We start from the raw sequence: 70,496 nt of genomic DNA, 5'->3' as shown, positions 1-70,496 counted from the left end.
CGGATGCAAAATTTTTGTTCCCACCATCTCTTGATATAAAAATCTGAAATAGCAAAAGAACAGAGTAAATCAGAAGTAAATTCATGGTTCCAAATCCACATGCCAACTTTGCACAGTAGGACTGGGATCTTTTGCTTCTTCCACAGCAACTAAGAGGACATACAAATATCGGTCTTTATAAATCAAGGTTCTCTTTATCTAACTGAGTGAGGAAATCATTACACTCTCCTAATGTTTAATATCCTAACATGGCCCTTTGTTGGAAATAGAACAAATGAGAAGGCCCTTAACACATTCAATTTGCCTAAAGTGTCTGGTGATAATTGACGTCAAAAAGATAAGACGATTTCTGGTTTCTCCACCCTTTTGCTTTCCATATTAGGCTTGGGCTGCATAACTAATAGACTTATTTAACTGATTGTTGCGCCAGTAGTGTTACATCTATGACAATGAAAATAAGAGGGGTAAGAGACCCATGATTGATTTTTTTTGTAATTTTATCACAAGGCAGAATAGTTTCCAAATGATCTCAGCCTGCCCTGCACTCCTTTGAAGCAGTGATATCCCATTTTGAAGCCAACAATAATTGCTTGGTTCCTTGTGCAAGACTGACTACGCAGTTGTTGCTCATGCTTATTGCTAACGGTATTCAGTATCCAGCAACTATCTCACTTATCTTGTTTCATTTTTCTTCTTTTGCTTCAGAATATAACTAAATGGCATGCTAAACTCTTAAAATGTAAACTTTCACCAATAAGAGAAGTATGAGGCCTCTGATCACACATATGCACAAAGAGAGAGGCACAAAAAGAAAGAGAGGGGGGTTATGAAGAAACAAGATCTTTTGGTGCATGCTTAGCATCTTTCTGTCATAAATACCATAACTTTTTTGCTTCATCATATATCTACATATAATAGCTCTCAGTATTTAAATTTTTAACAGAAAATATCTCGTTTCACATTTGATTCAGTTCACAGTTAGCGACAATGTTTTTACGGAAGCACTTCAACTCATAATATGCTTGATATCACAGTAGACTAAGATCTATGAACTACCAAACTATTTTCAGTTATACGCTCACATAAAGAGTTTACTGCATGCAATTCTTATCTGAGATGGCATGCAAAAAATACCTAAAAAACCATGGCTTATAACACCAGATAAGTTGAGAATGTAAAAAACACAGAAATGTCAAAACGCACGGATCATATATATCTTGAAAATAGAAACCTCATAGCAAGTAGATGAGGCTAAGTCAGAGCATTACTGAGAATTGATTTTCCATGACAGGTGAAGGTTCGCATATACCAGGAACAATTTGCCATTGCCTAAAGTCCCCTCTAAAACCTCTAGATATGCTGCCACTCCTGTGACATAAACAGAGGTAGATCCTCTATGATTAATAAACGTTATTACAAACAAGAAATGAAGCATTATACTTTGTGTTGGGAATAAGTGTAGCTAAGACTAACACGAAGTATAGTAGTGGAACTAAACAAAAAAAATTGATGACAATCACACAGAAAGAACACCAAGAATTAAGTGGTTCGACTCAAAATGAGCCTACGTCCACTGGTGGGGTCGGTATCGAAGATTTTACTATCAACAGAGATGGAGTACAGATCAATACAACAAAACTTCACAAGGAAGTTATCTCTCAAACTCTCTCTAGACTTCTCTCTCAAGAAAACACTAAAACAAAAGCCAAATGAATTCTGAAGTCACTTTGGAAGAGAAAGACGCCGTTTGATATTTATAGGAAAAGTGAGAATTCACTTTTGTGAACATTGGCTCGAGCGAACGTCGAGCGAATGTCGAGCGAACGTAGATATTCTGCACTTCGTTCAAGCCAACAGTTGTGCGAGAGTCGAGCGAAGCTCTCTGCCTGAACTCGCTCAAGCTGGGTGTCGAGCGAAGCTCTCTGACTTGGATATTGCTCGAGCTGAATGTCGAGCGATACTTGAGCGAAGCTCTCTGTCTGAATTCGCTCGAGCTGAGTGTCGAGCGAATGTTGAGCGAAGCTCTCTGTCTGACTTCGCTCGAGCTGAGTGTACCTCCGCTCGAGCGAACCTACGACACTTGCACTGTTCAATCAGAATTCAAGCCACCTCATAACAAATCTCCACCTTGGCTTGAACTCTGCCAAAACACAAAAAACCTCCGACCACAAAACCAATCCCCACCACCAAATCCCTTACGGGAATAACAAAATGCGAACACCAATCAAGTCCAAACAAAGTTTGTACTTGTATACTGCAACTGGCTTAGTCATCATATCTGTTGGATTCTCTGTAGTAGCAATCTTCAGAATCTGTATAGCACCCTCTATAACAATCTCTCTGAGAAAATGGTACCTGACATCAATGTGCTTCGTTATTTCATGATACATTTGATTTTTGGTCAAATGTATTGCACTCTGACTGTCACAGAATACTGAGATCCCATCTTGTTGTAAACCCAAATCATTGACCAAGCCTTTCAACCAAATGGCCTCCTTAACAGCCTCTGCTGCTGCCATGTACTCTGCCTCGGTAGTTGATAAAGCAACAGTGGATTGCAGTGTTGCTTTCCAACTGATAGCTGACCCACACAGAGTGAAAACATAACCTGTCAATGATCTTCTTTTATCTAAGTCTCCAGCATAATCTGAATCAACAAAACCAGTAACTTTGGAACTGAGATCGACATCTCTATCAAATATTAACCCAAAGTTCAGGGTTCCTCTCAGATACCTGAGTATCCATTTCACAGCCTGCCAATGAGTCTTACCTGGGTTAGCCATATACCTGCTAACTACGCTCACTGCCTGTGAAATGTCTGGGCGGGTGCAAACCATTGCATACATGATGCTGCCAACTGCACTTGAATAAGGAACACTAGCTATGAACTGTTCCTCTTTAGTTGTCTGAGGAGATAGGCAAGCTGAAAGCTTAAAGTGCGTAGCAAGTGGTGTACTTACTGGTTTGGAATCAAACATCCCAAATCTCTTAAGCACTTTCTCAATGTACTTTCCCTGGGACAAGTACAACTTTCTAGCTTTCCTATCTCTGAAGATTTCCATTCCCAAAATCTTCTTCGCAGCACCTAAGTCTTTCATTTCAAACTCATTTCTGAGTTGGGTCTTTAACAAACTTATGTCAGATATGCTTCTAGCAGCAATAAGCATATCATCAACATATAATAGCAAATAAATGAAAGACTTATCAGATAATTCCTTATGATAAACACAACTATCATAGTTACTTCTCAAATAACCATGATCAATCATAAAGGAATCAAACCGCTTATACCATTGCCTTGGCGACTGCTTCAAACCATATAAAGACTTCTTCAATCTGCACACATGATCTTCCTTGTTTTCAACAATGAATCCCTCTGGCTGATGCATGTAAATGGTCTCTTCAAGTTCACCATGTAGGAACGCTGTTTTAACATCAAGTTGTTGTAGCTCTAAGTCATACAATGCTACTAAAGCTAGTAGTAATCTGATCGAACTGTGTTTCACCACTGGAGAGAAGACTTCAGTGAAGTCGATGCCTTCTCTCTGACTGAAGCCCTTAGCAACTAAGCGTGCCTTGTATCTTGCATCTGTATCACCCTGGATTCCCTCTTTTCTTTTGAAAACCCATTTGCAGCCAACAGTCTTTACCTTCTTTGGCAACAGAACCAAATCCCATGTTTGGTTTTTGTGAAGAGACTCAATCTCTTCAGTCATAGCTGCGCACCACTGTGCAGATTCTACGCTCTTGACAGCTTCTGAATAACTGGAAGGTTCCTAACCAACAATATTCTCTGCCGTAGTAAGAGCATACATAACCATATCTGCATGAGCATACCTCTGAGGTGGTCTAATCTGCCTCCTCTGTCTACCAGTCGCTATACTATAGTCTTGCTCACCTTGTGCGCCGCTACTTGAATCAGAATCATGCTCATCTTCAATAGCATGATCTTGGGCGCCGTTGGGCAGCCCTTGTGATGCTTCCACCTGAAACTCCACCTGCTTTCTAACATCCTGTTCTTGTCCTGTAGACTCAGAATTCTCCTTCATTGGACTAAGCATGGACTTTTCATCAAAAGTGACATCCCTACTGATTACAAACTTGGGTGATTTAGGATCAGTACACCACAACCTGAATCCCTTCACCCCACTGGCATACCCAATGAATATGCCCTTCTTTGCCCTTGGCTCAAGTTTTCCATCATTAACATGGAAATATGCAGGACAACCAAAAATTTTCAAATTTGAATAATCCGCAGGAGTATCAGACCATACCTCATTCGGAGTCTTCAAACCAATCGCTGTGGCTGGAGAGCGATTGACCAAGTAACAGGCCGTGTTGATTGCTTCGGCCCAGAAATCCTTAGCCAAGCCTGCATTAGAAAGCATGCTGCGAGCTCTCTCCAAGAGGGTCCTATTCATCCGTTCAGCTACCCCATTTTGCTGTGGAGTATGTCTAACTGTACGATGTCTGGCAATACCCTCATTTCTGCAGAATTCATCAAACTCACCTCTGCAGAACTCCATACCATTGTCAGTACGAAGTCGCTTAATTTTCTTGCCCGTCTGATTTTCAATCAAAGCTTTCCACTGTTTGAAGTTGACAAATACATCACTCTTTTGCTTCAAAAAGTAGACCCAAACCTTCCGAGAGAAATCATCAATGAACGTAAGCAAATATTGAGCTCCACCTTTTGACGGGACGGAAGATGGGCCCCAAAGATCAGAATGAATGTAGTCCACAGAACTTTTGGTTCTGTGAACCCCTGTAGAGAACTGAACCCTGCACTGTTTGCCAAACACACAGTGCTCACAGAAATCCAGTTTCTCTATCTTCTGATTACATAACAAACCCTTCTTACTCAGAATTGACATTCCTTTTTCACTCATATGACCCAAACGCATATGCCACAAACAAGTGACATCTGTATCTGGATCATCTGAGACTGACACTGCAGCTGCACCTGTCACTGTAGAGCCCTGAAGGAAATAAAGACCATTTGTCTTATCTCCTTTCATCACAACCATAGAGCCCTTACTGACTCTGATAGCTCCACCTTCACCAGTGTACTTGTAGTCCAGAGAATCAAGAGTACCCAAAGAAATAAGATTCTTTTTCAAATCTGGAATGTGTCGAACATTTGACAATGTCCGGACAATTCCATCAAATATCTTGATTCTGAATGAACCAATTCCAGCAATTTTGCAACCCATATCATTCCCTAACAAAACAGAACCTCATTTGACCGATTCATAGTTAGTGAACCAGTCCCTCTTGGGACACATATGGAAAGTGCAAGCTGAGTCCAAGACCCACTTGTCACTAAAGCGACTATTGGAGTCGCTTATTGCTAGAACAAGATCTAGGTCGTTAGACCTATCATCAGCAACACTAACGGCATTAGATGAACTAGTGCCGTCCTCCCTGTTTTTCAATTTTGGACACTCGTTCTTGTAGTGACCAAACTTATGGCAGTAATGACATTTGACGTTTTTCTTACTAAACGTTGTTTGTGAACTGCCCCTGGATTTCCCCTTATTCTTCTCTGAACCCCTGTCATTCGATCTACCCCTGCTTGAGGACCCTTTAACAAACAAGCCACTAGCTTGTTCATTAGTGTTCTTCACACTCAATTTATTCCTCAACTCCTTAGAATTCAAAGCAAACTTTACATCTACCAAGAAAATTGTATTTCTACCATACAACATGGAATTTACAAAGTTCTCAAAAGATGTGGGTAATGAACATAAAATAATTAACGCTTGATCTTCTTCTTCAAGCTTAATATCTATGTTCCTCAGATCCATAATGATTTTATTAAATTCATCTAGGTGTTCAGAAATAAGAGTACCTTCCTTCATTTTGAGAGTGTATAATCGTTGTTTCAAATACAACCGGTTAGTGAGAGATCTTTTCATGTACAGATTCTCAAGTGCCGACCAGAGACCAGTTGCAGTCTCCTCATCAGCAAGCTCTCTTAAAAACTCCATCAGATAGTGACAAAAGAATAGTACTGTGTACCTTTTCTTTTTCTTCTTTCGAAGGAGCCGGAGAATCTTCAGATACCGAGACTTCTAATACTTTTGACAAGCCCTGTTGTCGCAGTAAAGCCTTCATCTTGATGCGCCATAGACTGAAACTGTTCTGACCGTCAAATTTCTCCACTTCGAACTTAGCCATAGCCATCCCTCCAGATCCTGAGCCAAGCTCTGATACCAATTTGTTGGGAATAAGTGTAGCTAAGACTAACACGAAGTATAGTAGCAGAACTAAACAAAAGAAATTGATGACAATCACACAGAAAGAACACCAAGAATTAAGTGGTTCGACTCAAAATGAGCCTACGTCCACTGGTGGGGTCGGTATCGAAGATTTTACTACCAACAGAGATGGAATACAGATCAATACAACAAAACTTCACAAGGAAGTTATCTCTCAAACTCTCTCTAGACTTCTCTCTCAAGAAAACACTAAAACAAAAGCCAAATGAATTTTGAAGTCACTTTGGAAGAGAAAGGCGCCGTTTGATATTTATAGGAAAAGTGAGAGTTCACTTTTGTGAACATTGGCTCGAGCGAACGTCGAGCGAGTGTCAAGCGAACGTAGATATTCTGCACTTCGCTCAAGCCAACAGTTGTGGGAGAGTCGAGCAAAGCTCTCTGCCTGAACTCGCTCGAGCTGGGTGTCGAGCGAGTGTCGAGCGAAGCTCTCTGACTTGGATATTGCTCAAGCTGAATGTCGAGCGATACTTGAGCGAAGCTCTCTGTCTGAATTCGCTCGAGCTGAATGTCGAGCGAATGTCGAGCGAAGCTCTCTGTCTGAATTCGCTCGAGCTGAGTGTCGAGCAAATGTTGAGCGAAGCTCTCTGTCTGACTTCGCTCGAGCTGAGTGTACCTCCGCTCGAGCGAACCTACAACACTTGCACTGTTCAATCAAAATTCAAGCCACCTCATAACACTTTGATACATCAAATATGAAAAAAAAATATTTTTATTAAATAAATAATATTATATTATTATTTTGATGAATGTAATGGCTAATTCAATGTGGAGTTATGACTAGAGAAGTTTTAAATTTATAGAAATTATGTACTTTTTATCAAATTTTAGAGATAACTTTAATGAAGCCAATTCCAATACTCTTACCAACTGCAAAGTGTTCCTGCTGATATACTCCTCAGGCGGCATGAATTCTTTCTACAATGGAACAAATTCCCACTAACCATATCGACTAATCCTCTATAATATATATATATATACACACCAGGCAAATCTTTTTCAAAAAACTTGTGCAATCCCAAACCCCCTCTGAGTGGTTGCCAAGAAAACAGAGCAAAACAAAAGAACCCAAAATATCCAATTCTCAAAAGGAAAACCAACTCCCAACTCCATGAAGATTCATTCTTTAACTTTTAAAGCCCTCCACTTTCCGGGAAAACCAAAAATAGGATAACAAGAATCAGAGAAACCAAAGAGAGAAAAGAGGGAAAAGAGAGACAGACCTGAAATGGGAGTTCAGGACGCGCAAACCCTAAACACAGATTCAATCACTTGATGAAATGGGAGAAAATAGAAAGAGAAGAGGGAGAAGAAATCTAAGCATAGAAGAGGGAGGGAGGAGCAAAGAAGAGAAATTACCTTTTGGGCTGGAAGATGACGGCTGGACGACGGAGAGAAGGTGCTCGCGGTTGAAGAAGATGCAGGCCTGTTTGGTGCTCGCGGGTGAAGAAGACGAAGGGTTACGGTCACGGTCACGGAGATGTGTGTTTCGGGATGAAGAAATGAAAACGAGGGAAATAGACGAAGAAAAAGAAAATAACGTGAGCAGGTAGATGAAATGATAAAATATTGGTTTGAATTATGAACAATAACTCGTTATGTTTAAGAAGTGTTTAATTTTACTGTAGTTGAAATCTTTAACTTTAAACTTTTAACTAGTTTAATGTAGAATTTTTTTGTTTTATATAGTTAAATTATGGATTTGCATCGACATTTGGTTAGTCGATTATCATTGCTCTAAGACTGCCAAGACACTGTTCATTCTGTTATTTCCGAGGATGTTTTAAGGGTATTTTATTGAACAGTACGCCGCTCGTAAAGCTGAAAAACACCTCCACCGTCAAAGATCTAGAGCATTCAAAAATCTAGCTTCTGCGGTGCCATTTTAATTAAGCTTTCAAATTCTTCAAAACCCTCCTTGGGAGTTTCTTTTCCCGGCTAGCTGCCACAAAATGGTATCTCTGTTTCTTTTGAATTGTTATTGATCCTGTAATTATAATTTCCTCTGTTTGGCTGCCAAGAAAGCTTAAGAAAAGAACTTAGCTGAGGCGAAATCTTTTGTTTTTAAAACCAGGGCAGTATATGACGAGATATATCCAAACTTTTTTTACTTTTATGTTCTCATTTTCACGTACTCTCTCTATGCAATCATACAGGGAATTAATGAGGTGCTGTTTCTGCGTTTCTGTTGATCAAAACAGGGTAAAGGAACAGGAAGTTTCGGGAAGAGGCGGAACAAGACTCATACGCTCTGTGTGCGGTGCGGCCGTCGCAGCTTTCACCTCCAGAAGAGTCAGTGCGCTTCCTGCGGCTATCCTTCCAGCCGCACCAGGAAATGTGAGCTTTTCTTTTATCATTATATATATATATATATATATTAGCTTCGTATCGAATCTGCCATACATGCATGCATGCATGCAGCTCCTCTTTCTTCTTCAACTTGTGACAACTCATGTGATGGCCTTTTGTTGTGGATTTATTAGACAATTGGAGTGTGAAGGCGATTCGGAGGAAGACCACAGGAACCGGTAGAATGAGGTGTTTGCGCTATGTTGCCGTCCGATTCAAGAGCAACTTCAGAGAAGGTATTTGGTCTCTCTGAATAATACAGTTAAATATCATGTTCATGAGCTAATAACGTGAAGATGAGCTTGGATTTAATGCTTGTATGTCTTTGGTTCAGGAACTCAGGCAACCACGAGAAAGAAGAGAGCGTTGGCCTCGAAGTAGTTAAGTTAGCAAAGGATGTGAATTTTGGTTACTTGCCTTGTATGGTAGTTTATGCAAGTATTAATCGTGCTGAAAAAGTTGTACCGAAGTTTTGGATATGGTTATCATGTTTACTTAAGCTTTTGTTTGGAATGACTAATATTATTTATTTGAGAAGTTTTATGATCACCAAAAGATTTCATAAAAATAAATTTATAAATAGAAATGATTTCATATGATATGCTCGATCTATTTTATAATAAAAATAATTTTACAATCTGGCCATTTGTAAATTTACTTTGATGAAACTCCTTATGTGGAAAAAGTTGGATGTGTCTTCAAAGATGCCTCTCTCTCTATTTATTTATTATTTATTTTTATTTTTTTTTTGAAAGGGCCTGTGTCTATTTATATGCATGTGGAAGAATTGAATTTCTGTTGGATGGTAATATTGCAAAGTTTTTCCAACTTGAGCTTAATATCTGAAGACGAAGAATAATTGATTATATATTTAGTTCCTTGAGACATCATTTTATTCTATTAGTTTCTCTTTGGGAAGTAGCGGTTCTGGTTCAATTCTGGAAATGGCGATTTGAATCTCTACTTCTCAGCTGTTTCACTCAAAACGTCTGAAGAGAGAGGTAAACTGGGCTTTTTTTCTTTTTTTCTTTTTTTCTTTTTTTTTTTTTTCTTTTTCTTTTTTTTTTTCCTTTTAAACTGATGTAAAGATATAATTTGGTAGTGGCAGTTTATGCTACATGTTGAGGATACTTAGCCTTACTCTAAGGCTTAGTATATGCTTACCATATGTGACATATTTGACCCTTAATCTAGGCTTAATTCTAGGAATAATTCATTGTATCAATTTACTCCTACTTACCATATATGTTGTAATCAGTCTTTATGCTTTGTATACTGTAAATAGTTATAAATAGAATATACTCACCACTTCACAAGTGTGGTGGTTTTCATCAAACCCTCTCATGGCATCACGAGCCTCTCTGGTTTAACAGCCATCGTTCCTTTTTTTTTTTTTTTTTTCCATGGCTTCCGATTCCTCTTCCAATCTTCTTCCTTTCAATACCTTAATTCACATGATCACCATCAAGCTTTCTTCCTCAAACTACCTTTTATGGAAAAGCCAACTCCTTCCTCTTCTTGAGAGTCAAGAATTGTTGGGCCATGTCGATGGAATCCTTGTGCCGCCACCCCGTTTTGAACCTGCCAACTCTAACACGCCTAACAACAAACACTTGGCGTGGAAAGTTGCAGACCAACGTTTACTCAGCCTCTTACTTTCCTCCCTCACCGAGGAAGCCATGGCTGAGGTTGTTGGCCTCTCTACTGCACGTGACGTCTGGCTCACTTTGGAGAACACTTTCAGCCATGGCTCGAAGGCCCGCGAATTACGTCTCAAGGACGATTTACAGTTGATGAAACGCGGCTCCAAACCAGTTGCAAAATATGCTCGTGCCTTCAAGGCCCTGTGTGACCAGCTTCATGCAATCGGACGGCCCGTCAACAACACCGACAAAGTCCACTGGTTCCTCCGTGGCCTTGGCTCCGATTTCTCCAACTTCTCTACCGCGCAGATGGCTCTCACCTCGCTCTCTTTTTTTGCAGATCTGGTCTCTATAGCCGAAAGCTTTGAGATATTCCAGCGGTCCCTTGAGCCCTCTGCCACAACTGCTGCGGCGTTCACCGCCACCAACCGTGGCCGCGCAAATCACCATGGTCTCCCCTCTTCCAACCGAAGCAACCAGCGGGGTTGTTCCAGAAACCCCGGCAGCAACTCTTCCAACCGTGGGCTCTTCACCTCTGGGCAGGGACGTCGCCCACCTCGCTGTCAAATTTGCCGCACAGAGGGTCATTATGCTGATCGATGCAATCAACGGTATGCCCGAAATGATTCCTCTGCTCACCATGCCGAAGCCTTCAGCACCTCTCGTTCTCTCTCTGGACCCGAAGCATCTGACTGGTATTTGGACACTGGGGCTTCGGCCCATATGACCACCGATCCATCTACTTTGGATCAGTACACTAATTACACGGGTAAGGACTCTGTGACTGTTGGAAACGGTGCATCTCTACCCATTATCCACACTGGTACTCTTTCTCCTGTTCCAAATATTCATTTATTAGATGTATTAGATGTCCCTCATCTTACTAAAAATCTTCTTTCAATTAGTAAATTAACGTCTGATTTTCCTCTCTCCGTTACATTTACTAATAATTTTTTTACTGTCCAGAATTGCCAAACAGGAAGGGTGGTGGCGACCGGTAAAAGAGATGCAGGTCTATATGTGCTGGAGCGCGAAAATTCTACCTTTATTTCTGTCCTTAAAAATAAATCCCTCCATGCTTCTTATGATTTATGGCATGCTCGCCTTGGACATGTGAACCATTCTACCATTTCTTTTTTAAATAAAAAAGGGCATCTCTATCTTACGTCTTTATTGCCATCTCCCACTTTGTGTAGTACATGTCAACTTGCGAAAAATCATCGTTTGCCTTATTCTCGAAATGAACATCGATTGTCTCATGTGTTAGATCTTATTCATTGCAACATCTGGGGTCCCTCTCCTGTCAAATCCACTTTGGATTTTGCCTACTATGTTCTTTTTATTGATGATTATTCCCAATTTACTTGGCTCTATCCTTTAAAATTTAAATCTGATTTTTTGGATATTTTCACTCAATTTCAAAAATTTGTGGAAAATCAACATTCCGCTCGTATCAAGGTCTTCCAAAGTGATGGTGGTGCCGAATTTACTAGCAATTGTTTCAAAGCTCACCTATGTAACTCGGGCATCCACCATCAACTCTCTTGTCCATATACACCTGCCCAAAATGGTCGCGCTGAAAGAAAACATCGCCATGTGACAGAGACGGGTTTGGCTCTTCTATTCCACTCTCACCTTTCCCTTCACTTTTGGGTTGATGCCTTCAGCACTGCAGCTTACATCATAAATCGGTTGCCCACACCGCTTCTTGGAGGTAAGTCACCTTTTGAACTTCTTTATGGCTCTTCTCCAAATTATGAGAATTTTCATCCCTTTGGTTGTCATGTTTATCCTTGTTTGCGTGATTATATGCCTAATAAACTTTCCCCTCGCAGTATTCCTTGCATTTTCTTAGGTTACAATCCTTCTTATAAAGGGTTTCATTGCCTGATCCCACCACCACTAGGCTATATATCACACGACATGCTCAATTTGATGAAACTCACTTCCCTTCCCTTGATAGCTCCCAGGCCCAACCCCTATCCTCTCTCCATATTTCCAATTTCTTGGAACCATGTCTCCTTCATACCGACTTACCCTCATCTTCTATCGCGCCCCCTTCCCAGCACGTTCCTCAATCCGGCTCTTCCCCGTGTGATCTTTGTACTGACCTTGTGGATGAGTCTGTGCAGGCTGTTGATTCTCTTGCAGGTTCCTCTTTGTCGCACCCGGCTTCCAGTCCGCCTTCCACTGAGACCACTACTGAGACCATTGCAAATCCTTCTACTCCGGCATTTCCATTGGCTTCTCATCCTATGCTTACACGAGCTAAAGCTGGGATTTTCAAGACTCGGCATCCGGCGAATCTTGGCATTTTGAGATCCTCTGGACTTCTTCCTGCTCTTCTTGCCTCTACTAAGCCCAAAGGATTTAAATCTGCTACCAAAAATCCTGTCTTGCTTGCAGCCATGGATGAAGAAGTACAAGCTTTGCAACAAAATCGCACTTGGGTTTTGGTTCCTCGCCCTGCCAACACCAACATTGTTGGTTCCAAATGGGTGTTTCGGACCAAATATTTACCTGATGGATCCATCGAGCGTCTCAAAGCTCGCCTTGTTGCCAAAGGCTATACACAAGTACCTGGTCTCGACTACACTGACACTTTTAGTCCTGTTATCAAGGCTACCACTGTCCGTGTTGTGCTTTCTCTTGCTGTGACTAACAAATGGCCTCTTCGGCAACTTGACGTCAAGAACGCTTTCCTCAATGGTACTCTTACTGAACATGTTTATATGGAGCAGCCGCCTGGGTGTATTGATCCTCGTTTTCCTCATCATGTCTGTCACTTGCAGAAAGCTCTCTATAGTCTAAAGCAAGCGCCTCGTGCCTGGCTTCAGCGCTTCAGCTCTTTCCTCCTTACATTTGGTTTTTCTTGCAGTTGTGCTGACACCTCTCTCTTTGTTTTTCATCAGCAGTCTGGCATTATTTATTTGTTTCTTTATGTTGATGATATTATTATTATTGGCAACAACTCGTCTCTTCTTGACAGTTTTACTCGCAAGCTTCATTCTGAGTTCGCCACCAAGGATTTGGGTTCTCTCAGTTATTTTCTTGGTCTTGAAGCCTCGCCCACTCCTGATGGTCTCTTTCTCAATTAGTTGAAATATGCACGGGATATTCTCACTCGAGCTCAGCTACTTGACAGCAAACCTGTTCACACCCCCATGGTTGCTTCTCAACACCTTTCTGCTAATGGTCCTCCTTTCTCGGATCCTACTCTCTACCGCTCTCTTGTTGGTTCCCTTCAGTACTTGACCATCACACGTCCAGATATTGCCCATGCTGTCAATTCTGTCAGCCAATTTCTGCATGCCCCTACTGCAGATCACTTCCTTGCTGTTAAGTGTATTCTTCGCTATGTCAAGGGAACACTTCACTTTGGTCTTACCTTTCGTCCGTCTGCCATTCCTAGTACTCTAGTAGCATACTCGGATGCCGACTGGGCAGGATGTCCAGATACTCGTCGTTCCACCTCAGGCTACTCTATTTATCTTGGCAACAATCTGGTTTCTTGGAGTGCCAAGAAGCAACCGACTGTTTCACGCTCCAGCTGTGAATCTGAGTATCGTGCACTTGCAATGACTGCAGCCAAACTTCTTTGGCTTACACATCTTTTTCATGACCTCAAGGTTCCACTTCCGCAAGCATGTTGAGTTAGACTATCATTTCTTTTGGGAACTTGTTGTTGCTGGCAAACTTCGCACGCAGTATGTACCATCTCACTTACAAGTTGTTGACATCTTCACCAAAAGTGTCTCTCGCTCTCTTTTTGAATTCTTCCCATCCAAGCTTCACGTCCGTCCAAATCCGACGCTCAGCTTGCGGGAGGGTATTGAGGATACTTAGCCTTACTCTAAGGCTTAGTATATGCTTATCATATGTGACATATTTGACCCTTAATTCTAGGAATATTTCATTGTATCAATTTACTCCTACTTACCATATATGTTGTAATCAGTCTTTATGCTTTGTATACTGTAAATGGTTATAAATAAAATATACTCACCACTTCACAAGTGTGGTGGTTTTCATCAAACCCTCTCACTACATATGATTTATGCCTCTTTGTTGTTCCTAATAACACTCATGTATGCCTCAATTTCGGTTCTCATTACTTATTGTATTTTCTGGGCTACTTATTTTAGATGGAATTAGGATTAACCCAGCAAATGAATAAAGTATTTCTGGGTTTTACACTATACAAATACTATTCATTTCAAGTTAAATCGAAAAGATCATTTTCCAACGACTAGCAAGGCTAGAATAGTGGTGTTCGAGTTATCAAATGAGAGTAGATCAAAGTGTCCTATGATTTGAAAGTAAACCCGGCTATCTAGAGAGAGAAAATTTGTGAAAATTAAGGAAGTAGAAGACAAGTGAAAAAGCTCATGCAACCTTGCGGTTTCTTATTATTCATATGAATGAAGAAAAGAACAACGCAAATTCAAACTCGGATAATTAACTATCCATCAAATGATAGAAAATCTCGTTCAAACTCGGATAATTAACTATCCATTAAATGATAGAAAATCTCGTAAGAGAAAGTTATTGATCAATGGTAATCAATAAATAAATACAACGTATGTAATTTAATAGAACCCCAGCCAGAAGTTCTCGAGTGTGTGAAGGTTCCAATTAAAAGATTTAAGGGTAGTAAACAACTTGTTTGAATATAGGCCAGCCAGCTCTCCATACCACTCATGCCTGCTTCCAAGTCCTTGGCTGGAATTGGAACTCATCTTCAAAGTGGTAAAGGAGAATATATAAATCTTTGAAATTCAATGTGAAATGATCCGACCATGCTGGCAAAAAGAATGGTTACCGAGTTTTTTGAGTCTAAATTTATCCCTTCCCCTCATTGTGACAACAGCCGCAGACCAGCTTCTAAATCCTTTATGGTAAGGGTGCAAAGTTCATCGGTGTCTATACAGTCAAAACTTAACCTCAGGTCCAAATACTCTCTAGCATTGACTAGCATTGGATCCACCAAACCACCATTCATCTCCTTCCGTTGCTTTTCTGTTGTTTCTCTCTGTATCAATGCTGCCATGGCTTCTTCAGTGCAAGATGGGTGTAACTTAAATCCATACAACAAGCTATCGTCTGCTTGATTGTTCATCTTGATATGGAGAATCTTGGCTAGTTCTTCTGAACTGAAGTCATTAAAATTGAAAAACTTGGTCACCCGTCTGCAGAAGCCTTCATTAGAAGCAATCACACGCTTCATTGGTTCGCTATACCCAGCAAATATGACAACAACTTTTCCACTGTCCATGACAGACATAATCTCTTCTAAAGCTTCCAATCCATAGTCCTTATCATCTGCCTTCTGCATGGGTATCAGTCGATATGCCTCATCCACAAAAAGAATTCCTCCTTCTGCTTCTTTAATCTGTGTACAGTTTTCTGTACTTAAGTTTGTTACAGTAAAGCGCTCAAACTTGTCTCTACAGAGAGAGAGAGAGAGAGAGAGAGAGAGATTCTAAGAGCATAATTCAGAGAGCCAAGTGGTGTACCTTTCTCCTAGTTTTTGGCCCAGTATGACCAACGAATTCTCCAACCAAATCAGTCCTCTGTACTTCTGTTACCCTGTCGGTTGGCAGAATCCCCACCATATGCAGTAATCTTCCTAGGATTCGAGCTACCATAGTCTTACCTGTTGAAGATAATACTAATCATCTTGCATTACAAATTTATAAAACAAGTGACAAGCAGGTGATGGGTTTGGATATAGTAGTTGTAGGGGGGAGGGGAGGGGGTGGTGGAGAACTGAGTTGACTTGAAGTGTTTGAAATTTGGATAAGCCTTGTAACAAGCCAACTCAAGAAGTCTACCTTGCTTTCTTACATGATCTGAATTTCCTTTAATAAAAATAAGATGCCTAAAGTAACACGGTCTTTTTCTTGCAATGTTAATGATTTAAAATAAGATTGTATTCCAAACTCAGAGAGCAAGTACCATCGCAATATAAACAGGAATTTTAGTGTTGAAGGAAAATAAAGAAACATCATTATGAGACACAAACAATCTTTCCAGCAACTACCTGTTCCAGGATTGCCAAGGAATGCCATATGGGGGGTTCTTCTGGTGCCAACTTTCAGCCCAAGGGCTCTCCGCCTCTCATCCAAAAGCATCCCCCTTGCCCATTTCCGTAGTTGTACCTTAAGCTCATGCAAACCTACTACATTTGATATTTCATTTTCAAGCTCATCCATCTTAGCTTTAGTTTCACTGCATGCTTCGATCGCTCTTCTCTTCCGCTGCTCTTCAAGATGCCAGTTCAATAATTCCCGCAACTTTTCACTTCCTGGGCCTGGTGAGAGATGATTTAGAGGAGTCATGCCCTCCTGCAATTCAAATGTTACACCAACTACGATTATTTACAAAGGGAGAATCTTTACTAAGCCAAAATCATGGCAAGCAATTGCAATCCACCATACATTATCCTTAGCACTACAATCAGCATTGTACTCGAGCAATGTATTGACAGTCGAGTAATCTTCAGCTCGAAGTGAGTACCAAACAGCAAGATGTAATGGTGTCATTCCATTCTGCATTAATAAGAGAGCACAATATAGAGTTTACCATCAGAAATCCAAATCCCACTTTTGATTTGAACTCTTCAAAAAATGGATCATAAGGTAATAAGAAAAAGCACATTTGCTTTGGCTTCAATAATAGCACCATGACCAAGAAGCAACTGTGCAGCATCATTGCACCCATTCTTTGCTGCCATATGCAAAGGAGTTTCTCCATACTGCAAAGCACAGCAATTTGACACTCAGGAATCAATAACAAGATCAATAAGTCGTGTGCATAGGCTTAATAAATCCCAAGCATCATTGTAATGTATTCACTTTTTCCAAAAAAACCAATTACATTAATACTTACCATGTTCTTGGCTTCCAACTGAACCTTTTCTGTCCCTTGCCGATCAAGAAGAAATTTGACTATCTCGGCCCTGTTATAACCAGCAGAAACGTGAAGTGGCGTCTGTGCCATCTGAAATCAAGCAAACAAAAGGGATGCATTAAATAGAAGAATAAACAACTTCATATAATATGCAGGTTCTGGAGTGCATCAACGAACACAATGAAAAGCAGACCTTATTTCTTCAACTCTTTAAAATAGAAGCAGATATACATAAGCAAAAGAAAAACCCAATAACAAAGATAAACGCTATGCATTTTAATCTTTTTTACTAACAGCATTACTGCCTACAATACATTGTTTCCACTCCAACGTTTGCTGAAGTTACTACTCATCTTTTCCATGTTCATCCTGACCATTCTAAAACTTGCTCATTTTTATGCCTTGAGACCCTATTCAGCATTGACAGATTCTCTAGTATATGCAATCGTCGCATTACACATTATGAAACTCTAGTAAATTTACCTAATGAGACCCTCTATATCCAATGCACGGTTAAAAAAATGACAAGATTGAATTATATAACAAAAATAAAGGCTCAATGCAAACCTTAATGCACACTAACATGAAGTTCATTCGTCCCAATATATCCATTCGCATTTCTATTTCGATATCAATAAAAAATAAATTTTATGCCTGTTTCCTCTCCAAACTGAACCACAAATCAGCACCGACCAGCCAAACACTCTAGATGCACACTAACAGGTTTAAGAAAGAAAAACAAAATTCAGGCCTTAGGCAATGACAGTATGAATTTCCTTGAGAAACTAATACAACATCCCTTACCCACCAAAATTCATTCCCCTCGGATCAAAAGTATATGGTAGTCGAGCATAGAGCTCAAATGAGTTCAATTCGTTTGATTTTCAGGACACAATTCGAACCCTTTTCGGGAAAAAAAAAAGAAGGCCATCAAATTGAAAGTACACAAAAGAATTGCGATTTTGGGCCAAACGAAAAAACCCAGCTCGTATAAAGAGAGAGAATGGGATCTTACGACGGGGTTTCTGTCGTTGATAAGAGACGGGTTTTCTCGGAGTAGCCGTTGAAATCCAAGAAGGTCACCGGACTGAGCGTAGCCATGAATAGTGGTTGGTTTGGCAGATCTTGACCGTTGGTTCTGTGGCTTCTGCATGACTATGAATCGGGACTCTCTCTCTCTCCAAAAGAACAAAAAAACAGAGATAATGGCAATGAGAGAGAGACAGAGAGATTGAAATTACAGAGACTTGTGTGGCCGAGGACTTTGGTTGGGTGTTGGAGTCTCTGTCGGTCGGCAAGGATATGAAGCCGGTGCTCAAACTTGAACCCGCGTCCGCACTGACACAACTGTGATTCTGTAAATTCTGGTTAATCTCTCTTATGCTGATTTCAAATACCCGCTGTATGTCGTTCAACTCTGGCTGTTGCCAGCTGAGCTGCCTTTGATTCTCATTTGAGGATTTAGATGTCTAAACAGAAACTAATCCCAATTGATTAAAAAAATAAACTAATAAATTAAGTCTTATCACAATTATTGAATATTTTAAAAAAATCATGGTAATTATAATATTGTAGGTAAATTTTGGATAAAAACTTTAGATAATCCAAACCTATTATTGGTATGCATCATGCATTTTGGGTACTAAATTAGCCTTTCAAAGTCTCGTTTGTTTTTATAGATAAGATGAAATAAATTGAATTAAGATTAAAGTTAAAAGTTAAATAAAATATTGTTAAAATATATTTTTTAATATTATTTTTTATTTTGAAATTTAAAAAAATTAAATTGTTTATTTTATTTTGTATAAGAATTTTAAAAAATTATAATAATTAGATGAGATGATTTGAAAGAAATTGTAAAAACAAACAAAATGTTACATGTTGGATTAATTCTAATAAATCACTTAGATCGATAATTATTGGATTACAAAATATTATCGGTTCATTTAACAATCATCCGATTTGTTATCATCACATATGGTTAAGTAAAAGAAGAATAATGGTTTCTTGCAAGGTACCGTTTAATAAAATTGTAAAACCATCTCATCTAATCTAATCATTATAATTTTCTCAAACTTCTAAATAAAATATAATAAATAATTTAACTTTTTTAAATATCAAAATAAAAATTATATTAAAAAATTATATTCTAACAATATCTTATTTAACTTTCATTTTACCTAAACTCACTATCCAAACTAGGCCTAATGAGTAATATGTGACTGAGGTTGTTAATTATATAGCAACACATTACTGTGAGAAAATGATTTTATGTTCAATCTGCAGATTGAAACCAAAGAGAAACAGGATGCTGGAAGTAATTGGATCACTTCTAGAAAAATAAAAATAAAAGCTTCATTGCAACCTTTGCCATTAATAGAGTCCAACTAATAGATAAAGCAATGAAACATGGAAGTTTTCTTGTTATATACTAAAATTAAAAATAATAATAACTAAATAGCCTAAGAGCCTGTTTGGGATTGAGTTTGAAAGTTTAAAAAGTGCTTTTAACTATTTAAAAGCTCTTTTAAAGAAAAAATGATATGTTTGATAAATTTATAAAAAGAGTTTTAATCACCTACAAAAGTTGAAAATCTATTTTTTTTTAAAAACACCAAATTGAAACTTTTATAGATAAGCTCATGCAGATAACTATATATTTTTAAAAAATTAATGTAACTAACTTTAAAAGTGTTTTATATACATGTTTATCAAACAGTAAACAGCTTTTGAATTATAGAGCTTATTATTTACATTATAAGCTATAAGTTTTAAAATTATAAGCTATATTTTCCATTACAATCTCAAACATGCGCTAACTCTTATGCAGTTTGTGCAGTTTGTGGGGGCAGGAAGCCTTTAGCTTTGAGGCTCTCCACCGCGTCCCGAACAGCATCTTCAACAGGAGTGAAGACCAGACCCATATCGATTAATCTCCTCGCTGCATCTTGGCATGCCGTCAGTCCTGGCTGCGTTTCCCCAGTAAACCTGTAGCTAATTCAAGTTATGAACTTCCGCCACATGGAATCATATGTTTTTCTATTAAAAAAATACAAAAAGTGGAAGACTGAAAGGTCAAAATGGCTGATAAAGCTGGATGACGAGTTTGATAACTTGTGTTCTGTTCTTGAGAGCAAGTGGAGATGCACAACAATAAGAAGTATCAATTGATGCGAGTTGAATAAAGAAAAAATTTATTTATCATCTCAATTATCATCATCCTCTCATCATCCCATAATGTGACATTAGATGATAGATTTACGAATGAAATATAATAAATGACAAGATAACTTCATTCTCGGTTATCAATACACTCATGCAGGTTAATCACTCTGCCGAAATGAGTTGTACTAAACTTGGTACAGAGACTTTTCTACACACCCGTGACATCCACACTTCGAGCATGATTCATAGCGTTTGTGAGTTAAGTGTTAGATCTTTAAATCAAATGAAAATTGAGATATCCTTGCAATATGCATGTGAGATAGACATGAAATTCGTGCATAATCGTTATTAGGACCATTATATATGTCAACCATCGATTAACTGACAGGATTGACCAACCTGTATCTACTTCTACTAAAAAACAAGCAAGCATAATTCAGCATAGAACATTAAATATATTCACATGCAAAGGAATGTCATATAATCTGCAATCACTTGAATCTAAAGACAGTCTTCAACCCAATCATAAACTTTATTGATACAGGTATAGAAACTCAATGAACTCCCCTTATAAGAATCATACAAAAGATTTTCATCTCATACAGCACAAACAAAAACATCCAAATTATAGCTCATATAGAAGCACCCAAATACTGACAGGCAATAATGGAATATGATTGCAAGAAGAAGGGATCAATCATGTTCATGTGACCATAATTGCAAGATTCCTTATTATTGAAGAGTGGGAAAAAACCTTGGGCTTTCTTGTGCTTTAAAAACTGGGTTTTTTCTTATTATTGTTGTTCTTAAACACAATTCATCAGCACATGTGCTATTGATCATCCTGAGATTAGATATTATCAGTGAATTCATCAGAGCTATAAGAGATTACGTGGAGTGGATGGCTTCATTTGTGGGTGAAGAGATTGAGTTGGTCACTTTTAGTGTTGCAAGCCATATCCAGTTTCTACAAAGCTTTATCTAAATTGGTTGTAACAAAATACTTCTCTCGGTATATTTCGGGTGGTGGCTGAGCATCCACAGTATTTTTTTCTTTTGACAATTTTTTCGATTTATCAACAAAATCTTTTTGTGATTTAATTATTGCTTTATATTTTTTTACTTTGTAGATTGTGAATGCTTGTTTAAGTCTGTGTCTATAGAATGTTTTTAGTTCACCTCACTTTAGTTGTATTGTTGGATCTGTCTGCAATTTTCAAATCTCATTTCCAATAACAAAGTTTTTTATTTACTCCTAGACATGGATTTTGGGTATGATTAGCCTGCACATATCAAATATGCAAAGTCATAATACTTGAATTGAGGGATTTTGGTTTAAGCTACTAACCTGTGGATAGGATACTCGGGGAAAATTTTAGAGACTCTCTCAGCAAAATCACCAAACTGATAGATACCACTGGTACACAGATATCTGCCGGAAGCAGAAGGAGTCTCAAGGAGCAAAACTTGCGCCTTGGCTACATCTCCAACATGCACAGCCCCCAGCCAGTGATATTCTTGAGTATCCTGCGATCCCTGTAGCAAGTTCAGCAATACTGCACAGCTCGCATTCAAACCAGATTGCAAGAGTGGGCCAAGACATGTAGCCGGATGGATGGCTACAACATCTATTCCGTGCTTCTCAGCAAATTCCCAAGCTGCTTTCTCCGCCAATGTCTTCGACACTGGATACCATTTCTACCAAGCCCAAGACACAAGGAATGCATCACAAAATTAGAAACACCGTTTAACTAATGCGTATCGAAAAGTGTGATTATTGAGCAGACCTGGCGAGATTTGCAGTAATCGAGGTCGGTCCAGGAGGACTCGTCGAAGGTTTTGTGCGGGGGCCAGTTGGGGTTGGGAACCAGAGCAGAAATTGAAGAAGTGAGGACCACGCGCCTCACCTTGGACCTCAGAGCAGCTTCCAACACATTGAGGGTGCCCTGCACAGCAGGCAGAACTAGTTCCTTTTCGGGATCCTTTGGGTCCTCCAGCGTGCAAGGCGAGGCAACGTGGAAGACACCCTTACAACCATCAACGGCCTTGCATACTGCATCCAGATCCAAGATGTCGGCCTCGTACACCACCAGGCGGTCTTTAGCTCCGGGAAGAGCGAAGAGGTGGGAAGGATCGGAGCCGGGGAAAATGGAGGCGTGGATGGAGGAGTAGCCAGAGTTGAGGAGGGTTTTGACCAGCCATGATCCAATGAACCCGTTGGCTCCGGTCACGCAGACTGCCTCCTGCTTATGCTCAGCCATATTTTTTCTTCTTTCTTTGCTTTAATTCTGAATCTATAATTTTTCAGCCTGCAAATAATCAGTTTATTTTCGAAAATAAATAAGGTGAACAACTTCGCCACGGTTTCTGTTTTTCATTCAAAATCAAATTCTTTACACTTCACAACAGAATTCATAACAATCGGATAAGATATTTTAATTCAAACTTCATGCAAATCTGCAAGTCCGTGATTTGTGCGAACTATCTTATCTTACAGTTTTCTAATATAGGTGTTATTACGATCACGACACCTTCCCAATTGCCCTCTACCATCCTCTTCATTTACCCAAAAAAATGTACAAACGTTGAATAATCTGGATTTAAATGCAGAGAGGGGAGGGACAGAGCAATGGCGAAAAAAGAAAACAGATATATATATATATATATATATATATATATATATATATACACACACGCGCGCGATTAACTACGAAGAAACATGAGGATGCAATGAATCGTAGGCCAGACTGTGAATGTGTTTGTGTTAACAAAAGCAAGCCAATATTATTGACCATATTTGCCCAAACGCTCGCTCCAAGAAAATTATGAAAAGATGATGACCTAACACACATCAATACTCTCCCAAGCATTCATCAATCGCCATAGAACATTAAACAGAAATAATTCTGTAACACACCAGATCTTGAAGAGAAATCACCCATACGGATAAACTCACTTTGAGGGGAGTGCCTCCTGAAAGAGATGAGAAAATAGAGAGAAAAGATAGGAAAGGAAAATTTAGGATTTCATAATTTTTCTGATGTCCTCCACTGTTGCTACAGTGTTTCATATAACAGAAGCCTACAACACTGTAGCAACAAATTATGTGTAGACTCGGTATCAATCAGTATGGTGCCCACTGATTTACAATCCTTCCTTTCACCCTCATCGTTCTTTGGTTATGTGATCCAGTGATTGCGTGTAGTGAAATTTTAGGGTTTGTTTGAGTTGTTGACGTGTCAAAAACAGCGTGATTTTCTTCACCTTTCTCACACACTTCCTCCTCAAGGCCCCCACTAATGTCACTATCCAGCAACACTTCTTTCTGCAAATACGGTTGGAGTTTTGACATCTATGCTAGGGACCCATTTTGCATCATAATGATAACTTATCCCTTTCTCCCTTATTTCTTTCATATGAGTTTGGCTTATTTTATGGATGGGAAAGGTTGGCTTGTTTTGGTGGTTTTTGATGGTTTCGGATTGGTAAGTGTTTGGTGTTTTCAAAATTCCAGAGTCAGGTGAGTACACTACAGGAAATTTCCCTTCTCGCAAGGAGTGAGATCTCTGCATTTCCCATGTTTTCTCGCAACAAATTTTCAAAAATTGCAAGAATCACTCTTCACTAATCAGTCAAAAGTAAAAAGTCTACTCAGAGGAGTTTCGGTGAGAAATCATGGGCAGCTGCAATTGCTGCAGCTAACTCAGCCGACTACTCTCACAACAAACTCGCCTTGTCAATTTGGGAGAAGGGCAATTACGATGAGGAGGCGTCGCAAAGTTGGAGTCATTTACAGCGATTTGCGAAGCTGTAAAATCCAATATACTGCAATTTTAGGAATGGCAGTAAGAAGCTTTGTTCCCATTTGCGGTGAATTCGTAGACGCCGTATGAAGGGATTTTACATACGGTGAAAGAGCGAGATCCCCGCAATTTGTTTTGATTCTACATGTGGTGAATTCGATTACCACGCCGCAATCTCAAATATTCTACATGCGGTGAGCAGATGTGGCGCAGGAAATGCCAAATATCACCGCTTGCTAAAATTTACAGTTGCATGGGTTGGATATGTGGTGAATAAATGAAAAGAACCCACTCGTAGAATTAGATCAATGGGTTTTGCAAACGCTAACTTCAAACAATAGTTGAGAGCAAATTTATGAGTTTTTGGAATGCATGCAGCAACGTTATTTGAAAGCTCATGTTTTAAACCCAGTTACGTTTGCAAATCAATCGATATATGCAATTATGGAATAAATGTTTAAAATATTGATTATTTGCCATGATGATGATCAACAGGCCGTGTGACTCATGAATTTGCCAAAAATAAATTACAAGCTTGGAGCAATATTATATATAATAAGAGTTAGGGAAATAGCATATATTAGCATATAGCAGTACTTCAAATCTATTTAAAAATTTAAGATGAGGTTCTCATTCCATGCATATCGATGATTCTTTATATAAATTATGGAATTAAAGAAAGTTAGACACAAAAAAGACCTTTACAACTAATTTTTGCAATACTTTGTAGTGTTTATTAATTTCTTAACATCTTGGTGGTAACAGGATCTAATTAGATTAAGTTGAATTACATTGCACTAACTCAGGAAAAAATAAAGAAGATCAAAAAGAAAGAACTCTAAAGAATAGTAACGTACGTAACCAAGGAATAATTGAATCTTTCTCAATAGCAAATTAATATATCTTTGAGATTCCTCTCATTTTGTACTCTGTCAAACTTGTATTTGAGGACTTTTATTTTAGATTTAATATAAATCAAACACCATATATTTTGTCAATAATTTACATGTACATTGACATCCAGTTTTCATACAAATAAGCTTGAATGTGAACATTTCATTTACTTTCACATCATACATTATAGTAGGATCCTAATTGTCATGCAATTGCTTAAATTCCTAAAAACGTCTACTACCACTAATTAACACATGAAAAATATGTGCGTCTCATAGGAATTGTTGTCAACATGGCTATACATTAATTTAAACCTGGGAGTGAATTCATATATGTAGCATCCAGCAAGCTCATTGGTGCATTAAAAAATTCTACTTGGCTGATATCAACATTTGAAAGCTTATATCTACCTTGAAAATACACATGCTTCAAATAATTATTGATGTGCTTCAAGTAATTAATGATGTCTAACTACAAATTACAAAGAATCAACCAAAAACTAAACTTATGACAGTCATTGCATGTACAAACTAAAGAAGACAATAATTCATGCCAGTCATTGCATGTACAAACTAAACTTATGCCACTCATTGCATGTACAAACTAAACTAAGCAAAAGCCTCCAATAATTCATTAAAAAATCTGTTATATCATCCATATTTCATAGGAAAACAGAAGATGCATCAAGCAGTTGCATGAATTTTTCCAGTTAAATGCTCTAGGCTCAAGAATAAAGACCCTTATGTGTTTATCAATGTACAAACATAACAGTTTTGAGGCATGAGCTCCAATAGGAGGACATATCAACCATAAACCAAACTCACATATTTTGGTTTAACAATGGTCACAACTGATCAACCATCTGTAGGGTGGAGAAAATTTTCAGCCCTATTTATGATATAAAACTACATAATAATGCACACACCTAAGCACAAAATGGAGGACCTATCCAAGTATATGCAAGCGTGATATGATATCCAAGTATATGATATGCATTACATTTTCAAGCACTACATTTGAGGCTATATGATATGCAAGTATATAGCCTATCCAAAAACATGGGAATGAATGGTGGAAATTACCACCTAAGCCCAAAATTCCAACAAATGATATCTTTATGCCATTTTTTTTTCTTCCACACCACCAAATATATAAGTTTAGTGCTACCCAGTTAGTTTTCTGAAGCCAGATAATTATGTATGCACGCAAGGACTAATTTCCATATGATATAAAGAAGAAAACACCAACATTGTTTAAAAATTCCCAATAACGACAAGCCAAACCTCACTTCAATTAAAACAAATTCTTGTTGACCCACACCATAAATCCCATTTAATAAACAGGCTTATTTTTTAAGTTTACCTAAATACTCTCAAAGAGTGACCCAATGACCTATTCTTGTGAAGAAACATTGTTAGACCTAATTATACAAATCTCCCAATATAATGTAAAACTTGCTAAATTCCAATACTAGCCAAGTTATTCAAATGACAACAGATGATTAAATATCTTAAACTTTACATGCATATTCAACATAAATCTCTACCTATAGTCTATTGCAAAAAAAATTACCAAACATTTCTTTATAACTAGTATACATCTCTCAAGTTGTAGGGTTTTAATATCACCAACATCATAACTAATCTTATAGAATATGCATAAGCAACTCATTTAGCCATTGGAGACAATACATGCAGATGGAATGGGTTTTAAAGCATACTTACAAAGTTTTCTCACAACTTGGGTCAAAGTAATCCCACCAAAATATTGTAATCCAGGACTTTTTAGAATTCCACCAAGCAACATCCAGCAAGTATAACTAACGTCAAAATCATGCACAATTTTCTAGACAACTAATAAATAAAATATGTACCTACCAACAAAAGTTAGCAAAATATTAAAAAATCTCAGTTTATCAACCCATCCAGCTAAATATTTCCTAGAATGTCTCTATTAGACACTCTTTCAAAATCACTGTCAGGTAGGTTCATCCATAAACATAAAGATCATAGACATACATTTTTAAAATATGATTGGAATTTAATCTATTTTCCTAGTTTAATGAAAGCAGCTCAATAGCCGAACACAATTGATCAGTTCCTCTTTTTCTTGTGTATCTACAGCATCCCAAGTATTTTGAGCCATGGTTGCATGATGCTTGATAATCCATGTTACCTTTGTTGTAAAGAACACCGCATTCTCACATTATGGTGCCCTCTCACCATCATTAATCTTCAAATAAATGAGACCATGCTTACGAAGTTTCATAAACTTAGTGCACCTAGCTGGTCCACGACACCTCCGCATTGGTAGTTTCCCTGCCATTGACATGTGGACATCAACGAGTAACAAATAAGAATCACTAAACCAACTATTGGGTCCAAAACCATTGCTAATTTCTTGTATTTGGACCATTGCTAATTTGAGGAAACTCAGTACCCAAAACCATCTCTGGAAGCTGTGTTGAGTAGTCCGATGATGAGTTTTGCTCAACCATTCGTGTCCACCTACTAGGTTGCGACTGAGGTGTTGGACCACTCCATGTGCTCCCTTCACTTGCACGTATGTGAGTTTTTGTCATTCGGGCATGTCCACCAAGTCCTCTTCTTGTTCCTCTCATGGCAAATCAAACTTACAATTGATTGGAAATCGATTTTATATGCAACTGTATTGTAAAAGCTTCTGTCATGTGAAAACCAATAAAGAATAGGGTGATCATCATGAAAATGCAACATTTCTACAGGCCCTTACTTCATCAGCACATTAAACTATATTTTACTAACTATCTACATTATCCACACAAGCAAGGCCATTCAAAAGGTCTACTTTCTTTCTTTCTCTATGATAAAGCTGAATGATGCATAAATAAAACAATCTTAGGGATAATAAGATTAAAGCATGCTGGTAGACTCATAAAGAAAACTTTTTTCATGAAATCTGAATGGCAACAAGAAAAGCTTCTGCAATTCCATTCCTGTTTGGTTTGTGGTTGTAGACAAGTTGACAAATGTACTCAGTATCATTTTATGCAGTTTACTAAACTGGGTTTATGGATTTCCCTTACAATTTCATGTCTATTTCCTTACATTTTCCTTACCATCACCATATATGTACATACACTCAGTTTATTAAACCCCCAGTTTAGCTCTATTAATGAGGTGAAATAAGGTCATGTCACAAACTATTAAACTGTGCAAATCCATATTACAGATTTGTGAAATAAGTTATGGATTTGAGAAAATCTCTAAACTGGCTTCTTCACCATATTATAAGCTTAGTTTGCATATTATTAATCCCCAATTTGTTAATGAAACTCTGATTTCACCTCAGCTGAGAAAAGGAATAAGCTCAGTTTAGTTTAGCTTCACCCCAATAATGTGGGGAAATAAACTCAGGAAACCAATTTTCATGAAGCTAATAAGTAGTGGCATCCACAAGAAGCTACTTATTATAATAAGTAGTGGAGATTTTATCAAAAGAGGTGGTAGGAAAATACATACAGTGGGCCTCGTTTGTTTTCGCAGATGAAATAAGATGAGTTGAGATTAAAATTAAAAAGTTGAATAAAGTATTATTAGAATATATTTTTTAATATTATTATTTTTTTTTATTTGAAAAAATTGAATTGTTAATTTTATTTTGTATTGGAAGTTGAGAAAGTTGTAATAATTAGATGAGATGAGATGAGATGAGATGTTTTCTGAAAACAAACGAGACCTTAGTACTGCTTAAAGGTCAGTCTGAATATCATCAATGTCTCCAATAGCCTCCACATTCATCTGCGCCTTTGTCACCCATGTCTAAACAGACTTCTTTTAAAGTAAACAACTCTCAACTTTTTGTGTACTGTGCTGCTTTCGTGTAGTGGGCTGAAAGTCATGAAGTGACTTGCATCTGGTAGACTTTTAAAAGTTAGGCTAATTTCCCTCCAATTTTGGCTTCTAAATATTTGGTGATCCTGCCTATTACCAACTTCCCATCACAAAAAGATATTTCACTATTTCGGTCCAATGGTGGGACCCATGTACACATCGTACATCAACCATTTGTCCTTCTCTAACAATTAACAACCAGTTATGTACATTAATGTAAAAAACTTGATTCTCTTGTTCTCAGGCCCTTCAATGTTATACCATTTGGATACAAAGTTGATCATTAAATTAGATACATATAAAAAAAAAATACATATATGGACGTTAGATTCTCTAGTGTAAAAAATACATATATGGACATTAGATTCTCTAGTGTTTAATTCCTATAATTTAATACTAAAAAATTTCAAATTACATTTGGACAAATATCAAGATAATTTTTATATTTCACTATATATGTTATTCAATGGTGTAAGCTCCCAACCCATTTTCGTATGCTATTTTTTCCATACCTTTTTATAGCTTCCCATACCTATTCATAATAAAAGAAAATATTTAACGTCTATGCATCTGATGCAGGAGGATTCAAGTCAGATGATGCTAAACTTTCCCGCAGCACGTTGATGGCGCTGGGTACCTTGAGTTGACAATTCAGCGTAAAGATGATAGGAAACCGTGATCGAGCTTGGCGTGCACGTTTTTCCAAGGCAACGAAATGATGTTCTCTTTTTTTTTTTTTTCCTTTTATGGTAATTATGGAAGTGGTTTTGAACCCTCATTGAGGTAGATTTTTGCGTTGATTACTTCTCTCCTTTCTATTTAATTTTGGTATGATTATTACAATTTTGCTACTTTTAGATAAAATTTTATCTCTTATCGATTTATAGTTATAATGGCTTGGCTTGTGGGCTGATTTTTGACATTCTTGGAAGAGAAAATTTTGAATTGAACATTTTTTCTGTATTTTTGGGCGATTCTCTTGTTCTTTTTCCAAAAATTATCTGTTGAAACTAGCAAGTCAGAACAATCACTATTCTATCTGGCCCTGCATGCCACCTTTGTATAGAAACTAATAAAAAAACATACATACCCATTGGTTCCGGGTTGAACCCCGATATTTTTTTTAAACCTACATGTTATGGATATTTTTTGTTTAAGTAGCATTCAAACTCTATTTATTTAATTTTATAAAATAAGATTGTTTATATTATTTATGAAATAATATTACCTATTGTTTATATGAAAAGCACATATAACAGTGTTTATATGATAGTAATGTAGTATTAGAATGATTTTATAAAATCAAATCAAATCAAAATCAAATCAAATCAAATTGAGAAGAGGAGTTTCCAAAAGGCAGTCCTTCATGTAATTAATAGGTCCTATAAATGTACATAAAAGACTTAAAAAGTTGATAGTGTAGAACGGTGATGATAAATATTAAATTAGCATATATAGATGAATGAACGTGGGTATCACCATATCACAAATTGTAATGTTCATCAATCATCTTAATATGTTGGAAGTAATATGGAGGTTGCCAGCCTCAACTTTTACTAGTTATTGTTTCCTAGAAAACAGAGCAAGTTGAAGTAGGTAATATGGAGGATAGTGGTCAATATGCATACAATTTTCAAGAATCCCAATTTTTGCATGATGATACATTTTGCACTAAAATTCAGATGATCACCATCTATTAGTATTAGGACTCTATTTAATTTCCAAGAATCCCAATATCAAGTACATATCCATGCAGAAAAGTTGATTTTACAGGAAGTATTTCATACACGTATACAAAACAATAACATTTGTTTCCATGGTATGGTCACCTGACTAGAGTAGATGATTGAGCATGTGTTATATTAGACACAAAAAAAGTTCCAGACTAATCAACATCCAGATATTCAAACTCTTCCATTACAAATTTACAAGTGAAATGTCTTATTCAATTATCTTCTCTATCAGTTTAAGCTTAAACTAAGCCATAAACTCGGTAGCACTATGGACTTCAGTTATCTTCCCTACCAGTTTCAGCTTATATAGAATAAACTCAGTAGCACTGTGGCAAAAGAAAGATGCAATGTGTGAGCAAATAAATAAATGGAATAGAAATAAATAATCAACTAAATATAATAAATGGAGTAGAAATCATATATGTTTTGACATAAACAGCTCATTTCCTTATCACAAACCTTAGCTATGCACATAAAATCTCCATCAACAGACCTATTTGAGAAATAAAAAACAAAAACACTTTATGATTTAGATACTGATATACAATGCAATGCAAGTAAAAAAAACATTGTAAATACTTTTTCCACTAAAGAATGAGGCAAATGGAAAAGGCATCCCTTGCACTTCAGTATACGAATACATATGCAAGCAGTAAAATTGTCATTAAGGTTGCAGTGTTCATATCCAAAAAGGCTAAGCTAGCTGTAATTAGTTTTGATAAAATCCACTTGGCGTTGCAAATTACTTAAACTCATCAACAGGATAATATCTATTTATCCTTGTTTTTTGTGTTTTGATGGATTAAAAAATGTATTAGAATAGAAAAAGGGAAGGGAACGATATCAGCATCCTAAGTCTAGAAAAAAAGAGAGTTACACTGGAGACAAAGTCTAAATCTTGAAATTTTTAATGTTCTAACAATGAAAGTGATGTAAAACCTCTTAACAATGCTGAGGTTGAAATAAGATAGGGCAATTTAAACAAGGGGGACATAGTACAATCAGAAGCCATGAATCAGATGGGAGCCTCCATTGACTCACTCAACAAGCATTGCCAAACTTCAATATATATATATATAGTCCAACATATATATAAGCTCAGTTTGCACATTAATTTCCATTAATAAATCAGTGCATATATATACCAGTACTTCCCCCAAATTACTGGGTCAGTGTTTCTCGAAGGTACTTGGATGCTAGAGCATGTTATCACCAAGAATAAAGAAGCAGCTTATACCACCACACCATTTATATGGGTTTACATTCAACATGCCCATGGGGAGTGTTGGAGTATATGTGGAGACTGGTTTTGGAGCTAAAAAAGATATTTGCTGAAAGTTGGCTCGACAGTTGGCTCGAGCCAAAGTTCGCTTGACATCGCTCGACATACCGCTTGAGCGAAGATCAAGTCCGAGAGTTCGCTTGAGTCTCTCTCGACACTCCGTTCGAGCGAGACACAAACCCTAGTGTTGCTCGACACTCTGCTCGAGCCAATGTTTGTTCGTTCGAGTCGCACTCGACACTCCGCTTGAGCGAAGTACGCAGTTTTTGCCAGATTAGGTTTATAGCGCCACTCACTATAAATATATCATATTAGACTTGTGTTGGACGGCCTCAAACATACTTTGAGAGAGAACAACTGTCTTGTGAGTGCATATTGTGTGAGAGAGCAAAAAGCCTTAAAGAGTGTGAGTTAAGATTAAGTGATTGTAATCTCCTCTAGTTAATAAGATTTCTGCAGTTCTGTGGACGTAGGAAATTTGCAGAACTACGTATATTGTGTGTCGTGCTCTTGATTGTGTTGCTTTTACTTTATTTGTCATCAATGGTGTGTGTGTTTTGCATAACATTTCACAACAACTGGTATCAAGAGCCAAGGTCGAATCTGAAGGAGAATGATGGCTGGAGATAAAGTGAACGCACCCAGGATCGAGAAATTCAATGGTACTAATTTTGGGTACTGGAAGATGCAGATTGAGGATTATCTCTATGGGAAGAGGCTCCACCTTCCATTGTTGGGAAAGAGCTAGAGAGCATGACTGATGCTGAGTGGACCCTGTTAGATCGACAGGTTCTAGGGCTTGTTTGGCTAACCTTGTCTAGAACAGTGGCACACAATGACATACATGAGGATGGTTGTGAGTAGTTCAGTCAGCAAGACAAAACTGAACTACGATGACATACGTGACATGGTGCTTGCTGAAAAGGTATGTAGGAGAGACTCAAATGAGTCCTTGGGTTCAAGATCTGCCCTGATTGTTGACAATAAGGGTAGAGGACATGATAGGTCAAGCTCCAAGAGCAGGAGAAATAGCAAGATGAGATCTAGGTAGCAGATTACATGCTGGAGTTGTGGCAAGCCGGGCCACATCAAAAGAAACTGCAGGAATCAAGAAAGCTCTAATGATGATGCTATGAATGTAGTGGTAGAAGAAATTCAAGATGCCTTACTTCTTACAGTGCACAGTCTAATTGATGATTGTGTGTTGGATTCAGGGTCTTCATTCCATAGCACCTCACATCGAGAAATCATGCAGAATTATGTTGCTGGTGATTTTAGGAAGATGTATGCTGCTGATGGAGAGGCATTGGATGTAGTGGGAGTGGGTGATGTACACATCACACTTCCAAACAGGAGCGTGTGGACTTTACAGTAAGTCAGACATGTTCCAAATTTAAAGAAAAACCTTATCTCTGTGGGACAGCTTGATGACAGCGGTTTTGCAGTGGCGTTTTCTGGAGGAGCTTGGAAGATCACTAAAGGTGCACTGGTCCTAGCATAATAAGAGATCTAACTCTTTGTATTTAATATCAGGGTCCAGTGATGTGCAGGGAAATACAAGAGTGCAAAAAGGTATGCTTGATTGCGCAAAACATGTGAGAAAGTCAAAGGGAATCAGCTTTGCCGCTCCTCATGAAAGCCTGTGAAAGTTGGCTAAGGTTGTCAAGATCGGTTCGAGACCAGATACTCCTGGTGCAGTGGGAGTTGTGAATCGCCTTGTGGATGTGCTGACTAAGGGCGATGTATGTGGAGGACTGAAGTCGGGATTGACTTCAGTGCGTCTTCTAACTTAAAGACGGGAGCTGTGAGCTACAGAGATGATAGGGCTTGGCTGGAAACAGTGGCTGGCATGTGGAGACCCAATCTCCAAGTGGGATATTGTTGGGGTATATGTGGAGACTGGTTTTGGAGTTGAAAAAGATATTTGCTGAAAGTTGGCTCGAGCCAAAGTTCGCTCGACATCGCTCGACATGCCGCTCGAGCGAAGATCAAGTCAGAGAGTTCGCTCGAGTCTCGCTCGACACTCCGCTTGTGCGAGACACAAACCCTAGTGTTTGCTCGACACTCTGCTCGAGCCATTGTTCATTTGGTTGTTCGCTCAAGTTGCGCTCGACACTCCGCTCAAGTGAAGTACGTAGTTTTTGCCAGATTAGGTTTCCAGCGCCATTCACTATAAATATATCATATTAGACTTGTGTTGGACAGCCTCAAGCATACTTTGTGAGAGAACAACTGTCTTGTGAGTGCATGTTGTGTAAGAGAACAAAAAGTCCTAAAGAGTATGAGTAGAGATTGAGTGATTACAATCTCCTCTGGTTAATAAGATTTCTACAGCTCTGTGAACATAGGCAATTTACCAAATCACGTATATTGTATGTCGTGTTCTTGATTGTGTTGCTTTTACTTTATTTGTCATCGTTGGTGTGTGTGTTTTGCATAACATTTCACAACAGGGGAGTTACAAGAAGAACAACCAACTAGCCTTAGGCCTTGATTGCTGTACATAATAAAGATTAGACAAATAAGAAAACAATGAGACAAAGTGCAATTATTCCAAGCCCATACCACACCAGGAATATTTTATTATATGTGTTATCAAATATTCCACTACACAAAGCCATGTCTAGATAAGCTAATAAATTTCTTTTATTGCAATAAGGCCATCATTTATTGCAATAAGAAGGTATGCTCACAGTTATAAGACAGATTAAGAGGAAGATAACAAACCAAGAATGTTTGAGGAGGTTCAAGGTGAAAGGGAAGATAAGAAAAGGATGCACATGTATACCTCGTGTAATCTGACCACGTATACATGTTTAAGGAGCTTTAAGGTGGCAACCTCCCTCTTTATCTACAACACCATATATATATATATATATATATATATATATATATATATAATATACATTAGTAAAAAGAGAAAAACATTGGTTACTATCAATGGAGTATTCTGATTCAGAGTACACGATTTTCACCAAGCCAATTACATAGGAAACCCATAAACATAGCCAACACGAACCCATTCATTGAAGGACTCTCAACAAAAATATTACCTAGTTGGTTATTATCAATGGAAATGAATGAATCCCAAAAGAAAAATATTAGACAAAGTCATAATCAACATGAATAGTATCAACTCTAGCTAGCTGTGGATTTGTAATTGGGAGTGCTTGAGGATTGATACATATGCTGCATATGCATGCATTCTACTTAATTAGCTTAACTTACGGGAACTAATTCATAGCTAAAGATCAGATAGTTTCTAAAAAGTATATTAACATATATATATATATATGTATATATATATATAAGCTCATGCTAATTAATCGTATCCTGCACCAGAGAGTAAAAGAAAACTATGCATTTCCCTTTATAACAATTCTATTATAGATTAATCAAGTACCTGTACCACCACCATAATTACCATCTAAAATTCGTTTTTCTAATTAGAAGTTTATTTGAGACAGTACCCGTATTATAAGTATAATTAGATGAACATATATAAACCAATATTATTGATAATGGAGTAGTACTGGGTGTGTGTATTTATATATTTATATATATATATATATATATATATATTATATGGGCTTGGACATGTAAAAAACTTAAAATGCATTGGAGCCATGAAATTAGATTTATGAAAAACCAGCTACTCATTTATGAAAAACTGATCAAAACAATCCTTGAGCATCAAAGAATTCCTAATGTAGATCAAGCACGCATTGCAATTTTACATTATTTACAACAATTGAACATAAAAACCTAGATAAATACAAATACCCAAAACAGAGAGCTAGAGATAGACACGGAGTGAGTGAGAGAAGTATCACACAGATTGAAAGGAGGTGGCACGCGACGGTGGGGCAGCCTTGATTGCGGAGGAAGAGAGAGGAACTGAGTGAAAGTTATCAAGAGAGAGAGAGAGAGAGAGAGAGAGGGAGAGAGAGAGAGAGAAAGAAATATACGAATGGTGAAAGATGAAGAGAGAGACAGAGAAGACTTACTGGCCAGGCGAGGTAGGTGGAGAGACGGCGTCCAGGAGGTGGAATCAGATTCACCAATGGAAATCAACGGGTCACAGAGAATACAAAAAGAGTATCGGTGTGAGGAAGGAGAAATAGATTTTGCAGAGAGACAAACAGTGCTTTTACCTTCATTTAGATATTATGGACTAATGTGGCGATAATAATGCCGCTGCAACAGGATAATAACCTGTAATTTCACAACTGTTCATGACAATATCTATTGCAGCGAATTTATAGTCGCCACAATTTGTATCTGTAATGGCGAATTTAAAAGTCGCCACTAGAAAAATGCGGCTATAGTGAAAATCCTCTGTTACGTCAAAAAATTGCTTGCAGAGAATTCTTTTGGCAGCAAAAACTACTTTTTCTTGTAGTGACGTAGTTTATGCTAGATCAGGGGTTTCTTTTGGACAAGTTAACGTTTTCTTCTTGTATTTTGTCTAGGTTATAGGTTGTGGTTACGTTGGTGGGGTTGAACATTTGTACAATTAACCGAATCTCGTCCCTTAAGCTGCTAAAAAAAACTTAATTTGTAGGTATTGAACAGCCCCCGTAATCTATTAAATAAGGTTTCAAACCTTGCCTAGTAGTCCTCTACTGTCCCAATTTGCCTCAATCTAATGAGGGCTTCCATAGGGTCATGCATTAGGCCCGAACCTAATCAACAGTGCCTTAGTGAATGAGTCCCAACCTCGAGTCTGGACAGTGTCTTCCATTTCTTGGAACCAAATGAGGGTTTTTCCCTCCATGTGAAAAGAGGCAAACCTCGATCGATGATGTGGCAATGTGTTATGAAAATGAAAAAATTGATTAGCTTTGTAAATTCAAACTGCGGGGTCTTCACCATTGAAAACAAGAAAGTCCAATCTCACTGTTCTAGCCTACACCTCGTCGAGATGTGGTTGTTGCAGTTGCTGGTCTTACTGATGTTGATGTGGATGGGTTTGTTTATTGTATTGGTGTTGCTAGAAAGGTTGTTGCAGCTGCATATTTTCTGAATCCTGCCTCAACTATTCACTTGAAGAAGAATCTCTAGGGCTGACATGTGGATTTCTTTTCTGTATTTCACATGTTAAAATAGCTAGTTGTTGTACTATTGCTTCATTCTGCCTTTTTAGCTATTTTGGTGTCTAGGTGTGAGAACTTTGCCTCAGTTGATTTTTTTCAGCTCATTGTACTGGGATTCTGATGATTTTTTTAGGGCAATGAGCCCATCTTGTAGCTGGTTTAGTCTTGTCCATTATGTCATTATTGTAATTAGTGGCGAGAAATCGGTGGCTCTTGATACCACTTGTAACACACCAGATCTTGAAGGGAAATCACACACATGGATAAACTCACTTCGAGGGGAGCGCCTCCAGAAAGAGATGAGAAAATAAAGAGAAAAGATAGGAAAGAGAAATTTAGGGTTTCATTACTTTTCAGATGTCCTTCATTATTGCTACAGTGTTCCATATAACAAAAGCCTACAACACGAAAAAGGCCACAGACCTTGTACATGACTGGATAAATAACAAATATCTAAAAGCAAACAAAACAAATAAATCCAAAGGAAGATAACAACCTAGGGACAGACCCCACGACCCAGTGCACACTAACCCACTACTGATAACTAAAGAAGGTAATCGAATTTAGATAAGCCACGAGCTAGGCTCCCAAACATCCGGCCCACGATTAGCCCAGCCCTTCAGTCAACTGAACTCAGTTGAGTTCACTTCTCCACTGAAGACTTCAGTTCACTCCCCACGTGAGTTAGGGCTTCAACCTTAACTCCTTCCAGAGTCTTCCTTCCCAGTTGTTCCTCTCTTCAGCCGACACATGCCTTCCTCCACCATTCCATGGTGCTCGATGGTGGACTTGGTTACAAATTCATTTCAAGTGAAAACTGAAGGAAGTGGGAAATGACGTTGTGGACAATCTGGACAATAGAAAGATTGATACCTTGTAAAAACAAAGAGAAATGTGAGTAATGCTAGATGTAGTTTTAGATTGTGCAAGTGTTGTGCATTCCTTTTGAAAAAAAGTGAAGTCTACTATTAAAAAATTAATTCATTCTCATGTGGGTTCTATATTTACTCATTTTTTTTACAAGGAATGCATCGCGCTTGCACACTTTATGACTGTAAATATCATTTCTTTTTTTAATGCAGAAAAGTTTCAACTCTAAACCCGACCAAGGTATTCAAACTCTAAACCCAACCAATGTTTATGGTTGTAAGTTTTTTAATCATCTTTCTAAAAATATTTAAAAAAGAAAAGGATGAAAGAAAAACGGTCTTGTAGGAATTTGTAACGTCTTTTTAGTTTTCCTAGATTTTTGGTACAGATTTTTTTTTTGGTTTACAAAATGTTATCTCAAATTGTTGTTTACTCCTACTAATTGGGTCCTATCGTTTGGTATTGATATACCTACAACTCGTTTATAATTATTTTACTATTTACTTCAAATCAACTAATAACACCAACACCTATCTTATTGTTCTCCTTATCAATTATCATATATATCCCAACTCATTTTAAAATCTCCAGTAGCGGAGTTGTACATCTGCATTGAACATGCCTTTCCAGATGTCTTTGTACCTTGATCTGTATCAATTTTGATACTACGAGCATGCATGCCATACATCTTGATCAGTAGGTAGACAAGACCATAACACATGAATTGTTTCTTCTTCCTATGATTCATAGATAGAATAAAGTTTTACTTTAGTAGAGATCCTATTGAGACAAGCAAGCTTTCCGTATGAAGTTTTTCAGACAGGTTGGACATGTGTATTTTCTCATGCTCCTCCGTTATTTGAAACTTGAAAACGGCTCGACGCAATGAATCCATGTTGTGGGATATTCTTCCAAACCATTATATATTGGGAAATTCAATTTAACTAGTTTACATGTTCTTGATCAAATGAAACATTACCATTTGTTCCTTCTTCGTTGTGTGCACCAATTAAATAGAATTCTCTCGAATTCGTTTCCCAAACCTACCTATACAACTCTTTGGAAAAAAGGATCAAAGGCTTCGATCGGCTCGTTTCAATATTAAAAATATTATAGAATATCTATAAATAGTAGTAAAATAGTTTGTAAATAGTAGTTAAATAATTTAAGTGAAAATGTTTTATTAGGTTTTGAGAAAGAAAAGAAAAAAAGTAGAATAAAAATATTATAAAGTTAAAAAATTGTTTGAATATAACTTTTTAATATAATTTTTATTTGAAAGTTTGGGAATTATGTATAGGGTTTTGTATTTTGTTTGGAAGCATGAGAAAGTTGTAATAATTAGATAATGATTAGATTTGAAATGTTAAAAATCTGAAATTGAAAAATGTTTTGTATTTGAGTGATGTTTGAAAATGAAATATCTGAAAACACCTGAAAACAATTGTATTCTCAAATAAATTCTAAGACTTATCACTACCAAAACATCAAGGGATTCTAAATATATCTAAAAGTGAGATGTCAACCAAACCGAATCAAATGTATCATGTAAACATGCATCATATGTATTTTCTAAATTGATATATTGATAATATTTATTGTTCCTTTAATATTGTTATATTAATTTTTGGATTAAATGTATAGGATCACTCATGCATTGACACTTTATCGTAAGTACTATGATTGATGACTCTGAACAACTCTATCATTTGAAATACAATAATTTTTTCATCACTTTACACAATTATATTTAAAAATAATAAATATTTTTATAAAATATCTTATAAAAGTAATATTATTTTATAAAAAATATATTTATTTTAAAAAATAAACATAGTTACTAAATATATTGTGGGGGCATAGTCACTCAACAAACAATGTGTCTATGCGAAAGCTCCAACCACTCATAGCATGCATTATGTTAAGTGTGTTTGATGACATTTTTTTATTTATTTGGGAAGGTATCTTCCAGCCCATGTAGCTTCCTATCCATCTTCCGATGAGATGGTTAACCAAACAACCGTCCAAGTTCCCAACCTTAACCAAACAAAAAGCGATACAGACCCAGAACGCCACGTGTCAGTGGTACACATGTGGATGAGGTTGCTTCAACGTGTGGTCGTCACATTCCACTCTCCCATGGATTCCTCCCCCGTCTTCCCTCTCTCAGATATTTTGGTACAATTTTTCATTTTTACCCACTTTTTATTTTGTTTTATTTATTTTGAGGTGTTTGTAAGGAATCTCTAAATTCCAACGTACGTAAATATCGAAGCCACACCCATAAATATTGGAACGGTGAATTATCAGGATCCTCTTTTCGGTTTAGAATAGCCATGGCTACAGCAACTAGGCTTCGCATTTTCCCACAAAGCTTCGAGCACTGCTTCAAGAACGACCACAGGACCGGCCAGCCAGTCGTTCCCGGACCAAGTTTATGCATGTTCCGGTTGGGACGACCCGGTCGGGGTAACGGTTTGTGTTTGAAACAGTGTCGATCGTTTATGAGTGAGGAGGGAGAAGTTGCAGAGAAAAGGGAAGTTGTGCAAAGAGCGAGAAAGTCTCGGAATTTGAAGGGAAGTGAGGCTAAGCTCGAAAGCGGAAGTGGGTTTTGGAAATCTTTGATGACTACAATTTTGGGTGGTTTTAGATTGGCTCATGGGGACGAGTATGGCAGGGCTGTGGCCAAGGTGGAGAAGGTGTTCTCTTCGGTGAGTTCCATTATGTTTAATATTCTTCCCGTATTTGTTGAGATGGAATGGTAAATTTACCAAATTTACGTCTTTTTTTAACATAAGAAGCACTAGACTGGAAACAGTGTCTCTGTTTTACTAATTATAATTCACGAATTTTCCCAAATCTTTACTTAGCTCAGGCGAGAATAGCTGGAGGTCCGACTTCTGGAGTTAAAACTTTCCATTATTGGGTACAAAACGACAAAAATCATAAGAATCAGGATGCCATTATTTATTTGTTCTCCCGTTCCAAATTAAACTTCCTTAATTTGTTAAGAATTACCAATTCAGGAAATCGAATGGTGTGCAAAGTATTGTTGCCTCATTCGAAAGATCTTGCCCAAATGGTTTTAAGTAGCAATCACGACGTAGATGTGAAGTTTGAAATCATATCAGCTGCCAAAAAATTAAGGGTATGCAAAATTTTCTGAGGGCGGCAGGTTTGGTTGCATTTATTTATTTAGTGTTTAGACAATTAGTGATTTTGTTTTCTGGTTAACTTGTATGTGATTTCCCGATTGGGGATTATATGTTCAACTTTAGCATGACTCTCTCTCTCTCTCTCTCTGTCTCTCTTTCTCTCATAGATTGCCATCCAAATTGGAAGATATATTGTAACCATGATGAGCACGGGAGTGATACTTGAAATTGGATTTCTGTTGTCAGGTTAGCGAACTTGCACTCTAAACAAGAATGCACACGTCGATGGCATATATAAGTTTCGAAACAAGTGTTTTACTCTTGTTGAGCCACGTCATCCATTTTTTTATGTTAAATGTCCATAAATTTGGTTATTCAAGTTTAAATTAATTTGAAAGATCATGTTAATAAATATTATGCAATTTTGGATTTTAAAGATTTGAGACACTTCCACTTCTTTCCTGTATAATTTTGTCTTCTTTTCTCTATATTTAATCTTTCACAATTAGTAGTTGAAAAAGTATGTGAAATCAGCCGCTTATTGCACGGGTGCATGACTAGTTAATATGAGTTAAGAGTGTGAAATTAGAAGTGGCAATATGTGATACGACCCATGAACACGGCACGAAATTAACGGGTTTGGGTTTGATGTTAACGGGTTTGAGTCAAAATGAGTTTACCTATTAAGACACGATTTATAAATGGGTCAATAACTGTTCAACTTGCTTAACCCGAAATCATTCCATTTTGACCCGTTTAGATTTTATTTCAAAATTATAATTTTATTATTGTTATGTTGTAATATTGGTATTTCTCAGTATATTTATGTTTTTATTGTTGAGATTGTAATTCTAGACCTATGCTCATATTCGTTATTGTATGATTTGTAATATTGGTTTTATTATATATTATTATTTTTTTTTAAAAAGGTATATTTTAAGATATTGTGGCTACTAGTAAATATAGATTTAACTTTTATGTAAAATTATGTTAATCAGGTCAAATGAGTTATGCGTGTTAGTTCAACCCATTTACATGAAACGGATTTAAATGAGTCGTGTCGTGTTAACCTATTTCTAATTAATTATTAAACGAGTGACACGACACGACTTGTTATCTAAATGGGTTGGATTAGAGTTTGAAAGTTTGACGCGTTTAGGTTAATGAGTCGGATTCTGATTGACCTATATAGTCGAATATTCATGACTTGACATGACACGAACACGACCCAAAAATATGAATTGTCACCCCTATGTGAAATCACCACTTATCCCAAAACCTTAAGCTGATGGGAGAAGGTAGATTTAATCATTTATATTTGTCTTAACACCCCAAAACCTTAATAAGTGGGCCCAACACGTAGAATATTTTATTAATGGAGTGAAGTATAAAGTCAGGATTCGAACTTGTCCTAAAAGCTAAGTTAATGGGAATAGATATAATAATTTATATTGGTCTTAACAAAGAGCACAAGTAGATACTCCATATATACAAGAACTCAATGGTGTGCGATTTTGTGAAGGTGGAGACAGTCAAATGGACACTTTGGTTTGGTATAGCTGGCTTGGAGGAATTATTATTGGAACCATGATAGGAGCAAATATGGTTTTAGAGGAACATTGTCGAGCTGGTCCACGTAATGTTGTCATAACTGGAAGGTGATATCTCCCTCTCTCTGTCTCTCTTCTTGGGATGTCAAAGTAGTTGATTTTACTTCAATAGGTAGTTTTAAATTCCACAAATTTTGCATTTTGTTATAATGAAGTTTTAAATTCCACATGTACTTATGTATTTCTTTTTATTTTTTGGTGGGGGGAGGGGGGGTCTGTAATGCCATATTATCATGAAGGTCCATCAATGTACACACTTCTTGATTAGTTAAAGAGTATTGAAAGTTGTATTATATGTCATCTAATGTTGAAGCTTAATAATAGCATGTGTGGGTGTTTCTTTCTTCCAATTCACAAGTTGTCTTGTCTGTGACTTGGGAACAATTACTAGGGTGTAATCACAATTTGGCTAGTGGACTGCTAGTTGCTTATCACTATGAAAATGTAACGATTCTATGTTATGCATATTTTAAATATATGGTACAGCACAAGGGGACTGGGAAAAGCTCTTGCTCGTGAATTTCTTCTTTCTGGAGATCGCGTGGTTGTTGCATCTCGCAGGTGGTATTCAGAATTAGGATATTGGTTTAGTTCTCTAATGCCGCCTATAATTTCAACATAGTTATCACTCACAAAGGCCCCTTCCATTAATGGATCTTTTGAAGGCAGCCGTGAGTCTGTAGATACGACTGTCAAAGAACTCGAGGATAACCTAGAGGAATGTATGACCAAGGCAGGTGACTCATCCAGGAGAAAGCTGCAACAAGCAAAAGTGGTGGGCATTCCGTGTAATGTATGTGCACCTGATGATGTACAGAAACTGGCAAACTTTGCTGTCCATGAACTTGGCTCTATCAACATCTGGGTGAGTGTCTCACTTTTTCAATTGATGATTGTTGCTAGCCAGTCTCCAATTGCTGTTATTACTGAAAACGGCATGTGACAGTTGCATTTTTTTTTGGGATCATGCATTTTCATTCTTGTTTTCAAGAATTCTTCTATTTTATTGTTCCTTTGCAAAAGCTTATACATTCAAACCTTAAAAGAATTGAAACTTATTAATCCCTAGGGGTTGGCGCAAGTGGTAAGGGCCTTGTTCTTGGGGGTATGCTCCCTTCTGGTCTAAGGTTCGAACCCTAGGATGCAAACAACTTCTAGGGGCAGTGTCGAGGAATGCTATGCATCAGTCACTATTAACTCTCACATCCCACACCTATAGTTTTTTTCATAGGGTGTGGGGGTGTTTTTCATATGGTGTGGGGTGTGGGGTGGTGAATAGTAGTTAATGAGAAGAATTTTTCTTTCATTTAACTACAAACTGCAGTAATGAGAAGCTAGTACATTGGATAGCAATATCTTATTTGGACAAGGTACAATCATTTTGTGGGATTGGCAACGATAATTTGAAAATATTGCCCGAATTTTGTCCTTGTCTCTTTGATACCAGTAATCTTTTATCCTTGTCTTTATTAGTCATATTCCTGTGTATTCCTGGTTAAGATACCATAAGAAGTGAGATCCTTGTATGTGATGTGGCATGATTATAAATGTTATACCAATTACTAAGATATTCCAATTTGTACTTACATTGTTCGACAGATAAACAATGCTGGCATGAATAAAGGTTTTAGACCATTGCTGCAGTTTTCTGATGAAGATATTAGACAGGTATTCATTGACATATCAAACAGTTATCAACTCTTTTTGATAGATCTGGTATTTGGGAAGGTTGTCCTGTGTGTTCACTTAGGTGCATTTTGGGTAAATAGGATATCTTCTCAAAAACCTTATAAGCTCTTGTTTTGGAAGTTATGGGAGCTGTTATATCAAATCACCAACTGTTTCATATATGACTGATTCTAGACATGGCTAGTTTTCGTTATTTGAATGCTACTTTTTATTAAACGGGTTCAAATTGCAGTACAGTAACTTAATATCGAGAAGTATCTTGTTTGGGGGGAAGCATGGATGCATGTGTGTGTGACTGGTAGAAGGCAAGGATGATGTGTTCATGCCTTTGAATGATATGGTTTAAACTTGTATTAAGATTGTAGTAGTTTTGCCTAATAATCCTGCCAACTCTTCATGATTGTTTACTACCCTTGTAAGGATGGTCTTACCTTAGAGCTTGAATTGATTTGCCTCTCATGTGTCCACTTCACACTAGATAGTCTCAACGAACCTGGTTGGCTCTCTTCTTTGCACACGAGAGGCCATGCAAGTGATGAAGAACCAGTATAAGGGGGGCCACATATTTAACATGGATGGTGCAGGTTCTGGGGATCTAGTACCCCTCTCACAGCTGTGTAAGTTCTTTCATTTTTAGTTACCGTGGGAACTCAACTACTTTGTACTGAACAGAGGTGGAAAACTTTTTAAACTGGTTTTGGAAAATTATTTTTTCATAAGGTTTTGGCAAATTATTATTCAATGACTAATGGAAGTTGAACTATTTTGTGTTTGAGGTGATTGATTAATGTATATCCTTTGACTTGCAGCTATGGCTCAACAAAGTGTGGACTTCGGCAACTTCAAGCATCTCTCTTAAAAGAGTGTAAGCGGTCGAAGGTTGGGGTGCACACTGCATCTCCAGGCATGGTCCTTACAGATCTGCTCCTGAGGTGCACAGGAAGCATCCCTGTCTTTTGCAATGCTTATAATTCCTTTCGGTTTCCTCTCTAATGCCATCTTAATGGGCCTCAACCGTTTGTTTTACTCCCATCTGTTTTCGTATTAAACCTTTATTTTTATGTTTAGGTTTGAAGGTTTCATCTGTTTTTCTTTTTGATATATCAGTCATTTTGTAACGCCTCAATGGAAGGCCCAAACCACATGACCTATACTCCAAAAAGGACTAGTCAATGATACAATTGGAGCTCCATTGGAACCTTATAAAGAGCAAGAACTTTTCATTCCCAAACAATGTGGGATCTCATTCACCACCTACTCTTATCCTTATCATATAGGGTATCACATAGTTTCATCCGTTTTTCTATCTATAGCTATTGGGCTAACTTCATTTACGTTGTCTATGGCTTCTTCTATGGTTTGCAGTGGTTCGAGTGTAAAAAATAAGCAAATGTTTAACATTATCTGTGAGCATCCCGAAACAGTTGCTAGAACTTTGGTTCCAAGGATGCGGGTTGTAAAGGGTACAGGGAAGGCAATCAATTACTTGACCCCTCCTAGGATCTTGCTTGCTTTAGTCACTGCGTGGCTTCGACGAGATCGCTGGTTTGATGCACAGGTAATCTTCATTATTTTGCTGGAATTATTTTACACACCCTTGAGCAGCCCGACCATGAGTTTTCTGTGACATTCAGAGGTTTTTCTTAGAAAGTTCCATGCAGTGAAAAAACATAAATCTTTATATTCCTAATGATTGAATGTGAGTCTGTTAGATAACTATAAACTTACCACATTGATTCCCCTATATCCAAATAGATCATGGTGGACCAGTGCAATTCATATTTTCATATTTTCCATTTTTGCCTAATCCGCTACTTAGATATGGCATTCATTGCCAGCAAAACTAGTGATGCCAAGTTCAGGCCAGTAAAGAATTATAATGACGTGCTATGTGACCCCTGAATCTATTATCTTATTTCTAACTTCTAGTTTTCTGATTTTGCTTCTTTAGTGTATTCTCTCCTTATAAATGCAATCTAGTTCAAAACTCAGGGCCTTGATTTCCTGTTTGGATATTATCAGGCACTGGGATACTTATAATTAAGTAGATCTATAAAGGCACGGAAGACAAAAAAAATGTTGCAGTTCTAAAACAAGTATGACATGCATGGCGCGGGCAAATTACATAGATCTTTAGACGGTTTAATATATATATATATATATATTTCGACACTTCGAAATCAAATGGTGAAATAATTTGATCATGGAGACATCAGAATTCATGCTTTAGTTATACCTCGCCTCATAATCAGGTTTAAGTTGGAATTTTATTCTCATATTAAGCAGGGGAATATCCTGTTGAACTTATTGTTCTTTTGGCTGAATATTGTCAAATGGCCTATTAAAAATAATGGCCAAGCTGTAGTGGGGAGCGTCAACTTGTTACATATTGTTTCTGTAAGCTGATTTTGGCATATATTGCAGGGAAGGGCATTATATGCAGCAGAAGCAGATCGCCTCCGAAACTGGGCTGAAAACCGCACTCGATTTTCTTTTACTGATGCCATGGAGATGTACACAGAGAACACTTGGGTGTCAGTTTTCTCACTCTCTGTAGTTTGTGCCTTCATAATCCTTTCTACCAGTGGCAGCACATTTCATGGTACGTGAGTTCTTGGTAGAATTACAACCTAAAAGAATTAGGAATATATGTAGATCAGGCCAATGCTCTTCAGGAAGGATGTCTAGTGCTGTAACTGCATAGATCACAAGGTAAGTGAACAACATTGGCAGCCAATTAGTGGTCTTTATACCCTGCATCCTCTTCAAACCTTCCTTAACAATTAGGAGTTCAGTTATACATTGATTGCAAAAATTTGACCACCCAGGCACAAAGAGTCCAGTAAAGGTTGGGTTGTGTGGACAGAAACAAACTATAATTCATTGATGAAGCATTCCAATGTGTGGAATTCTTATATGACATGTAATGTTTCTATGAGTTCATAATGAAGTTCCCTTTCAACATCTTTGCACATGCTTTGACAGTCACTTTCAGAACAATTTCTTCTTCTTCTTCTTCTTCTTCTTCTTTTTTTTTTCCTTCGTCTTTAGTTAGCATATCTGACAATAATCTTCAGGCAAGCAAAATCGAACCCATCAAGATGAATAGCAAAAATCGAAACTAACAATAAAAATCAACTAAATAAAGATAAATAGCGGGAATGAGATAGAAATCAAAAACAAATCTCAGCCCAAATCAAACAAATCGAAATTCAAAACAATTGAAATCCAAATGCATAATATTTAATAGAATTTTCCCCATGTCGGCTTGCCCGAGATAACGGGAAAAATTCAACCATAAAAATTATTCTCATCAATCACTGTTCAGCATCCTACACCCTACATCTTATGAAAAATATCTATACACCCTATCACTCATATACCTATGAAAAGCTATAGGTGTGGGGTGTGTGATGTGAACAGATGTTGATTTGTAGCAAAACTCCACCCATTAGCCTCTACATGCTAGGTGGATTTGCGGAGAGGACTGATATGTGGGAATAATGATGGATAAAAAGATGATGAATGTTATTTTGTTAAAAAATAACTCAAGCTTGTGTTGAATAAACAAACCAAGACTCATTATATAAATCCAAAATCAGTTGGTTGAAGTTTTTAGAGAAATTCATAAATTTTGTAAATAATATATATTCTGTCATAAAAAGTCATTTATGGCTCATCACAACTGATCTGGCTCGTTAAAGACCAAGAAGGAAGAATAAAGATTGAGCATGAAGGGATTGAAGAAGCTTTTAATCAGTATTTTCAGAACATTTTTAGATCACCAAACCCAAATCAAGAAGCAATAGCAGAATGTCTTGCCCCTGTAGAACAGAAAGTGACTGGTAACATGAATATGAAGCTGCAAAAGGAATTCACAAGTGAAGAGGTGAAGGCAGCCCTGCAGCAAATGGCAACGCTGAAGTCCCTAGGTCCTTGTGGGTTTGGGGCATGTTATTATCAAACTTACTAGCACACAGTGGGAAAGGAGGTATGCCAAGCTATCTTAAACTTCCTAAATGAGGGGAACTTAGACCAATGTATTAATTTCACATATATTGCCTTAGTTCCAAAAGTGAATAACCCTTTTGTTGTTAGTGATTTTAGACCAATTAGCTTATGTAATGTATTCTATAAGCTTGAATCAAAAGTTCTAGCAAACAGGTTGAAAAAGGTACTGCCCTCCATTATATCCAACAACCAAAGTGCATTTGTACTTGACTCATCACTGATAACGTGATAATTGCTTATGAAGCTTTGCACACCATGAAGACTAGAAAGAAAGGCAAGGAAGGAAGGATGGCTCTCAAACTGGATATGCCAAAGGCATATGACAGAATTGAGTAGAGATTCTTGGAAGAAATAATGAAAAAGCTTGGATTTGGAGAGGTGGATAAAAGTAATTATGGATTGTGTTACTTTAGTGACATACTCGGTTCTCATTAATAGGCAGCCTGGTGAGACCATTAAGCTTACAATAGACATAAGACAAGGGGATCTCATCTCTCCATATTTATTTATTCTTTGTGCTAAAGGTTTGAGCTCTTTAATTGAAGCATCTAAAAAGAAGGGAGAGACAAAGGGGGTTGTAGTTACAAAGGGTGGAACTAACATAAATCATCTACTACTTATAAATGATTGTGTTATATTTGGGAGGGCAACTACTAGCGAATGGATGAAGATACAAGAGATCCTAAACAAGTATGAGAGGGCTTCAGGGCAGCTGCTAAACCTGCAAAAAACCATTAGATTTTTTAGTTCAAATGCTGTAGTGAATGTTAGGGATCAAATTTTGCAAGTAGCAGGAATTTCAGTTTGTGGTGGTTACGAAAAATACTTGAGTTTACCTTCTATGGTAGGTAAATCAAAGTATAACACTGTTATTAAAAGAGAAAGTTTGGAAGAGAATTAGTAGTTGGAAGAATACCTTCCTCTCTCAATCAGGAAAAGAAATCATGATAAAAGCTGTGTTGCAAGCTCTGCCTACTTATTCAATGAGTGTGTTCAAGCTCCCTAAGAGATTGTGTGATGAAATTTCATCTATGTTGTTAAGGTTCTGGTGGGGTAAAAAAAACAGTGAAAAGAAGATTATTTGGAGGAGTTGGACAAAGATGAGTGAATCCAATAATAGATGAGGCTTAGGATTTAGACACCTAGAAAATTTTAACTTGGCATTATTGGCAAAACAATGCTGGAGGTTGATGAAGAATCCTAATTCGATGGTAGCCACAATTATGAGGGAAAATTATTTTAAGCAAAAGGATCTACTAGATGCATAGTGAATCAATTTCTATGGAAGGCAGCACATGATAAACTCCCAACTAGAGAAAATCTATTAAAGAAAAAGATAACAGAAATAGACTTATGTATAGTATGTGAGAGAGAAACATAAACTACAATTCATGCACTTTGGAGTTTCCCTGCAGCAAATGATGTCTGGGGTGAAACCAACAACCCAATTAAAAAATGGTCCAGTATGGAGGTACACTTCTTGGAACTATGGAAGAGGTTAAATGACATATTAAACAGTGAAGACATATAATTAGTAGCTTATATAATGGGGAGGATCTGGTTTAGAAGGAATTCCATGTTGTTTGAAAACAAATTTGAACACCCAAGACAGTTACTCCAGTCAGCAAAACAAAGTCTAGAAGATTTTACCTTAGCACAAAGTACCAGAAAGGGAGTCACTCGAGAGGTTTAGGGAGACAACAAACTAATTGGAAAAAAACCAACTGAGCTGAAGTTTAAAGTTAATTGGGATGTTGTAGTGGACAACAAAAATGACAAAGGGGGAATTGGGGTTGTGATAAAAAATAGTGAAGGTGAACTTATAGCCTCTCTATGTCTAAACATTAATCACTATGTGAAACCTGATATAGTTGAAGCATATGCACTTAGAAGAGCTGCAACTCTGTGTCAAGAACTAGGACTATCTAATGTGGTGTTAGAAGGTGACTCCAAGGTTGTAGTAGCATCTAGACATAGTCAGGAGGAAATTAATGCTGATTAAGGTATTGTGATCGAGGATGTGCGCAGTATTCTTGCAAATCGACACAACTGGAGCATTTCTTTCACTTATAGAGAGGCAAACAATGTTACTCATATGTTAGCAAAACTTGATATTTAAATTTCTAATGAAAGGGTGTTGATTGAGGATGGGCTTATGCAAATAATTCCTTTAGTATTGAAGGAGAAATATTGTAATGATTGATATTTTATCCAATAAAGGCACCATGTTTTGAGATTTTTTTTTTCTTTTCTTTTATATATGTAAAGAAATGATATTTGTAATTTTAAGGAGCACTCTCTTTAAAAAAAAGAACGTAGGTAAATTTGAAATTTACATGAAAAAGATCATTTTTTGAAAAGGATATTTCTTACTCTTATATCTAATATTTATAACCAATAGAGGAATACATGAGTAAAAGATGAGGAAACCCAAATAAACACTTTCTAACAACTAGTAGTCTAGTACAACACAAAAAAATATGAGAAATGACTTGTACAGTTTTAGTATGTAACAGTCTTGCACATTTGTTATAAAATAAGTGAATAAATATGAAATTCATATAAAAAAATATTTTTTTTTAATAATATACTCTTTTTTAAAAAAAGAATGTGTAATACTTACACACTCTAACAATGAAGTTAATAGTCAAAGAAGATTAGTCTTCTTTTTCATTTGAAAAAGCAATTTCTAATGGACTTTGGAATATCCGAAAATTCCAAACATTTTCACCTATCAAATTCCGCATTCACCGCAGGCACGAGAACATGAGATCATCGAGATGGGAATATATGAATTCTATAGATTCTTTTCTTTTCTCTTTTATAAATTTGGGCTTTTTTTTTTTTTTTTTTTTAATACAAGTAATAGAAATGAATGGTTGAAGCCAAACTCGATATTTGATGATTTTATTTCCTTAAAAAAAGTTTAGATATTACACGTTGTGTTTTTCTAGATGTACTTAATGATATATTATTCTTCGTGCATATATATTTATTAACTTTATTAGATAATATTTACCATAAAAATAGTGTTATAAAGTAATTTATTTTTACACAAGTTATTCTATTTACAAATTATTGTAGAAGATAAACCACCTTCTAAGCCATTACAAAAATCTAAAATAAAAAAGACAGTTGTATAAAATGAATTTTATAATATCTTATTGCTACAAGTGTTTTCGGACAATATTAAATATTCAATAAGTATTATGAATTTATTATTTGTCTATTTGTCATGATAAAAAAATATTAAATGGTTAATAAATATTATAATTTGACGATTTTTTACTATCGGTTATTCATTTGAAACTCTAAAATTTAATATGAATTTTATACATCAGTCACTATTTACTTTTACACCTCACATTTATAACTTTTTTTTATAGAGTGTAGATGTGTTTTTCATAAGATGTAGATTGTGAGGTTGTGAATAGTGACTAATATATAAAATTTTTCAAAATTTATATATATATATATATATATATATATATGTGTGTAGAAAGTCAAGTAATTTACTTAAATTATTATTATTTTCTTTATAGTCAAGGAGAGGCTACTAATGTCATGCCCATCCTTAAAAAAAAAAAAGACAAAAAAAAGCATGTGACAATTTAGACGGTGTTTGACGCGGTTTGGTGTCTTTGTCCTAAAAGGATAATTGGTATATTTGGGCTCATGACCCGATTGTCATGCCCCTAATTATGTGGAAAATTATATATATATATATATATATATATAATAATTTTGCCTTGTGATGTGAATCTTCACATGCCCCCACCCCCCATCTCTTTCAAATTCAACAAACATGCCATCAATATAGTTTATCTAGAAACTTATTTAACTATAAAAAAAAAAAATCAGAATTCATAGGTCAACGGCCCTTTTTTTTAAAAAAAAAAAAAAGTACAGTAATAATTACAAGATTTTTTCATGGAGATTATATGCATAAAAATTGTATAATTGGTAATTAAAATTGGTATACTTTAGTGTATTATCGGATGGAGGTTTTTTTTAATGTCTCTTATAAATTGAGAGATAAATATATAAAATGGATTTTATAATATTTATTATTAATTTAATATCGCCCGGCTAAGAATATCTTTTTCCATGTGGTTCAAATTTGCATAATGTTAAAAATCTAGGACTTGTGTTTTTTATCTTATTCCTTTTAATTTCTTAATGCAAAGTATATCCAGCTGATTTCCTTTTAGGAAGATTTAGAAGGAGGTATTACCGTATTAAGCATTGATGGCCAGAAAAAGCCTCTTGATCGGATGACATTTTCAAGTCAGATGTGGCCATGTTCTCAAATGCCAGCCGCTCACACGTCTGAATATGACTTCCCGCCGGCATATGGACGGCTAAGCAGCAAGGACTTCTGTTTTTATATAATTGCATGCCGGCAGCTCATCCACCTTCCCTTCTCACCCTTCAATCTTCATGTTTATTATTATAATATTTTTAGTATATCCGTCCACCCAAAAATGATTACGATCATATAAGTAATGTTAAATATAGTTATGAGTTGGGTAAATATTACGTATTTTTTTTTTTTTTGACAAAGAGTTTGTTCCACTATTAAAAATTTAATTTTTTCATATAAATCTCATATTAACTTATTTTTTTAAAAGAACTGTGTGACGTTTGAGTATTTTGTGACTATAAATATCATCTTTGCAATTAAATTAGATTTAAAGATTTGGTATATATTACCAATTTGTAATAATTTAAGGATGCAATGCATTATTAGTTGGCGGTTGACAATGTGCAATCTTCTTAAAAAATCACTTTTAAGTTAATATCATTTGCTGCATGGACTAATGCAAGGTCTCTGATTCAAGGGCAAAGAAAATCAAAGAGGAAGAAGCTTCTTATGTTTAGACAAGATATGCATTGGGGTTTTGATCATCTTTTACCAGATCTACAGACATGCTGTACTTTTTTGTTTTTATTGTCAAATTCAAATGAGAATAATATATATATATAGATATATATATATATTAATCTTCTCAAACTAATCATTTTAACTTGTTTATTTATTAATTTAATGAAAGAAAAATCATAAATTTTATTTCAAATTTGGAGGCAAATTACATCCACCAAGTTCCATTGTCACCCTTATGGTGCTTGACCCAAGTGCTGGAATTGACTTTGGAGGAGGCTCTGCATATGTCGCACATTTTTTTTCTTTTTATGGATGAATTGAAGCATTCCTTGCCCTGCCATGCCATGGAATTTTCTCAAAAAGCTTTGCTTTAGGGCTTATCATGAAGAAGAAGAAAAAAAAAAAAAAAAAAACAGAGGAGAAGGAGAAAGGAATGGAATCGGTGCCATATGGCGATGTCAAAACTACTCTTAACATAATTTAACCTCTTAAAATTATAATATATTATATTTTTGAGTTTTATATATATATATATATATTTATTTATATACTTCCAATTTATTATTTAAAATATTACAAGTTGAGCCTCACTATTTCTTTGGATGGATAACATGTCAACGTCGTTTTGCGGGGTTTAAGTTGGTATCCAGCTGTTTTGTATTTTCCTTTACTTAGTCTTCGTTTAGATTTATAACTCTTCTCAACTTATCTCAATTCATGATTATAATTTTTTCAAATTTCAATATAAAATATAATAAATAATTTAATTTTTTTAAATTTTATAATAATAATAATAATAATAAATAATATTTTAATAATATTTTATCAATTCAATTCAACTCATTTTAATATCTAAACGAACTCTTAGAATAACGGGCTAACAGCCACAGTCCCTGTGATGGAAAAAACAAAATACAATACAAAAATACAAAATATATAAGCTACCTAATCTTTGACCTTTTCGTATATGGATCAATCACATAAAACGTAGGCATATTTTCTTTTCTTTTGTTGTTTCTGAAAATATTAGAAAATGGATTTTTTTGACAGTTGTCTTTCAAATTGATGAAAAGTTTTCATGATTGGTTCCCTATTAATTAATACATTCAAAGGTAACATTTCTTTTTTTTATATCTTTCCTTTTGGGTAAGAAAATAGAATTTAGGCACCGTTTGCGTTTAGAAAGCGTTTTATTTTATTATTATAATTTTTTTAAATTTCTATACAAAATATAAAAATCAATTCAACTTTTATTAATTTAAATTTAATTTTTTGAAATCTTTAAAACAATAATAATATTAAAAAAAATATTCTAATAATTTTTTTTTTTAAATTTTATCTTTCATTTAAAACCATCTCATATTCAAATCCTAACTAATACTTAGAGTTTATACATATAATGACTTAAAGTCTGTCCATAGGATACACTATTCACATAATTTAAATAGTAAAATTTGATTTGTAAAATTCAAAATTTAAAGTCGGTCGGTAAAACATACATTTCACATAACTTAAATGATAAAATTTGATTTTTAAGATTTAAAATTTTCGTTTAGATGTTAAACTGAGTTGAGATAAAATGATAAAATATTGTTAAAATATTATTTTTTAATATTATTATTATTTTGAAATTTGAAAAAGTTGAATTATTTATTATATTTTGTATTTAGATTTAAAAAAGTTGTAATGATGAATTGAGATGAGTTTAGATTCTAAACGAAGCATTCTCAACTTAATAAAGTATTTATGCTACATAAATACTTTATCAAGTGTGTTCTACGCACTAGCTTGAGAGAGAAGACTAACTGACCCAATTTTTGTTTTTTTCACTTGGGTGTGTGAAAAGAAAAGAAACCCTCAAATTTCTAGGCGTTTGGTTGAAAATTTGTTGGGGGTAATATTGAATTAGGTCAACTTAGTTTTATCCAAGAACCATACAAATTCATAGGATCATTTAGATTTCTGAATTTTACTTCTAAGGGACGAATGAATAGTCTCGATGGATTAGAAGATATATTTCTTAATTTGTTCATTGGGTTTTGAATATTTTGATTGGACCGATGCCTCATTTCAAGATTGGCCAGATATATTTATAGGAGAATAACTTTGATTATCAGAGATAGTAGATTATTATATATATTATTACTTAATTTGGAGGTACTTATAATCTATGGCATTTTCATCTTACGTCATTTTTTTAATTTTAAGAATATTTTAAGTGATTATTATATAATTCTTTGATAGAAGAAATAATTTCAAGTATTATATATTATTAAATATAATTAAAATTAATAAAATAAAAAATGCAGAGTAAAATTAGTTGTTGAATGAATAAAAAGAAAAGAAAAGCAGAAGGGAAAAAGGACTTGGAATTTGATTAAAAAGAAAAAAGAAAAAACTCTAAGCTAAGAAGAAGTAATAAGCGGAGAGAAGCGCGGAACAGACGCGTTGGGCCCCGCCCACCCACAAAAAACACACGACACTACGACACGACGCACGTATCTCTGCTCGGCTGAGTCTGTCATCCTTATGTACGCTGTAGTAATTAGAAGGAATTGTTTGTCTGAAGTGTTGTGGTGAATACGATTATTCCTCTCCAACTCCCAAAACCCAAACTGTTCACAGCTCGTGTGTGTGTTTTGTGTTCAAACTTCCAACTTCCAAACATCACTCCTCCTCCACCTCCATGTGCCCTTACCATTAAAGGACTCTTCTCTTTTCCATTCCCAATTCATACTACGCAACCTTATTCTCTCTCTCTCTCTCTCTCTCTCTCTCTGTGGAGAGAAAGTACCTCCTTTTCTTATAAGCCATGTCTCAGGCCCCCGGCACGTCTCCTACCACTCCCTCCTCGCCTGCTCCTGCCACTCCCTCCGCTCCGCCTCCATCCACTCCCTCCGCTCCGCCTCCGGCTACTCCCTCCGCTCCCCTCCGGCTACTCCCTCCGCGCCTCCCCCCGCCACTCCATCTGCTCCTCCACCGGCTACTCCCTCCGCTCCTCCTCCGTCCACTCCTTCTCCACCAGCACCTTCCACTCCATCTGCGCCACCACCATCCACGCCATCTTCTCCACCACCGTCCACACCCTCTCCCACTCCCCCGACCGCATCTCCGTCACCTCCTTCTCCACCTACTTCCTCTACGCCACCGAGCACACCGGCTTCCTCTCCTCCTCCTCCGTCAAGCACTCCGTCACCCCCGGTGACGCGGAGCCCGCCGCCTCCGTCTAGTTCTGGTAACACCCCGACTGTTAGGAGCCCGCCGCCCCCGCCCACTAATTCGTCATCGTCGCCGGACTCATCGTCGAATGGTATATCTACCGGGGTTGTGGTGGGGATAGCGATCGGTGGCGTGGTGATTCTGGTCGTGCTGAGTATATTGTGCGTGTGTTGCACCAAGAAGAAGAGGAGGCGCCGTGACGAGGAGGCCTACTATCCGCCTCCACCTCCTGGACCCAAAAGTAAAAGCTCTCTCTCTCAGTTTTTTTTTTTTTACCTCGAATAATATTTCTTGTTAATTGCATATCCGAAAATGAGATTTGATTTCATTCTTGGTTTTTTGAATTTTAACTGAACTCCATCAATTCTAAGTTTTTGTTTGTGGGTTTTCTCATTGTGATTTCGTTGGGTAGTCGGAGAAAGGATTTTTTTGGGGAAGTTTTTAGCTTTGACCAAGTATTCTTGATTTCTTCTGCGATTCGAGTTTATAGGTTTTCACCTCACATTTAAGTTTTTTTTTTGGTAATTTATTAGGTTTTATTTATTTTTTATTTTTAGTTTTTGTTGACTGTGAGATATTAGATCTGGCCACATGCCTGGAAAATGTTCTATTGAAAATAAGAGGATCTAATTTAGTGTGTTTTTCCTTTCCCAGGTAGTCATAGATTGACGTGCGTAAGTGTTATTAATGTGGGTTTGGATAAAGATCTGGTTAATGTGTGTTTGTTGTCTAGTTGGACATTTTTCAGCTATGACATTCCAAGCTGTTTTATTATGTTTCTCATCCAAAAGATAAGCTTCTAATTGATCGCGTAGCAAAATGATTTTGCGTTGTTGCGTTTCTTGTTGATCATTTTTCAGTTTTTTATTTTATTTTAGATTATTGCTTTCCATGACAATACCTGACTATTTGAAGCAATACCAATGCCTTTCTGCTACTGTTGCTTTGTATTGCCATTGCTCAGTTGTGGAGCTTGTGGAAATGGAAAAATGAACTCATTAACTTAATTTTGATCAGAGCCTGACTGCAATAAAAAAAGCATAAAAATATTATTAGCTCATTTCTAGCGTCTGTTGGAGTTTCCAGATGGCCCTTACGGTGGTGCACCACAGCATTATCAACAGCACAATGCTCCCCCACCTGCAGATCATGTTGTCGGAGTGTTTCCAAAACCCTCTCCTCCACCAGCAGTTGCATCACGACCACCCCACTCACCAACAAGTTCTCTTATGACGCCAAAGCCCCCACCACCACCAAATTTCCTGAGCAGCAGTGGAGGTTCGGGCTCCAATTATTCAGGGTCAGAAAACCCACTCCCACCACCTCATCCAGGAATGGTATTAGGTTTCTCAAAGAGCACTTTTACGTATGAGGAATTATCAATGGCAACGGATGGCTTTTCGGATGCCAACCTCCTTGGACAGGGTGGATTTGGGTATGTGCATAGAGGAGTTCTTCCAAATGGCAAGGAAGTAGCTATCAAGCAGTTGAAAGCTGGAAGCGGGCAGGGGGAGCGTGAGTTTCAGGCAGAGGTTGAGATTATTAGCCGAGTGCATCACAAACATCTGGTTTCATTGGTTGGGTACTGTATCACTGGGTCCCAAAGACTGCTTGTTTATGAGTTTGTTACGAACAATACTTTAGAGTTCCACTTACATGGTAAGTTTGTTTCTTCAGCACTTTTTGTTGGTAATTAATATATAGAGCTTTCTTGTTAAGCACCAAATGGGATGCTCCCCAGTTTCCTCTAAATTTATATGCTTTTTTCTTTGCTGTTTTTACATGATTTTGGCTCAATTGTACTTATAAAAAAAAAAAAAAAAAAAAAGATTTTGGCTCAATTGTTTGTTTCTCATTTTGCTACTAATAATAATCATTGATTCTTTGTTGGTTTTTTGTCGCAATATTGAATAATAGTTGGTAGATGCTTCATGTGTTGCAAAGCATTGAGGTGCTCATTGTTATGCTGTTGCTGAGATCTTGATAGAGGATTCTTATTGCAGGGAAGGGACGACCTACCATGGATTGGCCCACCAGACTTAAAATTGCTTTAGGATCTGCAAAAGGACTGGCATATCTTCATGAGGATTGTGAGTTCTCTCTCTTTATCTCTCTCATATTCGAGCAATCACTCTTTTATTGGAGTTGCTGATGCTTTGTTTAAACTTTTAACATTGTAAAACTATATGCATGTAGGCCATCCCAGGATCATTCATCGTGACATCAAAGCAGCTAATATACTTTTAGATTTCAAGTTTGAGGCAAAGGTATCAATTTCAATACTGATTTCTTATAACCTGTCACCTTTTCATTGTCATAAATGGAAGTTCTGCCTTTTTTAATTGCAACGTTGACAATGGTCTGCCCATTAAATTCTTGTTGATCTTGTTTATTTGAACCAGCATATTCTCTATTTGGCAATTTAATAATTCTATTGTTTTCCTCATGAGATCTGATTTAACAAATTTGGCAATACTGTTGCTCAGGTTGCAGATTTTGGACTTGCTAAGTTTTCTTCTGATGCCAATACTCATGTCTCCACCCGGGTGATGGGAACTTTTGGGTAAGACCCAACTCTTTTCATATTCTTGTTGCTTACTTTTGTGGTTTTGATAGTTAATATATTAGTTGATATGACCTAGTCTGAATTGGATTATCGTAGTTTCTTCTTTTCCAAAATTATGTTTGTTGTAACCTCTTTATAAATCCCAGATCTAGTATATAGGCTGTTTCTGCATGCAGTTTTTGCAACCAAATGGTCCATGTGAATTCCTGCTGCATTGGTGTGTTGCCAATTATGTTCATCTGAACAGTGAACTGTGCTTGATGCTCTGCCGTCCAGTCTTCTGATTGTCAGGATATATTCTCCAAGTTCTCACATACTCTCCTGTGGCAGGTATCTGGCTCCAGAATATGCTTCAAGTGGAAAACTTTCAGACAAATCTGATGTTTTCTCCTATGGGGTCATGCTTTTGGAGTTGATCACTGGACACCGACCTGTTGACACAACCCATATGGAGGAGAGTTTAGTAGAGTGGGTGAGTGAGGAATTCTTATTTCTAATGACAAATACGATTTTTCAAAATCGGATGTCAGATATAAAAACTAAATCTCTGTTGGCATTACAGGCAAGGCCTTTGCTCACACGAGCTCTTGAAGAGAGAAACTTTGATGCTCTGGTTGATCCAAGGCTGAAAAATGATTATGAACCCAATGAGATGGCTAGCATGGTTGCTTGTGCTGCAGCTTGTGTGCGTCATTCAGCCCGGCGTCGCCCACGAATGAGCCAGGTAGAGTTTAAATTTTCATTTTTGATTGACCTCGGTATTTGCTTACCAGACAGTCTATTGATTGAGTTGACCAAATGCAGCAGTTAAATCTGTTGAAACAAACAAATAGTTTTTATTTTGGAATAGGCATACTAGAAAGTTTGGAATAGGCATAAAAGGTGGAATATTGTCCGGAAAAGTCATGTTTTTGAATATTGCTTCTTTTGACAATACAGAGTTTCTGTTGCTGCTGGTGAAGGCCATGCTTGGGTCTTACTAGCATTGCCAAGACCTTTAAAGGTCATCTTTGTATTTGCTATTCATTACAATTGAAAGGCTTCTAACCAGTAGCTATTAACCGGAATTTTGCAGATTGTTCGTGCTTTGGAAGGAGATGCATCTCTAGCTGATCTTAATGAGGGAATCAGACCTGTACACGGCTCTGCATACAGTTCTCATGGAAGCTCAGACTATGACACCAGTCAATACAACGCGGACATGAAGAAATTCAGGAAGATGGCATTGGGAAGCCAGGAGTATGGTGCCAGTAGTGAGTACAGTGGACCAACCAGCGAATATGGTTTGTACCCTTCTGGCTCTAGCAGCGAAGGCCAAACCACCCGAGAAATGGAGACGGGAAAGATGAAGAAAAGCAGCCAAGTTTTCAGTGGAAGGTCTTGACAACCGATGCCCTTTCATTCTCATGTAAATGATTTTTACACTTTGTCAAGTTGATCACAGATGACATGTTCTGTATGAGTTAACAAATTTTCTTTTTCTTTCAACTTATCGGTTTTTTCACATTGTATTTATCAATAGTTGCTTATACGAGAAAATAACAGAGAAACTTGTTCGATTCTTTTATTCGTTGTTCAAATATGCTTAATGCCCTCATCTCCATTCGTTGTCTTGTCAGTTTTGCTTGTATTGGAAAGTAAAAATTAGGTGGAATGTTGTTGAAGAGGTGATGGCAAAGCACTGTAAGTTATTTCTGAATTTTGTATTTTTCATATCTGCGACTGTACCATGTCAATCGATTTTAGTTGTTACAGATATGTTTGGTAAGCAATCTTTCTAGATCAGGGATCGGTTCCTATCCTTGGGTTTTGCTTGATGTAATGGAACATCTGTTTTTGAATTTGGTTGAATTTGAAAGCGAGTCACTTCCTATCATGTATGTATGCCAGTGAAAGGGTACTTGATAAACATCACTCACAAATGCAAGCACGCATGCATGGATGCGCAAACGCACTAGAAAAGAAACACTGAAGCCAGCAATTCTCCACATTTACTTGATAAGGTCGCAGACTCACATGCATGCCAAAGAAAGCAAAGTCTTGTCTCTCTCGCGAAGTCAGAACAATGGTATTTCATCAAGAAAAATTCTACTCATCATCTTCATATTTTATATAATTTTTTATTTTTTTCTCTTATCAAATATATAGTATATAGATGATGAGTAAAATAAATTAATTAATTTAAAAAAATAATAATAAAAATAAATATAATATATAGAGACGATAAATAGCAAAATTCTTTCGTCAAATGTTTATTATTAAGAAAAAGGGGACCAAAAATGGTGTCCAAGGTACAAAAAGTAAGAAATGGATAATGGCGGCCAGCTCATAAAACTTGGCTTCTTTGGGAAGTCAAAAAAATGAATTTTTTTTACGTGATTTCAGACACGTCATTTTTTTAAAAATAATTATACGGTAATTGTTGACTTTATAACTGATTAATAATAAATTTTAAATTAAATATTAATAATTTTGCAGGAGGGAAAATTGTCGTTGCAGTTGGTCCAACCCCTTGGCCTACTTTTGAGCGTAAACTGGACCCTACACGCAGAACGCACATGCTTAAAAGATGCTGAGTTTAGTTGCTCGTTGCTTTTGGTGTCCCTTTTGCTTTCTTTTCTATTTTTGCCGTTTGTGGCCGTGGGCCCACTATAAACTGCCATATATATATATATACTTTCTCTGTGGGCCTCAACCCAACTTGCATTATACCTCACTTTTCTGGTGTGTGTTTCTTTTTTTTTTTTTTTAGTTAAATAATCCACCCTTTGTTAGAATTATTATCTTTTATAAATTTTGAGACTTCATATATATATATATATATATTTGTTTGAGTCTAATTTTAATTGAATGCAATTATGATTATTAGAAGAAACAACACCATTGGACAAAGTGAGAGAAGTAACAGTGACTTTCCTCTTCTTGTCCGCAACGATACCGTGAAATAAAAGGATTGCACGTGTATCATTACTCAAAATTATATTATATATTTTTTTTTATAAAATGGTTGTATATATATCATTACTCAAAGTTATATCATGTTCTTTTTTCTATATTATGTAAAAGAAACAGATTAGAAACAACATTTTAGAGGCTTGCAAAGAGACCTTTGCTGCTTGTATTTTGTCTCTTAATTTAGCTAGTGTCAGCAATATAATGCCAAAAACTAGTGAAATCCATTCCTTGAGAGTAATCTTCAACCTTTTTTTCAGCTTGAAAGACAACTTCTTCGAGCCAACAAAAGTGCAGGCTTGCCTCCAATTAGCAAAACCAAGATCAATCAAACCAGGATGTTTAGTCCACATCTTTTGAAACTTAAAAGAAGAGGGCCCAAACCTCAAAAGTTCTTTGTATTCAAGAAGCGAAGGGCAATGGTAAGTATATATATATATATATTTTGAAGTGAGAGAGGGTGACTGCAAGAAACTTTGAAGCCCAAACAGGATTGAAGTCTCAATCAAGTCTCTCCCATTTGTACAAGTCATCCCTTCTACATGACCGTGTATACTTTGATCATATAAAAGAAGGTCATACGAAGAGTTTTGATTAATAAACTGTGCGGAATCAACTTCACTAATTTTACTCAGAAATATCTAAAGAAGAATTAAGACTTAGGTCATCAATTCTCTCTCTCACTCCTCCCTCCCTCCTCCATTCCGACTCTTTTCGAAACTGTTCAACGATTTTTTTTTCCTTGTTTCCTACTATAACATGGAGATGGGCCAATCTGCTGCTTTTTGTCCACCCATGATTGTCATGTACTGCACCACAAAACTTCCCAGCTACTTATCCTTCGACCCGGTAGAAGAAGATAATAAAGAAGAGTGATGCATGTGACTCATGTGCATCCTAAACTGAGCGTGAGATCAATGCACCACCACACAATGGAGATTTTTTTGCTACCATGCACAACGTTTGTGGAATTAGCGGCCTTGGATCTTTCAGATCCAATAAACCTCCTCTCTCCAACACTGATGCAAGTCCCCCACGCACCTGCACAGCCACTAACGATCGTTTGCCTGCAATTCAAATTATTTGTTGTTTGTTATTTTTCTATATTCCCGCTTCTCCTAACCAAATATCGTGAGAAAGACGAAGTGGAAGTCTACTTCAGTCAATCCAGACCAGCAAAATGCAACACAAACCAATCCAATGTAGCTTTTTGTCATAGTATTGCAATCCGAATTTCAAATTGTATCAAAACCGCTTTAGGCAGTTTTCTCTTGTGAGGAATGGGTGGGGCCAAGTTCTTGGCTTCAAATTCTTCTTCTTCTTCTTTTTGTGTGTGTGTGTGTGTGTGTTGTATTTAGTTTGATTGGGATGATTATTGGGGCCTTTCACCCTCTTGACTCTTGCATCTTGTAACTGTTACACACACACACACAATATGCTTGCTTAGGGGAAAAAAAAGGTTTAGGTCATCATGATACCGTTAACATGCTTATCTAGTGCAAAATAGAGTCAAGCTTAATCTCCTCAAGCTTATCATCACCAGGCATCCTCTCCACATGAAGGGCACTATCAGGAACCAAAGCAGGTTGGGTAAAAACAACTTCTTCAGTTGTATTCATCTAAGAGAATGAAGCAATAGGATTTCCAACAGAGTTGGGTTTCGAAACCCAAACTTCCTCAACATGAGGTAATAATGGGGTTGAGGTAGCTTGAGCAGTTTTCATATTATGAAGTCTTTTACAGTCGCTTATATTGTGGCCTTGCATCCTACATTGCTTGAAGAAACTAGGAAACCTCTCATATATGAATTTTTGCCAAAACCAAACCCGGCATCACCAACCCCTAATAATATTTTCTTGATTGATTGTTAAGTTCTGGTCAAGCATGTGTCAAAGTGGGTAAATCAGTGTGAACAAAAGCTTTTGTATAATATGTGTGAGGGCAGGTTACTCCCCCTAGCTAGCTGGGCAAGGCCCGTTCCCCGACAGGACCATCAAGGCCCCTCACCGCCCTTAAAATCGAGACAGGCCCAAGACAACTTGATTATGGAACGACTAGGAAGAGGAATGGGCAAGGCTCATGAGGGTCTAAGAAGAGGAGGCAAGACAATAGGCACATTCCTTGCCAGAATGTGGGAAGCTCCACAGGGAGAGGGCATGTCGCATTTAATGGCCGACAAGGCCCGCACGCAACGTCAGAGGCAGCCGTCACCTCTCCTAGGTAGCCAATTGCAAGAAGGTCACGAAAGATCATTGACATGCTGCGTTTAATGGCTGTCGGGCCGACTCAGATAACCGTGACCAGGCAAGGTTCGTCGGCCAACTGACAAAAGGAACAAGGAGGACAATAGTACAACCCTGGTACAAAATGGCAAGGCCATAACCGACAAGACAGGGGGACGCCTGCTGCTAGGAGAACGTTCGGTACACCTACATTGAAACTACTGACGAACGTCAGGGACCACCCAACCAGGTATATATATCCTGTTTGAGGTCAGAGGGGGGGGGGATTTTTTTCTCCAAACTCACACACACACTCTCTCTCTCTCTCTCTCTCTCTCTCTGCCACAACTAAGGATGGCAATATGTGACACGACCCGTTAACCCAACACGAACATGACAAGATAAAAACGGGTTAGGGTTTAGACTTAACGGGTTGGGGTCAAAACGGGTTGACCTGTTAAGACACGATAGCTTAACGAGTTGATAACGGGTCAACCCGTTATGACCCGTTAATAAAGTTAAAGTTACAATTATACCCTTATACTTAAAAAATAAAATTTTTAAGATTTTAATTTCGATATTTTTATTATTTTGATTGTAATTTTAGACTTATAGTTAGTTTTATATTTTTTTATAGATATAGTGATTTTAACACTTATATAAAATTATGTTAAACTTCACTAGATCAAGGGGTTAATTTTGGGTATGTTCAATCCATTTACATAAATGGGTGAAAACGGGTTGATACGATATGACCCGTTATGTTAATGGGTCGTATTAGAGTTTGAGATCTTGACACGATAAGCTTAACAGGTCGGGTTAGGGTTGACCTATATATTATAATATACATGTCTTAACACGACACGAATACGATCCGTTAACACGATTTGACACCCCTAGCCACAACACTCCCTCAAGCTCTACTTTCACTCCAGTATTCTGGCTTTGGCATGAGAGGTATCACATACCACCCAAGCCCTTCTCCTCTAAACCTTACAGGCGCAGTCCAACAGAGCGTCCCGTTGCCCAGGTTACAAAACACAACATCAACAAGATGGAACACAAAAATTGAGAGGGAGCAACAAGAGTCTCAACCCTATAGGAGGTTCATCTTTGGTTGTGAAGTTCTTAGCATGATACTCTGATGATTAGAGTCTGATCAATACATGTGGTTGTCAATAAGCCCCACAAAAGGAAGTTGAGGAAGGTTTCATTTCATAAGAGTATGGCCACAAATGGCATCCATTGAAGGTCTACCATTCGAGAACTTAGCAATTAAAGCAAATTGAAGAGGAGTTTAAGATCTCTCAACTTCCAAAAGAGTGAAGAAAACCATAGGTTTACCATTCATCAATTGAGATTGTTTCAAAGATAAAAGTACGTAGTAATTGGGATTGAATAAATCTCTGCCTTCTTTGAAGTCACTAGTGTAGTAGTAGCATATGACTTATAAGCATTAGGGTTTACCTCTTAAGACATAATTGGCGAGTTCTCAAAGAAATTCTCATATAATTAAGTCGATCAATTATTAGGTAGTCATGAAGAATGGGCACGTGATACTCCTATTCAATCATAGGATGCCTATCATTAAAAAAATGCTTCCACAAATAATTTTAAAATCACGACATGTTTTTATAGATAAGTACCACGCCATACTTATTCTAGGACTCTCTAATGTACAAAATGTTAAGCCTATGGAAAAATTTATAAAAATAAAACTTATAGATTAATACTTAAAAGAGTATTAGTAGTGAATTATGCATAGTCAAATTTTGGCCAAACTTTAACTAGTTTACTTAAAAAATATCTACATCAAACTAACTAAATCTACAATAAATTTGTCTATCATCTTCTTGGTTGGCTAAATCTAACTAGTCCAAATTGCTGACCAAATTATTTTTTGGCCTTAAAATAATCTTTCAGCCTTGTGGGAGAAAAGAACTCAGTAACCCGTGAGTTTTGCTATTCTAGAATAAAGGGTAGTCGTATGCGGTATACATTTGGCTATTCTAGAGTTTAGAATCTCGGTTTTCCCATAAAAAAAAATCTAAAATACTTGTTTCTCATTTGCAAAATTCTCTAATCTTAAAAAATATCGTTAAAAAATTATATCAATTAGAATAATATGAATGATAGAAAATGAATGTGTACTTTTTAATAATAAATAAATATTTTAATTACAATTAGAATTAAAATAAATAAAAATTTTAAAATTAATATCTTAATATAATAATGATAAATTTGAAGAGTTTGTTATTTAATATCGTTGAAAAGTGACTAGCTAAATTTATAAAAGTGAATTTCCTAATCCAAACTTAGCCAAACTTTAACTAGGCCATGTAAAATATAATTTATTATAAAAAAAAGTTTCACGTCTAAATTATAAATCTATTTTTTATAATTATCTTTACACATCTAGCAAATCAATCCCAAATCTTGGAACTTTATGTTAATTGAGCATAATCTCATTATTTATAGTGGCATTTTTCAAATATTAATCATTTAATCACACACACACAAAAAATACTAATTAGTTTTTTTTTTTTAAAAATCCCTGTTTTTCATGGCACCTCTGACCAGAACTGGGGGGGGAGACTGGTAGTTGTTAGATTCTAAGTCATTCTCTGATTTTGCTGACCGTGTATTTATGATTAGTTTCGGGGGAAAATCAGAATCCTCGCCTTGTGCATTCTGAATATACATATCTAGAAAAGAACTCGGAAAGTTTCAGTTTTTCTTTGTACTGCTCACTCACAGAGAAGGAAACCATAATTTTCGCGGAAAAATTTTCGTGGCCTCTTCATTTCATTTATGGCGTCTCGAAGGCGTATGCTTCTAAAGGTCATAATCCTCGGTGACAGCGGGTGAGATTTTCTTCTTAAAAAAATTTGGGCCTCATTTTTTTTACCCTCTGTTTGATTACTCAGAAAGTGAACTGCTTTTTTTTTTTCCTTTGGTAATTGAAATCAACTAATTGCTTTAGGTGGAACTGCGAGTAGATCTTTCTCGGGTTCTTGATTACAAATTAAGCCTGGGTTTTGTTCTGGATACAATGATGTAGAAAATGGAATAAATGCCTGTGGTTTTTATTGATGTATTTTTTAGTCTATGCTTTCTGAGAGATTGAAAATTGACGAATAATTATCAATGGTTCAAATTGTTGGATGATTGCGAAGAAAGTGGCAAACATGGTATTCAATATGTAATCTTTCCTTCACTTTTCTAACCAACCAAACATATACTAGTTGTTTATGTTTCTTCAATTGTATTGGAGTAATTTTACTAATGCTCATTTTGTTGTTTTTTGAACTTTGGCAGGGTCGGGAAGACTTCTCTGATGAATCAGTATCCTCTAACTTGCAATATATATATGGTTTGCTTGCATATGCACGCACATACAGACTGGCATTCAAGCACACACAAACACACATGTTGTTGCAATTTTGTATCGTGATTTGCCTTGTACTCGTTATTAGATTTGTTAATCGCAAGTTCAGTAATCAATACAAAGCAACAATTGGAGCAGATTTCTTGACAAAAGAAGTGCAATTTGAGGATAGGCTTTTTACATTGCAGGTTTATGATCCCAAACCTCAGATATCAATTTGGCTTTTGTGCAATATTATGTTATGATCAGTAAGCTGATTCCTTCTCGTTTTAGACTGACAATCTGTGATCCTATTACTTTTAGATATGGGATACTGCTGGGCAGGAAAGGTTTCAAAGCCTTGGAGTGGCATTTTACCGTGGGGCGGACTGTTGTGTTCTAGTCTATGATGTGAATGTCATGAAATCATTTGATAACCTCAAGAACTGGAGGGAAGAGTTTCTGATTCAGGTAGTTATTGATCCATCAGCATTTGACCAATGCAATTTTCAATTGTATTTGTGATTGAATTCTTTCTGATTTGGATTTAATATTTAGGCCGGCCCTTCTGATCCAGAAAACTTCCCATTTGTTGTTTTGGGGAACAAGATAGATGTTGATGCTGGCAATAGTAGGGTGGTAAGATGAGTTCCTTTTCTTCTGCTCAGGTTCCTCATTTTATATTGGATTATCCAAAGTTGATCAGGCAGGAACTCATGTTATATACTATTATACCATGAGAGCGGAAGGAAGTGATGAAATAAACTTTTCATGCAAGGTTTCTTCGAGCAATTTTTGCACGTTGAAGTAAAAAGTTTAAATTTGAGGTTTCTGTATAGCGAGTCAATGTTTGGCTTTCTGGATATGTTTTTGTTTTTCTGTCCTTTCTCCCTGAACTATGTTCTTACATTATGCGCTTTCAGGTATCTGAGAAGAAGGCAAGGGCATGGTGTGCCTCCAAGGGAAATATTCCCTATTTTGAAACTTCTGCAAAAGAAGGTTTCAATGTAGAAGCTGCTTTCCAGTGTATAGCAAAAGATGCTCTAAAAAATGAACCTGAAGAAGAAATGTAAGAACTAATTTATGCACCTGCCATTATTATTATTATTTTTTTTTTTTTGTGATAATCAGTTTTGACTTTCCTGATTGATAGTTATATGGCTTTCCTATCACTTCTACCACATTGCATGTGCAAGTTTTGAAGTCTGTCTTGGTTCCATCTATAGCAGAGTTTTGTTATGGTTTGTAATGCATCGTGTAAGATTACTGTGTTTGGCAGAACTTGGAAGGTGTATACTAAGATAAAATCCTGCCATTTTTGTTTTCCAAATACTTGGTTATTTGAATTTTTCAATCCCTTGCCTGACTTCATTCCTTAGTTTACACAATCGTTTCTGCATCTGATAATGATACATGCAAATATCATGGTGGATGCTAATTTTCAATTCTCTCTGTTGATGATGAAGCTACCTCCCTGACACCATTGATGTGGTTGGTCGACAGCAACAAAGATCATCGGGTTGTGAATGTTAGAAGAAATCTCGATCAAGTTGTATAAATCAAAGAAGGAAAATAGGCAACTGTGAAACTCTTCTCCAGTTGCCACCCACTAATAATTCAGGGAAGTTTCATAGAGGTTCCATGTACATTAGTAATCACCAGAGGATAGGGAGATTGATATGGCTATACATATTTTACTTGTTCTCTTTCTCATGTTTAAATTTTGTACTCTATTCGATCTCTTGAATATAATCCTTCTGTACTGATCTCTGCAATCCTTCTGATCTATATAATTTGATTGTTTTCTTCTCGGATTACTGGGGTGTGCAGTGCTTTAAGCTGAACTTTAGTGTCATTAGCCAATTGAAGACCGTCTTCTTGTTCTTCAAACCAAATTTTGCTATCACTCTTGTGGGGTATTCTGTGCATTGGAGTATGATTTCCAACGTAGTCTCTAACTTATAACTAATCTAAAAAAAGAGAAGTCGAACGATGAAGTGGAAATGGAGCATGCCATGGTGGGGTTTTGCGATGAGCTCACTAAGGGAGGTGGTGGATTCATCTGTCAGGTGCACGGCCGCACGGTGAGCATAGATCGAACTGTTCTTTTGCCTTTACCTGAACTCTCATTGCACAGAAGCCAGCAAACAGAATAAATGTTACTACTGACTGCCAAGGTTTTCTCCTCTTTCCCTGTCCCTCCCCTCTCTTCAAGCAAAAACCGGGACCTGCCATGTTTGATTTAGGAGAAACGCTTTAGCCATATGAAATATTACAAAAATAAATCTATAAAATGATATGACTTGATGTGACATGTTAAATTTTAAAGTTATTTTTATTGTAAATTAAATTTAAACGTTTCATAGTGCAGAGAGCAATCAAAACTGAAAGAATTGAAGCTCCTTTTCAATTTCTGGCCTGTTATCATCTCCATAATGATTGGAAAGAGAGAAACTTCGATAACAAGGATACTTGCAAGCTCACTTATTGACTTTCTAGAAAATTCTTCATCCACCATGTTAAGTCAGATCTCAAATTGAGTCTTTTTTTTTTTTTTTTTTTTTTTTTTTTGCTTTCCGGCAAGAGATCAAATCCATGGACATCTCCCTAAAATCTAGCTTGCATTGTTTGGGTATGTGAATTTAAAGCCTTCCCTCTCAGCCATTTTGAGAGTTGACATAAAAGTCTGCCAGAGATGCTGGACTTTTGCAGACCTAGTTTTGCAGTTGGGTGCTAATATAAATTATAATTACAACTCTTTTACAATCCATTTCAAATCAGCCAATGCAAGGATGCCACTTCAGTAAAAATGGCTTTCAATTTTACAAAGATACCATTCATTTAATATAAAGTTGTAGGAGAAATGCAAGTTAATCATTTTCCTTTATAGCTTCCTCCCTCTTGAATGCATTTAAGAAACCAG

The 70,496-nt window shown here is 36.7% G+C and overlaps 8 protein-coding genes across 16 annotated transcripts in view; 5 read left to right on the top strand and 3 right to left on the bottom strand.

The window, feature by feature from the left end:
* Positions 1 to 8,077: 8,077 nt before the first annotated feature.
* LOC121250525 (60S ribosomal protein L37-1-like) lies at positions 8,078 to 9,164 on the top strand. The gene is made up of 4 exons (XM_041149653.1): positions 8,078 to 8,233; positions 8,480 to 8,615; positions 8,762 to 8,863; positions 8,962 to 9,164. The coding sequence occupies exons 1-4, from the start codon at positions 8,231 to 8,233 to the stop codon at positions 9,006 to 9,008; spliced, it is 288 nt and encodes a 95-aa protein (XP_041005587.1). The 5' UTR covers positions 8,078 to 8,230; the 3' UTR covers positions 9,009 to 9,164.
* A 4,270-nt stretch (positions 9,165 to 13,434) lies between these two features.
* Positions 13,435 to 13,923, top strand: LOC121249487 (uncharacterized mitochondrial protein AtMg00810-like). The gene has a single exon (XM_041148193.1). The coding sequence runs from the start codon at positions 13,435 to 13,437 to the stop codon at positions 13,921 to 13,923; it is 489 nt and encodes a 162-aa protein (XP_041004127.1).
* An 872-nt stretch (positions 13,924 to 14,795) lies between these two features.
* On the bottom strand, positions 14,796 to 18,627 carry LOC121250580 (protein CfxQ homolog). 5 transcript variants are annotated; one of them, XM_041149725.1, is made up of 8 exons: positions 18,198 to 18,626; positions 17,162 to 17,272; positions 16,929 to 17,027; positions 16,711 to 16,821; positions 16,385 to 16,617; positions 16,314 to 16,354; positions 15,787 to 15,926; positions 14,796 to 15,662 (listed from the first exon to the last, which is right to left on the bottom strand). In XM_041149725.1, exons 1-8 carry the CDS (start codon positions 18,333 to 18,335, stop codon positions 15,126 to 15,128), a joined length of 1,410 nt encoding a protein of 469 aa, XP_041005659.1. In that variant the 5' UTR covers positions 18,336 to 18,626; the 3' UTR covers positions 14,796 to 15,125. The 5 variants fall into 5 exon arrangements, with proteins under 5 accessions (XP_041005659.1, XP_041005658.1, XP_041005663.1 ...); XM_041149724.1 differs by having other exon boundaries at positions 16,314 to 16,617; positions 18,198 to 18,625; XM_041149729.1 differs by lacking the exon at positions 18,198 to 18,626 and adding an exon at positions 17,991 to 18,009 and having other exon boundaries at positions 16,314 to 16,617.
* Positions 18,628 to 19,519: 892 nt separating this feature from the next.
* Positions 19,520 to 37,434, bottom strand: LOC121250281 (cinnamoyl-CoA reductase 1). Of its 5 annotated transcripts, none has more exons than XM_041149359.1 (5): positions 37,301 to 37,434; positions 22,135 to 22,641; positions 21,696 to 22,045; positions 20,004 to 20,170; positions 19,520 to 19,650 (listed from the first exon to the last, which is right to left on the bottom strand). In XM_041149359.1, exons 2-4 carry the CDS (start codon positions 22,606 to 22,608, stop codon positions 20,005 to 20,007), a joined length of 990 nt encoding a protein of 329 aa, XP_041005293.1. In that variant the 5' UTR covers positions 22,609 to 22,641; positions 37,301 to 37,434; the 3' UTR covers positions 19,520 to 19,650; position 20,004. The 5 variants fall into 5 exon arrangements, with proteins under 5 accessions (XP_041005293.1, XP_041005296.1, XP_041005298.1 ...); XM_041149362.1 differs by having other exon boundaries at positions 22,135 to 22,656; positions 37,301 to 37,431; XM_041149364.1 differs by lacking the exon at positions 37,301 to 37,434 and adding an exon at positions 37,262 to 37,276 and having other exon boundaries at positions 22,135 to 22,656.
* A 2,610-nt stretch (positions 37,435 to 40,044) lies between these two features.
* LOC121248677 (probable chlorophyll(ide) b reductase NYC1, chloroplastic) lies at positions 40,045 to 47,315 on the top strand. Its single transcript, XM_041147214.1, is given in 11 exon segments — positions 40,045 to 40,608; positions 41,220 to 41,298; positions 42,575 to 42,710; positions 43,149 to 43,223; positions 43,332 to 43,527; positions 44,262 to 44,330; positions 44,830 to 44,938; positions 44,941 to 44,968; positions 45,161 to 45,283; positions 45,717 to 45,909; positions 46,776 to 47,315. Coding segments are annotated over 11 exon segments (1,569 nt in total). The 5' UTR covers positions 40,045 to 40,233; the 3' UTR covers positions 46,962 to 47,315.
* An 8,597-nt stretch (positions 47,316 to 55,912) lies between these two features.
* LOC121248676 (proline-rich receptor-like protein kinase PERK1) lies at positions 55,913 to 60,599 on the top strand. The gene is given in 9 exon segments (XM_041147213.1): positions 55,913 to 56,171; positions 56,174 to 56,707; positions 57,553 to 58,125; positions 58,470 to 58,556; positions 58,663 to 58,733; positions 58,953 to 59,029; positions 59,363 to 59,504; positions 59,595 to 59,756; positions 60,108 to 60,599. Coding segments are annotated over 9 exon segments (2,067 nt in total). The 5' UTR covers positions 55,913 to 56,059; the 3' UTR covers positions 60,417 to 60,599.
* Positions 60,600 to 66,797: 6,198 nt separating this feature from the next.
* Positions 66,798 to 69,390, top strand: LOC121248116 (ras-related protein Rab7-like). The gene is made up of 7 exons (XM_041146474.1): positions 66,798 to 67,070; positions 67,525 to 67,551; positions 67,683 to 67,782; positions 67,898 to 68,044; positions 68,132 to 68,212; positions 68,497 to 68,642; positions 69,040 to 69,390. The coding sequence occupies exons 1-7, from the start codon at positions 67,018 to 67,020 to the stop codon at positions 69,104 to 69,106; spliced, it is 621 nt and encodes a 206-aa protein (XP_041002408.1). The 5' UTR covers positions 66,798 to 67,017; the 3' UTR covers positions 69,107 to 69,390.
* A 760-nt stretch (positions 69,391 to 70,150) lies between these two features.
* LOC121248115 (subtilisin-like protease SBT6.1) overlaps positions 70,151 to 70,496 on the bottom strand; it is a 9,805-nt gene continuing 9,459 nt past the window's right edge. Inside the window, 1 exon segment of the mRNA XM_041146473.1 lies at positions 70,151 to 70,496. This exon segment is cut by the window's right edge and continues 805 nt beyond it. The gene's annotated coding sequence lies outside the window, so the exon portion shown is untranslated.

This window comes from Juglans microcarpa x Juglans regia, chromosome 2D, assembly GCF_004785595.1.
Source record: "Juglans microcarpa x Juglans regia isolate MS1-56 chromosome 2D, Jm3101_v1.0, whole genome shotgun sequence".
NCBI classification, from domain to species: domain Eukaryota; kingdom Viridiplantae; phylum Streptophyta; class Magnoliopsida; order Fagales; family Juglandaceae; genus Juglans; species Juglans microcarpa x Juglans regia.
The sequence above is the reverse complement of the archived record's forward strand: the minus strand, read 5'-3'. Positions and strand labels throughout refer to the sequence as shown.

What these genes read in the sequence shown, in the direction of transcription:
- LOC121249487 (XM_041148193.1), top strand. Translation starts at nt 13,435, where the DNA reads ATGGTTGCTTCTCAACACCTTTCTGCTAATGGTCCTCCTTTCTCGGAT.
- LOC121250281 (XM_041149359.1), bottom strand. Translation starts at nt 22,608, where the DNA reads ATGGCTGAGCATAAGCAGGAGGCAGTCTGCGTGACCGGAGCCAACGGG. An exon ending in ATTACTGCAAATCTCGCCAG is followed by an intron (nt 22,046 to 22,134) that starts GTCTGCTCAATA and finishes TGGGCTTGGTAG; the next exon opens with AAATGGTATCCAGTGTCGAA. An exon ending in CCCGAGTATCCTATCCACAG is followed by an intron (nt 20,171 to 21,695) that starts GTTAGTAGCTTA and finishes AATTAGCTACAG; the next exon opens with GTTTACTGGGGAAACGCAGC.
- LOC121250525 (XM_041149653.1), top strand. An exon ending in TTCCAGCCGCACCAGGAAAT is followed by an intron (nt 8,616 to 8,761) that starts GTGAGCTTTTCT and finishes TGGATTTATTAG; the next exon opens with ACAATTGGAGTGTGAAGGCG. An exon ending in CAAGAGCAACTTCAGAGAAG is followed by an intron (nt 8,864 to 8,961) that starts GTATTTGGTCTC and finishes TCTTTGGTTCAG; the next exon opens with GAACTCAGGCAACCACGAGA.
- LOC121250580 (XM_041149724.1), bottom strand. Translation starts at nt 18,335, where the DNA reads ATGCAGAAGCCACAGAACCAACGGTCAAGATCTGCCAAACCAACCACT. An exon ending in CCTTGGCAATCCTGGAACAG is followed by an intron (nt 15,927 to 16,313) that starts GTAGTTGCTGGA and finishes TATCTTCAACAG; the next exon opens with GTAAGACTATGGTAGCTCGA. An exon ending in GGCCAAAAACTAGGAGAAAG is followed by an intron (nt 15,663 to 15,786) that starts GTACACCACTTG and finishes AACTGTACACAG; the next exon opens with ATTAAAGAAGCAGAAGGAGG.
- LOC121248116 (XM_041146474.1), top strand. Translation starts at nt 67,018, where the DNA reads ATGGCGTCTCGAAGGCGTATGCTTCTAAAGGTCATAATCCTCGGTGAC. An exon ending in ATAGGCTTTTTACATTGCAG is followed by an intron (nt 67,783 to 67,897) that starts GTTTATGATCCC and finishes TATTACTTTTAG; the next exon opens with ATATGGGATACTGCTGGGCA. An exon ending in GGGAAGAGTTTCTGATTCAG is followed by an intron (nt 68,045 to 68,131) that starts GTAGTTATTGAT and finishes TTTAATATTTAG; the next exon opens with GCCGGCCCTTCTGATCCAGA.